Below are 72,089 nucleotides of genomic sequence, written 5' to 3' on the forward strand. Positions count from 1 at the left end.
TCTGTTTCTCTGGAATGGTGGTTACAGCAACTCTAATATGTTCATCTAGAACCTAGGAAATCCTAGATTGCCCAGCAAATGGTTGTATTAGTTCACATAAGTAACATGATTGCTGACAATACTGATTAGAGATCTAGGTCAAATAACCTCTCCTTGCCTCCCTACTTTATCTGTTAATAAATATGTCTTAAAGAACATCACTATGTCAAAGGTTAAAACACAGGCTGTTCATAAGCTCAATTAAAAAGGACACAGTAATACAGGCCTACCCCAAGAAATAGGAAAAAGTTCAAATAAACAATCTGACCTTACACCTAAGGAACTACAAAAAGAAGAACAAACAAAACCCAAGATGAGTAGGAGGAAGGAAATAATATAGATCAGAGCAGAAATAAATGACATGGATATTTAAAAAATGAAAAACTCAATGAAATCAAGAGCTGGTTCTTTGAAAAGATAAAACTGATAAAACCTTAGCCAGACACACCAAGAAAAAAAGAGAAAGAGCAAATAAATAAAGTCAGAAGTGAAAGAGAAGTAACAACTGTCACCACAGAAATATAAAGAATTATAAGAGAATACTACAAAAAAATTACGCCAACAAATTAGACAATCTAGAAGAAATGAATTCCTAGAAACATATAATCTTCCAAAACTAAAGCAGGAAGAAATAGAAAATCTGAACAGACTGATTACTAGTAATGAAACTGCATCAGTAATCAAAACTACCAAAAATATAAGTCCAGGACCAGATAAATTTACAGGTGAATTCTACCAAACATTTAAAGACAAATTACTATCTATTCTACTCAAACTATTCCAAAAAACAGAAGAGAAAGGAAAGCTGCCAAATGCACTCTCTAGGGCCAGCTTTGCCCTGATACCAAAGCCAGCCAAAGACACCACAAAAAAAGAAAACTACTGGCCAATATCCCTGATGAACACAGATGCAAAAATACTAAACAACATATTAGCAACCCACATTCAACAATACATTAAAAGGATCATTTGTCATGATCAAGTGAGATTTATTCCAGGAATGCAAATGTGGTTCAATATTTGCAAATCAATCAATGTGATACACCACAGCAACAAAACAAACAATAAAAATCATGTGATCATCTCTACAGATGCAGAAAAAGCTTTTGAGAAGATTCAACATCCATTTATGATAAGAACTCTCAACAAAGTAGGTTCAGAGGGAACATATCTCAACATAATAAAGGCCACATATGAAACATCCACAGCTGACATCATACTCAATGTTGAAAAACTGAGAACTTCCCTCTAAGATCAGGAACGAGACAAGAATGTCCATTCCTGTCACTTTTATTCAACATCGTACTTGAAGTCTTAGCCACAGCAATGAGGTAAGAATAAGAAATAAAAGGCATCTGTATTGGTGAGGAAAAGGCTAAACCGTCACTATTTATGGATGACATGATACTATACATAGAAAACCTTGAAGACTCCATCAAAAAACTATTAATAAATAGTAATAAATGAATTCAATTAAGTTGCAAGATATAAAATTAATACCCAGAATTTGCTAGCATTTCTATATACTAATAGCAAAGTAGCAGAAAGAGAAATCAAGAAAAAAATTCCACTTACTATTGAACCTTTTAAAAAGAATAAGATACCTCAGAATAACCTTACCCAAGGAGATGAAAGAGCTGTATTCTGAAAATAATAAAACACTGATGAGAGAAACTAAAGATAACACAAACAAATGGAAAGATATTCCATGCTCATGGATTGGAATAATTGATATTGTTAAAATGCCCATATTACCCAAAGCAATCTACGGATTTAATGCAATCCCTAACAAAATACCAACAATATTTCTCATAGAACCAGAACAAATACTATAATGGGACTAAAAAGACTCTGAATAGCCAAAGCAATCTTGGGAAAGAAGAACGAAGGGAGGTGTCACAATTCCAGATTTCAAGATATACTATAAAGCTGTTGTAATCAACACACTATACTGGCACACACAAAAGACACATAATCAGTAAAACAGAAAAGAGAGCCCAGCAAAAAACCCACACTTATACAGCCAATTAATCTATGGTAAGGGAGGCAAGAATATTCAATGCGGAAAAGACAGTCTCTTCAACAAATGGTGCTGGGAAAACTGAACAGCTATGTGCAAAAGAATGAAACTGGTCCACTTTCTTACACCATACACAAAAATAAACACAGAATGGATTAAAGACCTAAATGTGAGACCTGAACCATAAAAATCCTAGAAGAGAACACAGGCAGTAATTTCTTTGGTATCAGCCATAGAAACATTTTTTTTTTAAATATGCCTCCCAGGCAAGGGAAATAAAAGCAAAAAGAAACTACTGGGGCTATGCCACAATAAAAAGCTTTTGCACAGTAAAGGAAACCAACAACAAAACAAAAGGCAACCTACTGAATGGGAGAAGATGTTTGCAAATGATATACCAGGTAAGGGGTTAATATCCAAAATATATATAAAGAACTTATAACTCAACAACAAAAAATAAACAATATGATAAAAAAAATGGACAGAGGATCTCAATAGATGTTTTCCAAAGACATATAAATGGTCAACAGACACATGAAAAGATGCTCAGCATCATTAATTATCAGGAAAATGCAAATCAAAACCACACTGAGATACTACCTACATTTGCTTTAATGGCTAAAATCAAAAAGGTAAGAAATAACAAGAGTTGGCAAGAATGTGGGGAAAAAAAGAACCCTCATACACTGTTGGCGGGAATATAAATTGGTACAGCTACTGTGCAAAATACTATGGAGGTTACTTAAAAACATTAAAAATAAAAATACCATATGATCCAATAATTCTACTACTGGATATTTGCTGAAAGAAAACAAAAATACAAATTTGAAGAGATATATGCACCCCTATGTTTACTGCAAAATTATTTATAATAGCCAAGATATGGAAGCAACCCAAGTGTCTACTGATAGACAAACAGGGAAGACGTCACACACACACACACACACACACACACACACACACACACACACACACACACAATGGAAGATTATGCAACCATAAAAAAGAATGAGATTTTGCCACTTGAGACAACATAGATGGGCCTAGAGGGTATTAGGCTATGTGAAATAATTAAGATGAGAAAGACAAATATCATATGATTATTTCAATCATATATGGGATCTAAAGAACAAAACAAATGAATAAACAAACAAACAAAAAGCAGAATCAAATCTGTAAACAGAACACACTGGCAGCTGTCAGAGGGGATGGGGGTGGGGGGACAGTCAAAATGGGTGAAGGGGAATGGGAGGTATAGGCTTCCAGTTATGGAAAGAATATGTCAGGAGAATAAAAGGTATAGAATAGGGAATATAGTCAATGATATTGTAATAGTGTTGTATGGTGACAGAGAGCAGGTACACTTGTGGCAAGCAAAAAATAAAAAAAAATACAAAATAAATGATACAGAATAATATCATGGAATTCATCATTAGGAAGACTATCCAGGATCCACCTAAGTAGTAAAACATCAATCGGTCACTCCCTTTGTCTTTCTGTATCCTCCCGGAACCTCACATTCTCTTTTGCTCTTTCTCCAAGTGCATCTACTTCATTGTTTATCTGAAGATGCACTGTTCTACTTATCTTACTGTACATGGCCAATTATGACTTTCATAAAACTGTAATATTAATTCATGGTCTGTAATGATAGCTGGCTTAGATTTTCCTGTTATGTCACATAGTTTTCATGTCTCAGTTTTAGTTACTGAAAGAAAATCTGATGAATACAACTTGTATTGAGCCAGTTGCCTCATAGCCCCACTCCCTTCAGCCGATTCCAGAGTTGCATAACCATGTGATACATCAGGCTTCCACTTCTGGGCTTGGGAAGAGCTTGTTGTCTCTTATGAGAACTTACCCAGTATCTCTAGAATATTAGCTTTTGAAATTAGCAAAGATGTTTTAAAGGGCTAGAATACTGTTAATGAGGCTCTAGAGAAACAATGATTCCAATAAAATATTTTTTCACCTGTAAATTGGTATATTTTCCTGAAGAAAAAAGTGTATCATTATCATTAAAAGTAATCATACATATTGACTCAGTAATTCACTTCTAATAATTTGTGTTACGAACAAAGGCAGAGGTGAGCAGCAAAATATATATATATGATGCTACTATTATAACTACTGAATGATATTTATAGTAACTAAAAGCTGTAGAGAACCTAAAAATGCAAGGACAGAGAAACTGTGAAAAAATATTTCAGTATGTGGAATACTATGCAAATTAAAACAATAATATACAGGAATATTTAATGATAGATGAAATGCTAAAAGTATATTTAAGATAAATGCTAAAAGTATATTTAAGATAAATTCAAGTATATTTAAGGATAAATTTGTACATATCTGGAATAATGAGTAAATGAGTAAATAAATGAATAAATGTATCCTCAGAAGAATGCCAGACACATAGTAAGCACCTAATAAGTATTAGATCTTACCCCAGTTGCATTTGTGAATGTATGTGAATGCACAGAGGTACATGCATAGATATATATGTAGAGTCCAGAAAATTTTTTATACTTCCCAAATCACCAATCCCTTCAATTAGCAAATGGAATGTGATAAATCCTTAATTCTGACACAGCTCTGTCTCACTTGGTATACTAATCCTCTCAACCCTTTTGCCCAAACTTTACCTTAGCATAAAACAGTTTGACAGTACAAGGAAGACTAACTGTGATACTATAAATTCTGATACACGCAATTCCAAAAATTGTAAAGAAAAATGGAAAGGAAAAGGAACACATCTGGTAACTGGAATATAGAATTTCTCTAAGTGATTCTCAAGTACATTTAACAGAATGTCATTAATGTCAGTGGAAAGGAAAAAACATCCCCAATGAGTTTAAAGCATATAGTATAAATTACTTGTAACAGTTAATTTTCGAATTATTTTTCTTGTTTTACCATAAAACTTCATGAAGTTTTCCTATCCTGATTTATAATATATGTGTGTTTTAATATTAAAGAGTGTCTTTTTTTTAAAGAGAGAACAAAACCACTTTTGTGTAATATTGACACTTAAAGATGAGAAGTGCTATGTTTGTCTTTTAGGCTTACATAATGCCTAGGACACCATCATGTGTCTTCAATGGTAATAGTGCATTCCTTTGAGAAGCACAGAATTCCATGATTTCATATTCTATAAAAGATATTAAAACCAAGTTTGTCCCAGACTTCCCCAGTACAAGTGTAGTGTCTATTGACAGTTATAATGTAAACTGATATCACAAAATTATATATTAAGCCAAGTTTATTATATGAAAGAAATAGGGTGCCTGGATGGCTCAGCCATGAAGCCTCTGCCTTCGGCCCATGATCCCAGGGTCCTGGGATCGAGTCCCACGTGGGGCTCCCTGCTCTGCAGAAAGCCTACTTCTCTCTCTCCCACTCCCCCTGCTTGTGTTCCTGCTCTTGCTATCTCTCTGTCAAATAAATAAATAAAAACTTTTAAAAAAAGAGAGAAATAGAAACCCATTCTAAGTCATTTAAGAACAGGGAAAACAAGAAAAAGCTAAATGTCATTAATGAAATTTTGACTTGAAGATTGTATATAAATAGGAGATGCAGTAAATTATGAGCTGAAGAATGGGGGAAGTACAACATTAAAAAACTGCCAGTAAACACTAAAGTGATTTATAATAAATATACATAGAGATTTTAAACCATACTTTAAAACTTGATTCAAATTCTAAGACTTATTTTGTGTGTGTGTGTGAGAATGTAGTCCTCACTTAACATAGTAGTGCAAGACCATAAAAATGATCATGCAAGATGAAACCATGCAAAGCAATTTTTATCATTAGTGGGAAGAGTTGCAATTGTTCTGTGACATCTAACTTGCTCTGGATTATCTTTTTAAAGAGGTTTGTATAGCAAGCAGGTTTGGAAGATAGGCATAATTTGCTGGAGATTTTTTACTATCCAATATAATAAAAATAAGCTCTCCCTCTGGAGTTGTATTACATGGTGTAATACATAAGGCCCCTCTCTCAGATCAGACTTCCTAAACTCAAGGTTCTTCTGTAACACACTCCACTGTGTGTACAGGCATCACCTGGCCCTCCTCTTGTTGCCCTGTGGGAGCTGGGGCTTATTTATTTGACAGAGAGAGAGAGATTGAGCATGAGCAGGGGGAGCAAGAGGGAGAAGCAGGCGCCCTGCTGAGTAGGGAGCCCGATGTGATGCGGGGCTTAATCTCAGGACCCTGAGATCATGACCTGAGCCAAAGGCAGCCACTTAACTGACTGAGCCATCCAGGCACCCAGGAACTGGGGCTTAGACAAGCAACACCACAATGTTACTCTGGCTACTGCTATTGTTATAAGTGATACCTTGTCTTTGCCACCTACCCAGGAGTCTCCTATCTTCTGTCGGTATTTATTAAACCACGGCAAGCTAAATCTTCCATGGAGGTCATGAATAGGTCAAGGAATCTATCTTCTATTATTCAAAATTATTAAGATTTAGAAAGCAGTTACCAAAAAAGAGTTTATATATTAAAAAGGAGGAGAAAATTTTTGTATTATTTTCAGATAATAGGATCACACAATTGTAGAAGCAACAAATATTAATTGTGAATTTAATTAAATTGAAAATATTTCAAACTAGTAATTAAAAAAATTGAATAGCCCTTTTCCCCTCCCTAAAACAGTTGAACATGAAGGGTAATCAGAATTAGACCCAGCCAGATACTAAAACTTAATATAAAGCTAACATAAAATAAAGTCACTGTGCTACGTAGATGACCTTGCATTTGAATTGGTGGGCATTCTTAAACTTATTAGTTTCATAACTTCACATTTTTACATAAATTGGGATTTTTAAAAAAATGATGACTTTTCTTTGTGTTATTTGTAGTTAATAATACTGACAATATTTTAGTATATTTTAAAAATCACAAAATGCATAAAAATAGAAATCAAGCATAATTCCATCATGCAAAGAAATATTTGTTTACCTTTTTTTACTCATTACAAAAGCAATACATTTGGCCATAGAAAAATGAGAATCTACACAGATAAGTCAAAAGATGAAATAAATTTAAAATCTCCCACAACCACACCTCTTAGAGGTAACTACTGTTAATACTTTCATAAACTTATTTCCACACATTTTTCTATGCATATATATTAACGTCAATATTCTGCTTAGTAACTTGAATTCTTCACTTAACCATACATCATAAATATCTATCAATGTTAATGGATATTTATCTGCAATACCATTTTTAACTGGGTGAAAGGTATTGCATTTTCTTAATGCACTATATTTAACAACTATTTATAGATATTAATGGTTTTTTCCTCTCAATATCTTAATATATTAAATAAGGCTACAGTAACACTTTCTCAGAACCAGCATATATACTGCCTGGGTTTTATAATCTAGACTCCTGATTTTAAAGTTTGTTTCAAGGACTAATAATCATTTTGTTTCTGTCATAAATTTTGCTTATATTACATCCAGCTGATGGAGCCTGTTCAGGGTCTTAAATGTGTCTGTGCAGCCACTGCCCCCTCAACAACTCGTCCCACAACAAAAGAAGGAGGAGAGACTGCCTCTAGCCCAACCACAGACTACATTCTCCAAAGAAACTCCTGATCAATAAAATCTTAACAACGGTAGAAATCCGGATGGCATGGATGAATGTCCTGTGGCCTGATTTCAACTGCCCTTGGCCTAAAGAGGGGGCTAAGAATGAGAAAGGTGGCCTTTGACATTTGGGAACTGCTCTGTACTGTCAACTAGGCCTTTTTTCTACTACTGAACATAAATAATTTTTTTTTTAATTTAAAGATTTTATTTATTTATGTGAGAGAGAGAGAGAGTGCACTTGAGCAGGGGTAGGGGCAGAGGGAGAAGCAGACTTCCCGCTGAGCAGGAAGCCCCACACAGGGCTCCATCCCAGGACCCTGAGATCATGACTTAAGCTAAAGGCAGACGCTTAACTGACTGAGCCACAAAGACACCCCAAACATAAACAATTTTATAGAATATCAATATCAGAAAAGGCCACATATTACTATATGACTATGATGGTTCAAGACCAAAACAAGGTCACTCTATAATCATGCCTAAACATAGATGAAAACCTGAACATTGTCCAAACAACAAAAATAATCCAAGCATTCCTCTATTCTGCCAAATGAGTGACTGCTTTCACAATTATAGCTTTGGCCTCATTCTAGCTTTCCCTCCTTCTAGATAAGATTAGCATAACCAATCATAGAAATACCCCCACTTCCTGACTACATTCAATCTGGAGCAAAGCCCTGCTTCCTTAAATCTTCCTGAAAATCACCAATAACAGGATACTAGGCCCAAATCTGTAAATCTTGTTAAGAGTCCCCCACTTGAGATGCCCCATGGTTCCCCATGATGTAAGCTCTTCCTCCTTACAATGAATCACAATCCCAAATTATTCAACCACAGGCATGGCTGGAGAGCAATGACACTTTTAAAACACTAATAAGAATTTCTGGCGTAAGGTAAGTGCTTAATAAATGTCAGCTGTTATCATTATAGGAAGCAGCTTATTGTAAGGTAACATCTATGGACTTAGAAATCTGGGGCGCCTGAGAGGCTTAGTTGGTTGGGTGTCCAACTCTTGATATCAGCTTAGGTCATGATCTCATGAGTCCCGGGATCGAGCCCTGTGAGTCAGGCTCTGCACTCCGTGGGGAGTCTGCTTGAGATTCTTTCCCTCTGCTCCCAAACTCTGCTTGCTTGCTCTCTCTTTCTCTCAAATAAATAAATAAATATTAAAAGAAAAAGAAATCAGACCTCACACTGCACTATCTTGGCCAAATCCTAGAATTCTCTAAACCTCATTTCTTTATCTGTAATGTGAGTTATAGCAACATTTTCCTGCAGAAAGTTGAGTATTATTAGATGAAGACCTCATTTAATATTAATTTCCTTCCTGTATCTTCCCACTTATTTTATGAAATTCACACTCTATTTTTAGGACAGTAAGTGAACTTTCAATGGAATAATCCATTTGTTTTTAGTTCTCTCATAGATACCCACAAAAAGCAGAAATAAAGAAACCTTTTAAATAGGGGGATCATTTATGCACAGTCATTTTTTAAAATATTTTTTCAAACAAGCTACTGCAAACTTGCAGGAGAGGGTAAAGGAATGAAAGAGTGAAGGTACAGCTTTGTTCCTTGGCCAAGATAGAAGACACCAGAACCAGACAGAAACATTTCTTGGAGACTAGATGGCAATTTATGTAGAGCCATTCCCACATATATTTAACACATGGTTTGATGTCTTAAAAGTTCAACTTATATACATCTTCCATAACCATTTACTGCATAAATAAAACTACACCTGAAGACAAACAATCTTTATTGGTCAATGCACCAATTGAGGACATTTGGCTTCAGAAGATAGTAATATAACCTTTTTCCTGCTATTTGAGCACAGGTCTACTACAGAAAAAAAACAAAAACGAAAATGAAACAGAGAAAAGAGCTTTTTAAAAAGGCCTTTTCTCCACCAAGAGTTGAATAAGAGAATAAGAGGGGGTGAAAAAAGACAAAAACAATAGGCCATATTCAAATCAAATAGAAAAAATAGAAATGTGTGTACTGAAACTAAATCAGTGACTGTGTTACACAAACACTTTAATTGCTTCAGATATCTTTAGGTTTATTGAAGCATGTTATATATACTGTTTTTCTAAGATACTGACGCTCTTCTCCAGGGGAAAAAACTCAGAATAAAGGGCTAACATGAAAAAAATATTAGAGTGAATAAAATTGTGTCCAGTGGAAATCAATTTTCAGTACATTAGAAAACATCTAGTTGGTTTGCTTAATTTAGACGTTTTTCCATTTGGTTACTTAGAAGAATACTTTAATTTAAAGGAGAACTTTAACCTCATAATTTAAATTACCTCAATTTCTGATGAAAGCAAGAGAGTAAAATATCAATTTATGGATTTACTAACATTATGGATCAACTAACATTACAGATTAATCAGTAAATCACTTAGCAAATAGGAAATAAATATAACTGAGGAGCAATTTTATTGGAATTTATTGGTATAGTTTCATTCATCTGTCATTTTATGATTTCTGGAATCTTTTTTGGTACTTATATTCTAATATACTTAAATATATATTCCATTTGTATGCACATACAATTGTACATTCCAACATTAACCATCTCATATAATATATTCACATCAATTTAAAATTCATCATTTATTTACATAATTTTAAATGTAGATTTTGCATTTTCTCTCTTGTACATGTTCATAATTGTTAAATTACTCTCTTAAAGTTGAATATTGAGTTTATAGCTGCTTACTGCTTTATTTACTGATTTTCCTACACATAAATGAAAACAATGCAAATGTCCTATTGGTTTTACCACATGTAGATAGATTTGAATTAAAAAAAAAAAAACTAGTAAAACATTGGTATTGGTTTGTGACCCTAGTTGGAGTTTGGGAGGGCTATAAATAGTTAAGTCATTAAAAAACTCTCTAAGGAGTATGTAAATGGGAAAAAAATAATTAATCTTTAATGTGTGTGCTAATTTTTTTTTCTCTGCCGCCTGGAGATGTAAACCTTTTTAGAAAGCTTCCTACCAATTTTACACTCCAGGAATGTCCTTCTCAAGGACCTAGCACCATCCTTTTTAGGTCGAGGATGATAACACACCTATCTGCCACTCTCTGTAACAGAGTAAGGGCTTAAATTCAGTGGGAGCCAATGAGCAAGCACAGATGGTCTAATCACAGAGAAAAGCATCTCAAACGTGGAATAACACAATGTGCTCCCCACATCCCACTGATCACCCCTCCACTAATGTCCTCCAGTATTTTTCTAGTAGCTCACCCCAGCACTTAAAAACTTTCCCAATCTTGGGGCACCTAGGTGGCTCAGTTGGTTAAGCGTCTGCCTTCAGCTCAGGCCATGATCTTGGGGTCCTAGGATAGAGCCCCGTGTTGGGCTCACCACTCAGCTTGTCCCTCTCTCTCTGCCCCTCCCCCTGCTTGTGCTCTCTCTCTCTCTAATGAATAAATAAAATCTTTAAAAAAAAAAACTTCCCACTCTATTTTTACAGACAATCAGACACCAAAACTTTTCACTCATTCTTGAAAATTACTTGTCCTATCACACTTGCTTAGGAGCCCACCTACACGTGGCTAAATCATTTTTATATTCTTCCCACTAGAATGCCCCTGGATCAGTTCTGCATGCAACAGAAACCAATCTGGTCCACTTACACAAAAGCAGCATTTGTTGAAAGGGTTGTGAAAATATCACTGGGAGAGCCCCAAAATGTGGCTGGGACTAAACAACCAAGAATTGCAGCATAATGTTGCAAGAATCACCGACATTTTTTCCTCTCTATTAGGCACAGACACTACTACCCATTGCCTTGCCAATTGCACTGACCTGGCATATTGTTGCCTCTGCTTTCCCTGGAAATAGGAAATAGCTCCTTCTGCTACTCATGCTGCTGCTGATACTATGGACTGCCACCCATTGCCAGAATGGATCCAGTGTGAAACTGACTTCCTCATGGTAGCCTCATAGAATATGTGCCCATTCCCTAGCTGCAGAGGACCCTGGGACTGTGAGTATTTTGCATTCAATAGTGACAAATGAGCTCTGCCATATAAGTTGGAAAATCCCAAAATTACTGGGAAGTGTTTTAGATGCTAAACTCTAAGATAATGACAAAACCCCACATAAGTTCCTTTCCCTATCAATCTTACATAAAAATCTAACATAACTTACTCCATTATCTTGTCATGCCTTTACTTCCAAAAATCTACTTGTTGCAGCAATATGAATGAACCTGGAGGATATTATGCTATGTGAAATAAGCTAGACACCAAAGGACAGATAGAATATGACATTTATGAAGACTCTAAAATAGTCAAACTCATAAAAGCAGAGAGTAGGATAGTAGCTTCCAGAGACAGGATGAAGAAATGGGAAATATTAGTCAAAGGGTACAAAGTTTCATTTATACAAGATGAGTAAGACCTGGAGATTTATTGTATAGCATAGAGTACATACAATACAATAATGTATTTTATACTTAAAATTTTGCCAAGAGGGTAGATCTTATGTTAGGTATTTTTATGCATACACAAAAGAAATAATAATGATAAAGAGGATGGAAGTTTTTGGAGGTGAGGGTATGTTTATAGCATAGATGTGGTTTCACAGGTATATACTTAGCTACAAACTCATCAAGTCGTCTACACAAATATGTACACTCTTTATATGTCAACCATACTGCAATTAAAATGGTTAAAAAAAAAAAAAACCCTGGTTCTCAGTAACCAGGCGAGACAAATATCCTAAATGGGCATCTATGATCCTCTAGGATCCACACTATAACGACCCAACCTCTTTCCCCTATTACTCAGCGTAAATCCTCACTTTCTACTGGACACAACTTCTATTTATTTATTTTTTTAAAAGATTTTATTTATTTATTTGACAGAGAGAGAGAGACAGCGAGAGAGGGGAACACAAGCAGGGGGGAGTGGGAGAGGGAGAAGCAGGCTTCCCACAGAGCAGGGAGCCCGATGCGGGGCTCAATCCCAAGACGCTGGGATCATGACCTGAGCGGAAGGCAGACGCTTAACAACTGAGCCACCCAGGCACCTCGGACACAATTTCTAAGGCCAATCTTTTGCACATGTTCCACCCTCTGCCTAGAATGCCCTTGCCTTAATTTCTCTATACAAATCAGGGGTGGTAGGGGCACGCGGGTGGCTCAGATGGTTGAGCGTCTGCCTTTGGCTCAGGTCATGATCCCGGGGTCCTGGGATCAAGCCCCGCATCAGGCTCCCTGCTCCGCGGGGAGCCTGCTTCTCCCTCTCCCTCTACTGCTCCCCCTGCTTGTGCTCTCTCGCTCTCTATCAAATAAATAAATAAAATCTTTAAAAAAAAAATCAGGGGTGGTAAACACTTTTCACCTCTAATGGTATCTATGATGAAACACAGAGTCCTCCTGCAACACTACACTGAGAATGATTAATACGGCTTCCAGGTTCAGTGGGAAGATGACTGATCAGTGGTGTCTGCCATGGCTGCAGGAGAAGGAAGTGACTCCTTCATGCAAGATCTCTGTCCTCCCTGGTCCAAATACACACAATTTTCAAAACTCTGCACAAATACAAGCTCTTCTATTAAGCCATCTATTACAGTTCACTATGACCAATATAATTTTAAAACTTAGCACTAATGTATTCATATTCATTTTGACACTTCTCTATCTCTTTTCACACTCCCATGAACGTATCATATCTGCAGGTATCATGTTCCCTAGATAGTAAGGTCCCAAAGGTTAGGATTTTTTCTTTCCTTCTTTTGCACATCGGCACATTAATCTATACTCCGTCTTCAGCAGATAGTCAAGAAGTTTATTTGTTGAAGGAACAAATGCCCCTGTAAACCTATCTCAAGTTTTGTCTTCCTCTTTAAGATGTTGGGATCTCATAGTCTCCACAGTGACTCCTATGATATTTTATATTCCTGATGTACAAGCTCGCTTCTGAAGTTCCTAGCACATCCCTGGCAATGATGCTAGTAGATAAACTGGCTCAACCTCTCAAGTAAATTCCCTAAGGTTCCTTGAAGTCCAGCAGCTGTTACAAATGTGCTGTACTTGATCCCTTGGCAAGTTCATTACGCTCGCCCCGGTCACCTGTTCTCACATCCTTTGGCAAATTCACCTGTTGTGACGAATGTTCTTTCTTTGCAGCCAGACAGTGATTCAGCAAATATCTTAATCAAGCATTTCTTCTTCTAAGTCTTTGCATGCATTTATTCTTCTCATTATTCCTGTGTGCTGAGAAAAATAATGTCTCAGATCCTAGAGAAGGGAAAATCCTCTATTACAGGGTCTGGCATGAGAAAACTATGGTAATGATTTTTGAGGGTACAGGTTTTGAATTTTGAGTGTGCGAGTATACTAGTTCTTGTTGACTCACCAGAAAATTGGCAATGAAGAGGGGCCTTAGGGAAATATTATATATATATATATACACACATATATGTGTGTGTGTCTGTGTGTGTATGTATATATGTATAAACATTTTCCATTAGAATCATTAATTTTGGAGAAAGTCAAAATTACCTTTATTGCTAGCTAAAAGTAAAATGAAAAAATCTGTATTCAAGTAGGAAGCTGTTCAACTGTCTCACAATTTCTCCAAAGAGCAAATGTTTCTTAAGCATCTTATAATATCCTTATTCATTTCTTCATTAAATTTCCAGCTTACTGGATATTTTCAATACCACAAAACTTTCAAATGCTTAATCTAGCAATTATTCAAAATCTCCCTTTCCAATATGATCAGCACCTAGCCAAACGCATATCCTGAAACCCTGTCACAGTCCATCCTTCAGCCACCTCAACACTCCCAGCTCTACGCGGAATCTCCAGATGAGTTATTTCTTCATCTTGCAGTAAGTCCCTAAATCCACATTTTTGCCAGTTTTCTGCTAAGTCATCATGAACCACCTCATATACCTCCTTTTCAGCAAAGCTTGCCTCAGATTCTCAAGGCCAATTGAAAGCGGTCCTCAAGGGGCGCCTGGGTGGCTCAGTCAGTTAAGCGGCTGCCTTTGGCTCAGGTCATGATCTCAGGGTCTTGATATGGAACCCCACATCAAGCTCCCTGCTCAGGGGGGAGTCTGCTTTTCCCTCTCCCTCTCCCTCTGCTGCTCCCCTGCTTGTGCTCTCTCACTCATGCTCTCTCTCTTAAATAAATGAATAAAATCTTAAAAAAAAAAAAAAGTGGTCCACAAAGTTCCCACAGAACGGTTTTCTATTACAATTGACTAGGTTTCTGAGAGTCTCCCTGCCTGGAGATTGTGAGCTCCAAGAAGGCAGATCCTATCCCATTCTTTCTGTCTTTGATGCCTGGCATAATATATGACACATATGATGAACTCAATAAATACAGGAAAAATGACTGTAGGTTTACAATCACTTTTGGTAGATTTTGTTCATTCTAAAAAAAAGCAAAAAACAAAAACCTGAGATAGAGATTTTCATTTTCAGCACTATGCTACTTCTTCAATAACACTACCATTTAAAAAAATTCAGAATGCTGCATAAAATACAAAAAGCATAACTGTAAACCCATTACTGGACTGATGAGACAATTAGAAATCCATAATAAAAGTGAAGGCAAAGATCACTGGTGATTCTGAGGTTCCTTTTTAATGTGTATACAGGGTATGGCGTGAGAGGTAAGGAGGGGTGGGCCCTGGAGTATTAATTCCACCCCCAAGTCAGTGAGTCTGACAAGAGACCACTGAATAATGCTGAAGCTTAAGGCAGTACATGTTCAGTGTGACAGTGAACTTGAAATAAACTGCTGTGCAGGAGGGAAGAGCAGCACACATCTTTACTGTGTGTGTGTTAATGAATCTCAGTAGCCAGACCAGGTGTGCAAAAAGCCAAGTTTTATATTTTGTGCAATGACATTATTTCTGACTCTGTGAATCATATACTATCAATCTAATGGGAAATAAAAATAACTTCAGTTTTTCCTGTGTTTCTCCTTCTTCCTGGGATTGACCAGGAAATTGATTAGGAAGTTAGGGGTGGCCCTCAGCTTGACTAAATCTTAGGCTTCTTACTGATTCTAGGCCCCCTTCCCTCCCTTTTATTCGAGCATTTACTTTAGAAAACTTACAATTAAATTTTACTGGGTCTAGAAGCAGATATATTCTCTCCCCATAATTTGGCCCTCCTCAAATCTGTGCTCGCAAATTCCCGTACTTGGATGGTTCAAAAATTCTTAAACAGACATCTTAATTATAAAGTGACTATTGTTAACAGCATTCCTAGGGACCTGGCAGAAGCAAAGGCAAATCCTTTTTGGGTTAACAGTTCTCAGGAATTCATCACTAAAAAAATTTCTAAGAACATAAATTATAACACAGAATCACAATCCACACAAATAATGCACCATAATATCCAAAGAAACAACAGAAAGAAACAAAATACACAGTTTTTAGATACTGAAATTACTGGATATGGAATATATAATAAAAACATTTACATGTTGAAAAAAGAGAGAAACTGAAAAATTTGATCAAGGAAAAAACTTTTTATAAATTACTAAGAAAAAAATTTTAAGAACAAATATAACTTCTAATAATGAAATAATTTCAATAACTGAAATTAATTTCACAAATGAGTTAAAAGACCAGATTAGACATAGCTAAAAAAGACAATTGAAAAAATTAAAGACTGACTTGTAAAAACACCCATATTGCAGCCATGAAATGCAGGGATAAAAATGTAAAGTGTGTTTCAAAAGATTATGTAAAAAGATTAGAAGACTATATTTCATTTTCATGAGTAGGAAAAATAATAAAATAACAATTCAATTACTCCCAAATGGTCTGTAGATTCAGTGGCATTCCAATAAAAATATAGAGAGATTTTGGAACTTGAGTAAGCAGAATCTAATGTGTTTTTGAATGAGAAAATACCCAAGAAGGACCAAGGCACACCTGGAAAATAATAAGGAAGGAGACACACCATGTGAGATATTAAGACCTGTCAAATATTTTTATGTTAAAATGATACCATAATTAAGATAGTGTCTATAATCACAAAAATAGGGAAACAGAGCAATGAAACAGAATGAAGAATTCAAATTATAGTGAAAATATATAAATTGTATCCCCATGGATGGATATCTCAAATATGGTGTTCAGCATAAATCACATCATGAAAGAAACATTATTCTATTTATAAAAAGTTCCAAATTATATAAAAGTAAGTGACATATTTTAGGAATAAGGTTACAGGTGATGAAACAGTCAAGAAATGTAAAAGAATGAGAATGTTACTCATGAGGAAATCGAGACAGACTGAAATACAGAGTCAGGATGATGTGGGAAACAAAGGCAGAAGAAAGGTTATTCAATTTCCTTACTAGTTACAGTCTAGTGGCAAGTCCTTGTAACAGGAAGAGTGACATTCCTCTAGGGACTCAACTGCCTGGATGTTGACACTTTGTTAAGGGCAAAAGGCAATCTTAGCCCGACCCCCAGGATCTTGGAAGTCTTCTTGAACGTATAAAAATTCCTTTGGAACCTTCCATTATCTCTACACCCCTCCCCCCAAGATGTATGTTGGCAATCATCCCCCAAGCACATGACCCACCAATATACATCCGAGGGGTCTCATGACTGAGGGTTTACTAAATAGTAATAAATGACATTTTCCTAACAATAGTGGGTCCCCTCAAGGTCCTGGAAACCTTGTTTCCAAAATTCCTCAGAGACTTATGCTATCCCTAACCCCCTCGCAACTTGAAAGTATATAATGGGCCACTTCTTATGACCCCAGTGCAGCTCTTTCTGCCCACAGGTCCTATCCCCGGGCTTTAATAAAATCACCTTCTTGCACCAAAGACCTCTCAAGAATTTATTCTTGGCCATTGGCTCCGGACCTCACCAACATTCCAAAATTCCATCATTTGGTGACCCAGATGGGACCCCTCTCACTCTAGAGAGCTTTCTTTTTGTTCTCACCTTCAGTTAATAAACTGTCACTTCACCCTTTGGTGTCTGCACGACTCATTCTTCGACTCCATGAAACAAGAACCCTGCAATCCTGTAACAAGGACACAGCAGAGTTCTATGAAATTGGTCCTACTCTCGTGCTTATATGGTGTGGTGGGATTAGAGATGTTTGTACTGTATACTTTTTATGCCCCTATTCACATGTGTTAGAAATATTGCTTTCTCTCCTTATAATAAAAATTGAGATTTGATTTTGAATAACTAGAACTTATTAATTAATTCAAAAATATTTATTGAGAACCTCCTGCATTCAAAGCACTGTTTTGGGTGCTGGGATACAGCAGTAAATAAACCAGATTAAGTTTTTATTCTGGTGCAGCTGACATTCTAGTTTTAGAAATAAAATGATGAACAATTTATTCTTTTATTTTATTAATGAAGAAACTGAGAAATCAAAAGTCCAGATGACTTTTTAAAAGCTCCAAGATGAGGATAAATCCAGATTTAAGCATCAACTGTCCTAATAGCCCATGCAGTGTTCTTTTTATTACAAATTCAGCTATCTATATGCAAGAGAAATGTTATATAATAGAGAGGTAGAGAGATGAATCAAAGGTGGAGAGATGGAGAAGGAGAGAGATACATGTTCATAAATATTATACCTAAACAAAAGCAAAACAATACACCAGGGATATGTTCCTGCAAGCATGTCTGTTGGATGACAGCATATACTCTTTCATACCTTTTCCAAAAGGTCATCTCCTGACAAATATAATCATTATCATCTCATTTTCATTTGAAATAGTGACAGACACTAAAATATGCCTTTTAATACCCCCAATTAAATGGGAGTAATTTAGCATCAATGATTAATCAATAATAAGTCAACAATAGCAAACTGCTTATATGGATGAATTTATATAGTTTTTAGTAGTGACCTAGTGCCAATAGTAATACTTTCTTATTTTCTTTTATGCCGCCAGGCCTAAGTGATAATTGATCAAAGCAAGGAAGTCTTTGTTAATTTGGAAAGGACCAGATCTGGGTGATGCCATATATTAAAGACAGGGTGTGGATTATGTATTTATGCATATTTAAAATGAACATATGTAAGGCACAAATAAGTATTTAAAATTCTGTACAGACCACACATACTGGTAAATAGTAAGAAAACCTCCTACGTCATAATGTGTAACTCCACCTATCCTTTTTTCTAGGAATGTCAGTGTTACTTACAAAAATACAATAACTCATTAATTAAAGGACTTAATACAATATTCTCAAGGATGGTTTGATAAGTTTTTCCAAAGAGCAATCAGTTAAGAACTATTGACTATTTTCCCTTGAGAAGAATAAATAATCATTCAATAATTGCAGATTTTTCTTAAACCAGCAAAAACATGAAGTTATAACAGCAGTTATAAAAGACACACTACATCATATAATACATATTTTTCACAATAGGGATGGGAGACAAGGATACAGGAGAGAATTGGAGACAGTGTCAGGGGAGGACACAACCAAAACCAAAATCCAAATAATTAGTTGATGTGGCTTTCTCTGAAAATGTCTTGAAATTTGATTTTTATAGAACTATAAAGTATGTCATGCAAGCTACAATATACAAATTTTGTGTATTATTAAGTGAATTTAAAAGAATTGATTCAAAAGTCCTTGAATCTATCATAGTTTCAAATTATTCAGCCACTCAAAAAATGCTTCTCATTAATAAAGTCTATTATTTTCCTTTTTGTTGTAACTAAAATGGTGTTTGGGTTGTCAAATCATCTCCTTTTCAGAGACAAACTCATTCTCATAGAGATTCATAGAGATAAATAACATGGTGTGATGTGACCCAGAATTCAAAATCGCTGAATAAAGAAAGTACAGGATATGATTTTAGTTTATTTAGTATCTCTAATAAATAAAGCTATCAGTCCTAGCACAGATTAAGGAATATGGCATTTTAAAAAGCATATAGTGTTCATGGCATCATCACTTATACTCTGAATCAAAATGACAGAATCACCAACAAACTAGGTAAGTACTTTTTAATCTGGAAATATAATTCATAGGCTCATAGCTCAACTAGTCGGGGGTGGTTATAATACTTATTTCTACTTTATTTAAGTCTCTGTCATCTGTATTGCCAGCTATGGACACAGTATGCCAATCACTTAATATTACATCCTATCCTTTGGGGGAGTTGAGGTTTTCATATGCTAGTTGAACCTACTTACTAAACAGTACTTAGTTCTATCTTATTAAAATCTCAATATATTCCCACATGGCAGTGACTCCTTTTTTCCATAATATTCTACATGTTTCAGATAGAAAGATGAATGAGACATTGCCGCTGGCCCTGTGATTCTGACAGTGAGACAGACAAGAGCACGTAAATAATTCTGACACTTGTGTAAAGTGTTTTATTCAAAGTACTTTGAGAAATATAGTGTGGCAAATACTGTATGTTACCCCACATCTATGGTTACTCCTTTCCCTTACTAATTTTTTCCATAGAGATCTATTAGACAAAAAATGATTATTAAACTAAAAACCAATTAACTAGACCCACTGCAGACAGGAATTGCTTTGCTATTCAATTCCGATCAATGAAATGTAAGCAGACATGAGCTGGGGCTGCCTGTTCCCTTTTCTTCCTCTTCCCTGGAATGTGAATGTGATGCCTGGCTTGGGGCCATCTGTGTTGTAACCATAAAGACCACAAAGCCACATATTAAAAATGGCGGAACATACGTTGATTTCCCATGTCAATGCTTAACTACCACCCTTCCCTTGAATCTTTGGTTGTGTAATATATAAAAAATCCTTACCTATTTCAGCCACTGTTGTAGGCTATTCTGTGATGCTTGGATTTGACCCTAAGCAATGCAACAGAGAAAGGTAAGCTAATGCTGCTCTTGACATTAAGGGAAGATTTCTTACCTGAAAACCTTGGCAAGGACCTTGAATGAAGTAGAAGAGCTCAGAAACAGAGAGGGGAAGGAAATTTGAACAAAGTGGAGGGAATAGCAGTCTGTGTTTGAAGCACAGGTTTCGAGGAGTGAGTGTAAGGAGCCAGTTTAGGCATCTAGAGGCAGAAAGGTGAGCTGGAGTTTGATACTCAAGCGTCTTGTGTTTTGAGCCACAGGAGTCTGTACTTTACCACTGTGTTCAGGGTTCTGTGGTCATCTTCCATTCACAACCATTTGCTTTAAGGTTCTGGATTAACATTTGCCAATGCACAAAATTCAAGCAAGATTTAGAAAGTGCCGTAAGCTAGAAGCCAATATTCTCACAGGTCAGGAAGGTCAGTCACTTACTAAAGTCTTGCTATAAGCTCAGATTTGATGACTGCAGCAGCCAATGACGATTTTTGTGACTTCCCACAATAAAAGATGCTTTTGCAGCATCTCTACTCATTTGCAGAAGTCACTCATAATTATTTCTGCTGCAGCTTTCCAGATCTTTACTCCACGAGCCCCTCCTTCCTCCAGTATAAATGCAAGCCTGATTTCTATAAGCAGCACTTTATTGGTAGAGCAAATTTACAGTGGTGTACCTGGTAAGTGGCGAGACGCTGATTTTTCATGAGTTCTCATCTGGTTCTGCCTCTCATCTCTTCTATTCCACACACTACACTGTGATCAGAGTGCTCTTTCAAAGCACACACCAGATTATAGATTTTCATGACTTCAACCCCTTTGATGGTTTTCTGCAACCCACAAAAACTGCTCCTGGGACCTACTAGATAATTGAGGTAGAGCAGCCTCTTCCATATAGTCCAACATCAGCTCTCTCATTACCTTTGTTTTCAACCTGACATCAAGTTACACCAAACTGTTTGGTTTCCTGGCTTAAAATGCTTTTCTGCACCTCTGTACCTTTGTCCATCCTTTTCCATGGATTCTCCCCCAATTTTCATCTCAGTAAATTTCAGTTCACTTATTCAAGATATAATACAAAAGTCTCTCTATGAAATGCTCTTTCTTTGTCATTACCTCCAACCTTGCCCTTGATCGACACTACTAGCCCCCTGCATGCTCCTCGTCCTACACATACTTCTATTACACACTCATCATCTATTGTTTCATTTACACTTGTCTTTCTCCCTCAGTAAGACATGATTCTACTGTGAATAATCTCTGTAACTCCATTGTTTAGTTTAGTAATAACTCTAAATACTTTTGAGTTTGATGGCTCTGTTTTTATTTTTAATTGAAGATTTTTAAGCAAGAAATAGCATAATTGGATTTGTATCTAGAGAGATACTATTGTGGAAATGTGAAATAAAGTGTGGAGTGAGAAAAGACAAAAGACAACTAAAAGAGTCACTAAATATATGATTAGAAAATGTATGAGAAAATTGACTACATTTCCATTTGGAGAGGTTACAAGCTACGACATTACCTCCACATTGGCTCTTGAAATCCACATTTTTCTAGGCATTTGCCGCTGAGAACATGGCAAAAGTTTCCCCACAAATTTTAAAGCTGAATTAGCTCTCTGAGCATCCAGAGAGACTGCTGCTACCCTCAGATCAATATTCTACTATGCTAGGAACCCCCAGGATCCTCTCGGATCACTATGTGCCCTGACTTCAGGGCCACTGAAAAGGCTCCCAGACATCAAAACACCTCTTCAACCCAATCACTAATACTTGAGGAATAACATCTGTCAGACGATAGTGATGAAATATAAGACTGCCCCTAGGAGATGCAGCACTCTGGCTTTGAGCTATATTTTTAAGTTATGACTAGCAACTGACTTCTTTTGTACCAGGTTTTGTTGAATACAAAAAGATAGACTGCCAGGCATGTGAGTTTCTGTAAGACAAGTAAGAATAAACCCCATGAAACCCATCAGATTGAATGTACCAGTTGAAAACTTTATATTTGTGATAATTTGGGCCTCAGATTTCCTTCCATGCATTCATGTGGTTATTTTTGCAAAAATTTACTGGCACCAACTATGTCCCAAGAATATAATTGGACACTAAGGATACAGAGGTACAAGATCATCACCATTTATGTGTCAGACAATAAGGAGACAAATAGAATACAGCATGGATGATGTTCTGATAGGCCTCTAACCAGCAGCCTTCTTTCACCAAATTTCCCACTTTAAAAAACAGATTTCTAAACGTTTGCCAGCTAACATCAAAAATAATCCCACAATGGTATAAATCCACTATCACATGAGGTACTTACAATCCTAGTAATCCACTATAAATGGCATAAGGATGCCCCATAAAACATCCCATTTGACCTTGGAGTCAAGCGTACGTGACCCATGTGGTTTCATACCTGATCCTCCAAGGGCTCTATCTTTCCTAGTTAAATAATGCTTCTATTTACTTAACCTCAAACAGCACATAAAAGATGTATGTCCTCAGATGCACTTCTGCCCAAATTACATGCCATTAGAGGTCTCTGCAGACGGTCACTCCTGTGCTATTATACTGCTACTGCTACTCAGTTAGCTACTGACTCTCTTTTAAGTAAATGGTGCATAGCACACAGTCCTCCCCTCCCTGATCCCAATGCCTTAAACACACACCATTAGCATCCAAGGTCCCTCCACTTGTTCCATGTCTCGTTATTTTATTTGTATAAATGTTGAGCCTTCACTCTGAGGACACATCTGGTGCCCTGCTCAGAAGGTATTCAGTGAGATTCCCGAGATTCCCTGTTGCCCTTCACTTTTGCTCAATACACTTCCTCAGACACTTCAGTTCAGTGTCTCCTAGTCTTCTTCAGCTTTTCTAACCAGTCTACAGCCTACAAGAACCCTATTTTCCAATTCTTCATAGGGCCCCAAACATTGTCAACAATAACATTTACAAATAAGAGCTAGCAAACCCATTTCCTGGAAGAAACCCACCCAGAACTTCACCGGGTCCTCAGTCTTTATAAATTAAAAAATCACAAAATATATTATCCAGTCAAATCCCCATCATAGTTCTTAACACACTGACATTTAAAACTACGTTAAAATTGCTTTTTTTTAATTAGTTTTTAATCTCTACTGAACTAAATGCTCATGATATTTGAGGCCATGTTTAATTCAGTTATCGTTGCTTCTGCACTTTGCTCACTGACTTGCACAAAGTGGAGTCTGAGAAATATTTGTGGAGTGCAAGAATAGATGTCTAGATGGATCAGCTAATTAGGCACCTTTTAGGGTCTGGAGATCTCATTCCATCAGCCTTCCTGTTGAACCTCTTCACACATCAAAGTCCAAAGACCTCCTCTGTATAAATCCTGACTCTGCCTCTTACAGCTATGTGAGTTTGGGAACATATAACTTCTTAGAAACAGTCTGCTCACCTGCGGAGTGAGGCTCAATGATAGTACCCAACTCAAAGGGTTGTTATAAAGTTTAAATTAGAGAATTCATGTCAAATGGTTATTATAGAGTTTGGCATCTATACATACCTCAGATTATTATAATTAATGTGCTATATTTGCCAACTTAATTTGAGAATAAATGACCCAGTTTTGTTTTTACAACACTTCTAGAGGGAAATGTTCTCACATCTCTGCACTCCTTAATCAACAAAAGTTGCCATATCTAATGCTAATATGAAGTAATCTTATGATAGGTTCTTCAGAAATGAAAAAGCCTATTCCATTACCTCTCCCTTTTCCAGATATTAGCAGGAGCTAAAAGAGGCAGAGAACACTAAAGCATGACAAGTAAGTAAATGGTAGAAAATATTCTATGTAAGATTGAGGTTTTATCTTTATAGGACTTGGCAATCTATTGTCTGTTTAATTGAAGATTATTTCAAAGGCTGTATTATGAATACAAAGCTAATTCATTTTTTTCCTGTGATGAGAAATATATATTAACTTTTGAATATGGTCTGAACCATTTTCTCTTTTCATTTCAAGGACATTTTAGACGCCTCTGCAATTTAATCTTTTATTGTAATTTCATATTGGTAAAGTACAAAGGACTGTCCATGTCAATAACTGACTATTCAGGCACAAAGGTAGAACTTTAATAATCAGTGATAATATATCTTAACAGATAATACCAGTGTATCTATAATGTCGTAAATGTTGACTATATTGTATAATTAACTCTTCATATCCCTCCTTTAGTGAGATCCAGGGGAAGTAATATTATCCTTCACATTAAACAATACTGATGTTTAACTGATTATCCTTAAGAAAAGTAGAGACTTATCTGTGTTCATCAGAATACTCTTATTTAAAAAATATTTTTATATCTGGTAAGTAGCAGTGCATACTTTATTATTTTTCACATAGAAAAAATTTTAAGAGGAGATAATCATATTGATGAATTGACTCTGCTCTATTAATTTTGGTGATTAAACTCAAGTTGGTGATTTTAGTGGCAGAATATAAAACTGTTTAAGCCTTACAAGCAAGCAGAGAAATGCTGGAATATTTACTTATTATTTTTGTAATAAGAACACTTAAGATCTATGTTCTTAGCAAATTTTTAATTATACAATACAGTAGTGTTTTATTTTTTATTTTTTTAAAGATTTTATTTATTTATTTGAGAGAGAGAGAATGAGAGATAGCACGAGAGGGAAGAGGGTCAGAGGGAGAAGCAGACTCCCTGCTGAGCAGGAAGCCCGATGTGGGACTCGATCCTGGGACTCCAGGATCATGACCTGAGCCGAAGGCAGTCACTTAACCAACTGAGCCACCCAGGTGCCCTACAGTACTGTTAACTAAAATAATAATACTGAAAAATAAACAAGGTTGGAGGAAACAATTGGGAGGTGATACTTATGTTCACGGCATGAATTGTGGTGATGGTTTCAGAGGTATATACTTCTCTCCAAATTCATCAAGTTGTATACATACATTAGTATAAACAGCTATTTGCATGTCAATTATACTTCAATCCCACTGATTTTTTAAAAAAAGAAATGCTAGAATATTTATGCTTGAAGCTTCTTGTTAAGGGCCCTCATTCCAGAATTTCACTAAGCTTTTAAGGAATATTGTTGTACTTGGAACTAAGAAAAGAGACTACTTATCTCTGGGCTCTGCTGAAAAATTTTATAGTTAAAAATAATAATAATATTTCTACAATGTAGATTGCCCCCATGAAAGTATTGAGCTCAAAACATTTAGTTACATGCAACTACTTAATTAAAAAATAAACAGCAACTTAATATTTGACTATGAAAATTATTCATTCTTCAAGAAAAGGTGATTTTTTATTCTTTAAAGATTTCCAAACTTTCCTTTTCACTTTTTAAGCACTATTTCTTTCTTGACAATTTTCGAATGAAGTACTGAGAAAAAAAAATGATTAATGAAATTAGGACATCCCAATTACCTTGTAACTCTTCCTTTTAATCACTTAAATGCAAATCAAATGGTTTTTAGAAATGTAATTGGCTGTAAGCACTGATTAAATTTATCTTTTTGTGCCTCATATTTAATTATTTTACTTTGACACCTTAATCCTCACTGGGATTACTCATGGGGCCATAGCTATCTACATTTTGCATTTAGATCTGTCATTTAAAAACACAACTCCTGCTTTAACTTATATAGCCAACGAGAACCCTTGAGTCCTAACATTCTAGAATAAATATTATTTGGGGAATCAAAACAAAAATACATGGATTGAAGGAACTGCTGGTCACAGTATTGGGTCAGAATTAAGGAAGTATTAGCTTGTGACACTTCCCTACTAGAGTTATTATTTGTTTTAGTCTGCTCACTCATCATTAAACTATAGTTATTGTGAAATGTAAAAGCTCCAGGGATAGATGGAAGTGTCACGAGTGGGGAGACAGTAAAATCCACAGTGAAACCTACAAAGCTTGGGGATAAAGACCAAAAACTTTCTCTTACTCCTGTTACAGATATGTCGAGTTCTGTGACAAAGAAGTAAGAAATCATGGTAGATCCAAATGTTCAATTTTCAACCAAGAATTCAGTTGTCGAGACCTTACCAATTTAACCTTCTGAAAAGAAATGTAATGTCACTCGGGCTTGAGGCAGAGTAAGTAAGTGTACATTAATGTGCAGGTAAGTAGGCTGACACACGGTCATGAAAAGTTGTACTTTTCTCTGGGTTTGCTAAGGGTCAGAGACAGGAAACATGTGTTACGTTCTTTTCCCAAGCACATAGTAAACCTAAGAAACTGTGTACCAAAGATACAGTACAGTTTAAATATACGAATTGTTTCAATAAGAATTAGTGAAAATTGAAAATACTTTAAATAGTCTATAATAGGAAGTTGCTATTTCTGGCAGATCGAGTCAATGCAGTCATAAAAACTCATAATTAGGAAAAACATATGTATAAATATTCATAAAGTAACAATAAGTAAATAAGCTTAAACAAGGGCTATATTTAAGCAATTAAGATTGATAAGGTCTAGGTGTAAATAAAAACAAAACAGTTCATATGTTAATGGAATAAGCAGGACTTTCTGCCTAAATTTCCTTTATAGATTTTTTTACTGTTTATACAAGGTTTTGTGAAACAAAATAAAATAAGGAGAGTACAGGGAAAGTGTCATATTTTTGATCAATTATAATAGCCAGTAAAAGGCGGCTAGAAAATTATGAGCATATAAACTGAATACATTCTTACTACACATATAGCCCAGAAATTTCACTTCTAGACATATACCCAATATAAATGTGTATAAAGGTTCATCAAAAGACATGTCCTAAAATATTCTTGGTAGCACTATTCGTAATAACTTTAAACTGGAAACTATTCAAATAAACATCAATGGTAGAATGGAGAGGTAAACTGGATATTCACCCAGTTGAATGCTATAGAGCAATGAGAATGAACTTTCTACAGTTATGTGCCACAGTATGGACAAATCTCAGAAATGCTATTTTGAAGAGAGAAGAACATACTATCTTGTGTCTGGCTTTGCTCATTCAATATTATGTTTGTGAGATTCCATTTGTATAATGTAATTGAAAATCCACAATAAATCCTCTCAGACCAAATGTACAACATTTCAGGCAATGGGGAAAAAATGTGCCAGAGAAAACTAAGAATTTCAATGCTCTATTAGGAGTCAATGTGTACATCAAAATTGAAATTTGCTAGCATGACATAAATTCATTTTACCTAAAAATCTTTTTTTTTAAGATTTTATTTATTTACTTGACAGAGAGAGAGAGCACAAGCAGGGGAAGCACTTCACAGAGGGAAAGGGAGAAGCAGGCTCCCCACTGAGCAGGGAACCTGACTTGGGACTCAATCCCAGGACCCCGGAATCATGACCTGAGCCAAATGCAGATGCTTAATCGACTGAGCCACCTAGGAACCCCTACCTAAAAATCTTTATAATAATTTCCCTTGCTATAAAACCTATGTGCATGCCCATACATGTATGCATACCATATATATTAGATATGTATACATATTATGTGTGTATATATGTATATAGAGATATATACAGATCTTCCTCACTTTACAATAGGGTTATCCCCCAATAAGCCCATTTTTTAAAAGATTTTATTTATTTATTTGACAGAGAGAGACAGCGAGAGAAGGATCACAAGCTGGAGAGGGAGAAGCAGACTCCCCGCTGAGCAGGAAACCTAATGTGGGGCTGGATCCCAGGATGCTGGGATCATGCCCTGAGCTGAAGGCAGACGCTTAATGACTGAGCCATCCAGGCATCCCTCGATAAACCTGTTTTTAAGTTAAGAATATTGTAAGTTGAAAATGCATTTAGTATACTAACCTACCTTAAATGTGCTCTGAACACTTTCAGTTGGGCAAAATCATTTAACACATCCTATTTTATAATAAACTGCTGACTATCTCATGCAACTTTTGAATACTGTACTGACATTGAGAAACAGAATGGTTGTAAACCCTCGTGGTCATATGGCCAAGTGGGATCTGCGGCCACTGCTGCCCAGTATCCCAAGAGAGTATTCTAGGGTATATAAGTAGCCTGGGAAAAGGTACTTTAAAGTATGGTTTCTAGTGAATGTGTATCACTTTCACACTGTTGTAAAGTTGAAAAGTAGTAAGTCAAACCATCCTAAGTTAGTTTGGGGGCCATCTGCATTCTAAAACTTCTGTGGCAAAAACAGCTGTATGTCTACCAAAGTATTGCTCTCTCTTTCCATTGTGAGGGCTACTGCTGAGAGGTGGCCACTCAGCCAAGACTACATTTATTAGCTCCTCAACCTTTCTCTCCTCAGGTGAGATAAAATGACTACTTCTAGCCAATGGAACATGAGCGCTTTGGCTAAGAACAAGTGCACTTTCTTCACACTGCCCCCTTCCCTCCATTTGCCAACAGGATCCAGAAAATACAAATTAAAACACCAAGATACTAGGTGATGGACAAGTCATAAGATGGACAAAACACAAGTCTCTGAATCTCCATGTAGGAGACTGCCCATCTACCAGAATCAGCTGCATTGACTGAACTGTTACTTAAGCCAAAAATAACCTTCAGTTAAGTCAAGTCTGAAATTTGGATGTTTGTTTGGTAGCGAATTAGTTTAATACAGTGTTTTTGTTTTTCTTTTAATGCTGGCTTGATCCAGACATGAGACCATGGCTAGAGGAGGGTCAGTTTCCCTTTTTAATAGATGTTAAGACAACACTCCAACCATTTCTCTTATCGGGCTCTCACACATTAGGCTACTAAGTTCCTGCCCTCATCACCCTGAAGCCAGGTACAGTCTTCATGGCCCTGGAGCCCATGAAATTATCCAAATTAGCCAATCTACAAGGAGGTCAAGCAACCTCGATAACTCTATTCTTCTTGCACGTTATGTGCCCTCTACAGCTCCAGCTTGCTCTTATTCCATCCCCAGGTGCAATTCTCTTCCTGTCCCTGCCCCCCAGCCTTCTCTTACTCGAAGCTGTTAAGTCACAAAGAATTCTGCCTTTAATCTACCCAAGTATTGTGTCCCACCATCCTAAGAATCTTAAATCTTATAAACATGAATTCAGGGCTATCTTAATTAAAATATATCTCAAACTTCTTTCTGTAAAATGTAGTTATTTAGCATTGAAAGATTTAATACTTGTGGGTTTTTTTCCCCCAAGAATACCAAAGAGTCATTATGCATAGGTAGTTTGTACATTTGCAGAAACACAAATTTGAATAACTTCAAGGATGGTTGAGTATGCAGGCTATTTAACTAGCAGTTAGGTTTATCGAGTTGCCCAGCATCTTCATTTCAATGTGGTTTTGCTCTTGCCTAATTATCTTCGCAGAAAATACAGTAAAGTGCCAAAATCTGTATTTCTTTGTGACAAACCATCACTGAGTGAAAGATAAACTTCAATGAAATCTCTGAGAGGGCTAACAGGGCACAAGAAACAAGTGGCTCCGCACAGAAATGTGATTCAGGAATAAGTCGAGAGAATTATAAATGGATTAATTCTCTTGAATTTCATGTTTTTTCAAAGATATCAACCATATCTCTCCAAAACGACAAAAACTAATCATATAAATGCATATATATTGCATATAAATCTATGTAGTTCAATTTTTTCTTAACTTTTTTGGTTTTGTCTTTGTCAATCTACTCCATTTTTTTCTTATATAGTACTAATATGAGAAATGTGAATTATTTAAGAATAGAGGGTGATTATGAGCAATTAGTGCTTGAAATTTGAAAGAAAAATAACAATCTCAGTATCTATTCATCCTACTTACCTCCTCCTTCCCGATTTGTGCAAAAAAGAGCATATCTGGGACTATTTAACTGGAAATTTTGCAACTTGGTATTGTGTGAATATAATTAGGAAATGAGCATTACTGTTTACTAGAGGTTTTGGAGATTTGAAAGAAACTAAGAATAAAATATACATACTACCATAAACACATTTATTGTGTAAATAATATCCATTTATATAACACATCAATTATTAAAATCATCTATTAAAAAATTTCCATTTTAGTTAAATCATCTATTAAAAAAATTTCTAAACAATGACTCAGCTGAACTATTCAGTTGTAGATTTAAATAACCAGCTAAGGGGAACAAATGTAGTATAGTGGTTAAGGTCACAGACTCTGGAGCCAAACCATCTGGGTTTGCATTCCAGTTCCTCTCTCTATTGCTGTGTGACCTTGGATGAATCACTTCACCTGCGTGGACTTCAGTCTGATCATCAATAAAACAGATATAATAACAAGAATACTTTATATTGTTGTGAAGATTAAATGAATTAAGATGTGTAAAGTACTTAGAACTGTGCCTAGTACTAATGAAATGCTGCTTATCACTATTTCTTGGTGTGAGAGAGAGAGTGGAAGTGAGGAGATTTTAGCTCTGGAACTAGGTCTCTATATGATCTTGATTAATCTAAATCTCTGGGTCTCCAAATCTACATCTACAAATGAGAGATTTGGGCTACATAGTTTCTAAGGTCTTCCCTGGCCCTGATTTTTTGGAAATCAAATAATATTTTATAGAAATCACTTGACTGTCACCTCACTTACTACCCTCCTAATCACATTCTCATAAAAGCCTTAATAGACCGTGTGCAGAATCTTTAGTATTGTGGCTGGTTGGCTGAATGTGAGTTCTGAATGAGTCAACTGCTGAGATCTTTCCAGATTCATATTCTATTTTTCTTGCCATAAACATAAAACAATAGGAAAATGGTGAGTTTAAGAAATTTCATCCCATAAGAGATACTCTATCATATTTACAGATCATCAGTGGAACCAAGGTAAAATAAGTTGCATTGATATATGCCACACTGTGACTGACTCTTTCATGTTAATCAATTTATCTTAACTTTTTAAGAAGTAGATTTATGACATGTCATTTACAACATCAAAATTAGATGTTCCTTTGTAAGACTAGCTCACTACTAAAGAGTACTATCTGCTATGTATAATCAATTCAGCATAACATCTGATTTTGTACTGACATTACTGTATTGTATTAAGGTGAAATTGTATTAAGAAAAAAAGGAAAGAGATCATTTAGCAGCAGTTTCAGATAAAAGGGGAGCATTTGTATAAGATTCTCAATAATAGGGATAATCAAAAGTGCCTTTTTCTTTCAATATTGCCTTCACCCAGTAGTGTGGCCATGGCCAAAAGACGTCCATGGAAATTAACTTGAGGTATAATACAATTTGGAAAATAATTATTAGTCAGTTACCAACTTTTACATGTGATTTATAAAATCCTCACACACTGAAGTCTATAACTGCTGTCATCCTGCCACAGACTGCACCACATTTAATCAGTTTCAAACTAAGACACAGATGGCTCTTGTTCATAAAATCTCTGGTTTCTTTCTCCTTCACTGACCAAATAGTCAATATGCACGAATCACATAGCCGAGACTTAACATTTTCTTCAATTAGCCCAGGGCAGTAATAAATCAAAGATGCATTTCTGGAGAAGGCAAACCTCACAGATACAATGCTGTGAATATCAGACAGACATCTGTTTCCTGAAAGAACGTTGCTAATGGTGATCAGCTACACATTGATGCATAATTTTCACCCATCTTTCAGGTCAAAATCTTACTAGGTTTACGCATTACCCAAATACAGGTTACTTTAATTAGATGGATACATAATAATCAAGATTTCCTCAGACCATATATAATCAATGTATATATTTTCTACTTTAGCTTCCTGATAGATTTCAAGCAGTGGGAAGTAAGCTGGACCCAGCTTTAGCACATCCTGACCACACTGCAAACATAGACCATGTTTTTCCTTCTAGCTGTTGGTTATGAAAGTATTTTTTGGAGAGACATATTGGCCTTATTTAGAATATATTTCAATAATCTTTCTGGGAGACAGAAACTATGGCAGAGCTCAAAAATCTGAAATTAAGCGGGTTTGTTATTGAGGTCTCCTTTAGGAAATTAAGGACAAAAATGACTGATATTTGAGGCAGGATGGGGAAAGAGTAAGGAAGAGGAAGACTCCAGCTGGGGAGAAACTTCAAAGGAGAAACATGTGTAGGGAGTTTTCAGTTGAAATGGAATATAATATGATTTTGACTCTTCCTGATGATCCCTGTAATTTTCAATTAAATTACCTTCAACAAAATTCTACTATAAGCTTGGTATGAATGTTTTTTTGTAGAAACCAGGAAAGAAGCCCAAATCTTGCAACAGGATAGGAGAAGAGTCAAAACAGCAGGGGGTGCGGGCCAAGAACAACAGAAAACACTCTCTTATGCATTATGGCACTGAACATGGATCATATTCCAAAACCAGGTAGGATGCATCATAAGCTCTCCATGGCATTCCATTCAAATCCATAGAGTGGATGTTTAGCATTTGTGTAAGTAAAACATTACAGGCATGATACCTGGAATGAATGAACGTTCAGTGGTGGAGAGGTACAGAGATCTATCGTGGATAAGTGTAAGAGAAATTTTCTTGAAGAAAGTATCATCTAGAGATCTGAAATATGAAAATAAAATATCCGTGTGGAGAAGAGATGAAGAGCATTGAAGGGAAAGAAAATGGTTTATGCAAAAACCCAGGTGAAAGAGAGAACATTCCATATTCAAGAAGCTAAAATGACTTCTGATTTACTAGATTATAGAATAGGAGATAAAGTATGTTGAGAAATGAAACAAGAATATATGAGTCAGACCATAAAAGGTCCTTTAGTTTATCCTAAAGAGTTTAGACTTAATCTGAGGAAAACAGAGAGTCATTAAAGGATTTTAACTAGGCGTGTAATAATATCACTGTATCAGACCCAGTAAAACAGATTCTTTCTTGTCCATGGCTTCCTCTGGCTGTGCCTTACCCACAGGGCAAGGAGTGCAAAGGGCCAGGACATGAACCCACCTAGTACCCATGCCCATCCTTCTGGAGCAAGTTCTGTGTATACATTCACATGGAATTCTATGCCCAGATGACCCCAAGCTGCTTCTATGGTCTGTGTGATCTCTGCCCCAGGTCTATACCCTAAGAACAGATTGCATCTGTGGGTTTACCCCTAGGCTTAAGGGAAAGCCCATGAACAGCTGTTAATGAGAGGATGGCTGTGGACAATGATCAAATATATAGTTTGGAGTGTTTATTTATAAATGTATGTAATACAGTTATATATAAGTATCATGGCAGTAAGGGATGGATCATGAAGGTAGAGAAGGGGAAGGACCATTTGCCTCCATTTACACTCTTGTCTGAGCTCCACATATTTTGGGACTGGGCCCCAGTCTGACATTTGTGCTTTAAAAGATCACCTTGTCCGGACACCTGAGTGTCTCAGTCAGTTAAGCGTCTGCCTTTGGCTCAGGTCATGATCCCAGGGTTCTGGGATATAGTCCTGCATTGGGTTCCCTGCTCAGTGAGGAGCCTGCTTCTCCTTCTACCTGCCACTCCCCCTGCTTGTGTTTTTTCTCTCTCTCTGACAAATAAATAAATAAAATCTTAAAATAAAATAAAATAAAATAAAATATCATTTTGTCTATTCTGCAGATAATGGAATACAGACACAAAGCACTGGTAAAAAGCATAGTATATAGTAATCTGTTGAATATTCCTGGAAAGAGTTGATATGGGGTGGCCTGGGTAGTGATAGTGGGGATGGAGATAATTTGACAGAACTTGGTGTCTGATTTCTGGGGGGGCTGAGTTAAGAGAGAAGTCAAAGGTAATACCCTTTTCACATTTTCAGCTTTCACAGCTAGACTGATGATGGTAGTTTTCACTACAATAAAAAAAGAGGAAAAATTGTTTAGAGACCAATGATGTTGACTTCAGTTTGGAGCATAATTAATTTAAAGTGTTTGTAGGTGGGGCGCCTAGGTGGCTCAGTTGGTTAAGTGGCTGCCTTCGGCTGGGTCATGATCCCAGGATCCTGGGATCAAGCCCCCACACTGGGCTCCCTGCTCAGTGGGGAGTCTGCTTCTCCCTCTGCCCCCCCCCACTTGTATGTGCACACTCTCTCTCTCTCTCTCTCTCAAGTAAATAAAATCTTTTTTAAAAAATAATAAAAATAAAGTTTTTCTGGCAATCAAGATGGAGAAGCCCAACAGGGCACTGGATTTTGTGATCTAAAGAGCTATATGCTAGAGAAATACATGTGGGACTTATTAGCAAACAATAATAACTGAAGCCCTCGTAGTAGATGAAATCATCTGAAAAGTGGTGGATGAGAAGAGAGCCGAGGACAGATCAGTGAGTAAACCCAACATTTCAGGGATAAGAAGAGAATTCCACTATTAAATGTGTCCACAGACGCAGGTACTGTGTTGCAAAGAAAGTTAATGGAGTAAATAAAATGAATAACACAAATCAATTCATAAAATGAACCGACAAAATTAAATTCAGGTTATGTTTAAATAGCCAACAACAGCCTACCTAATCCTGGGGGTGTTGCCTGCAGAGATTTTCAGCAATTTTTAAAATGTATTCAAATAAATTCAGTACACAAGCCAGTATTAGTACTCCACTTCCCACCAATGATATTCTTTAAATGGTTGTTTTTAAAAATCATAAAATGTGACATATTTAGTAATTATAATTGAAACTGAAAGTAGTTGATTATATTACTATGCACTGTTTACATTTAATTGTACTAAATTAATTTATTTACTCTTCATTGACTACTATATGCCAGACACCATGCTAAGAACATTTCACTCATAATCTCATTTAATCCTCATGAAAAATTTATAAAGCAGTTACTATTATCCCTTTTTACAAATAAACAAACTAGAGGTTAGGGAAATTAAATACTTAGTTACAATCACAAACTTCATAAGTGGCAGAGTTGGATTTTGAACTTAGGCTGATCAGTATCAAACATCTTAACATTATAAATTTATTTTCATATCAGGAAAGAAAAAGATAAAGATACTCCTAGCAGTCGGTTTAAGTTTGAGTGGTCTTTCTTGACACACTATAATGTATAATAATAAGTAATTTGAGAACATCTATATTTTTACTTTCTTATGTGCTTCCTATTGAAAAAAAAAACTGAATCAACTTTGAATTAGCTATTTGTTTTTGCTACATAATAAGTGACTAGACCATAATCAGTTTTAATTGAAGCACTTAAATATTAACTTATCTTGGTATAATATCCAACAAATTCTTGGCACCTGCATTATTCAAGTTATGTAGAAAAATCTAATTAACTTAAGAATTAAGAAAAACACAATTTGAATATGTGAAAATCCCTAACTAGAGAACATTGAAAAGTTGGTTTGTTAATTAAATCATATCTAACACAAATTAAGACTAATTCTAAAGAAAATCAGAGAGAAGTTCTTGGTAAAATAATGTAACATAAAGTAAAATAAAATATGTAAATCAAAAGAATTTCAACTGATTCACTGATTATTACCATGCAAAGTGACATTGCTAAGGACTTGAAACATAGTCTCACAGTTAAACAATCCTCCTAAATTTTTAAGTACACTAAAAATTTGTTTAACACATTTTTTTCTTTGAGTATAAATGTAAATTTTAGCATCATTCCTAATCAAATAATCATACATTCCTAATTAGTTAGGCATAATTAATGAGACATGATATTATTTTTAATTACTATAATAACCCATAAGCATCTCCATATGCTTTATTAAATATAAAGATGAAATATCCAAATGGGTTTTAGTTAATCATGTTATGAGGTAGGTCATGTCAAAAAATTGGGTAACACTAAGGACTAAGGTAGATGGACAATCTCAATAATACCTTCCAGAAGCAGAGCAATAGAAACTTGGGCAAGAAACAAAATATGTAGTGGGGAGAGGGAAATATTTACTTTCAGAAAATCGATTCAATAAAGATGTTCTGTCTACTCATAAGTACACAGAAAACATCCATTATTCTTTTTTAAGATTGATATATACGCACATATATTAGAGACAGGAAGAAAGAGATAGAAAAAGAGGGAGAGAGAGACATTCTAGTGAGGTAGACAAATGGGTAAATCTATCATTTTTTAAGTACTGATTTTAGTAAACATTTTAAGCTTTCTACGACTATGGTCTCTTTTTCCATAACCATTATCATCAATAATGAAATTTTATTGAGTCAGAGCTGCCCCAAACATGAATACTCTCTTCAAGTACATTATTACCTCTTCTTAGTGCATCAATTTTTGCACACTCTGAGGGTTTCCAATTTGTGAATTACTCTTTTAATATATTGAGCTTATATCTGTACTTTCTGATCTATCATGTTTTTAGTGACTTAATTCTTTTTATATACTCAAAGATTTTATGATTAACTAAGATGTTGTAAGGGGAGAAAAGAGTAGTAGGCTTAGTATAACCAAGTTGTCAACAAAGAAGAAAAGCTATATGCTGCCCTGCTTTACAATTTCATGGTCTTATGATAACCCTGTTCTTCCACCCAGCTATACATTCAGCTTTTAGTAGGTTAATTGCTAACCTACACTTCAGAAATTTCCCTTCAATTAATCATTCATTCAAAAAATATTTGAGATCACCTCCTTTGTACCAGACATTATATTTTGTGCTCAGAGTGCAGAAATGAACAACATATTTCCTGATCTCATTAAACTCATAGTCTATAGGGATAGAAGTAAAACACCAATGATTACTATGTGGTTTGTTATTGCTCTCATAAAAGTATGCCAAGGCACTATCAAAACAAAGAACAGATTTCTCAATAGCCCATCAGATCAGGAAAATTTTCTCAGAAGAGGTTAATTATTCTTGAGATAAATCCTGAAGTCCATGAAAAAGTTTCCCAAGCAGAAAAAGAGGAAAGAATGTTCCATGCCTGAAGAATAGCGTGTAGGAATGCAAAGCCCTGAGTTAGCAGCAGGAGTCCAACAAATGGAATTAATTAGAATGGCTGAAATAGAGACAGCATATGGGGCAGCAGCAGAAGACAGTTAGAAACACAGGCAGGAGCCCTATGCAATAAACTAAGTTTTAACGCTATCCTGAAATCTAGAAACCACAGGAGACTTTTAAAGAATTTTGTGTATTTAGCTAAGTAGCACCTTGACATTATTAATCTGGCAGCATATGCTTTGACAAGAGATTCAGATATCAGGTAAGGAAACAAAATACGCTATTGCAACAACCTAGATCAGGAAGGTGGACCCACTGAAAGTTAGTTGTGGGGATGGCATTAGGAGGAAACAGGAGGAAAGGACTGCATGCAGGCTGACATAAATATACATAGGGATTCAATGAGGACAAGGTTACAGATGTAAAGGTGAAAAGCATCTTCAGCATAACAGATGATGGACTCTGTCTTTGGAATATTAAAGTGTCGATGGCCAACTCATCAGGTACTCAGATCTGGATCTCAGAAGAAAGGCAGAGACAAACATCAGGAAAGCAACATATATATAAGTGATAGGGTTTGATTGAAGTCACCCAGGGAAGAAGGCAAAGAGTGAGAACAGAATGCAAGGATAGTGTCAAACTACTTTACTCAGAGTAGGAAACTTCAGTTTATGAAACATTAAAATTCAAATTTTCAAATGATAGGAAGCTATTGCTTTTTCAAATGCAAATAACTCAAATCCACACATTAAGCCATCTCTAACATAATCTTTATTTTGTAAACATTTACAATGAGCATGATTTCTATCTGACTTTAGATCTAATCTTCACATCATGTTCAAAGACAGATCCAACTTGAAGCTAATGAAGCTTAAATATCAAGGTCCCTCATTTGCATAGGCTCCTTCCAAGACCCAGAAAAAGGTCCAGCTATGTGTTCATATGGTCACAATTTTTTTTAAGTTTGCAAAAGCAGGAAATTTTAACTGTAATTGATTAAGACTAATGTTGTTTTCTACTAATTTTCCCCTCTTGTTAGGTAGCATAGGATGACTTTAGGCATTTTGGAGATATAGCTAAGGGGAAATTAGAATGGAGATACACGTAGTTTGAGTTCAGTGGGAAATATTTTTGTAATTCAGTCAGTTCTATATACAACTAGATTATAGCTACCTGTTCCAGGATAGGAATGAGTTCCAGAAACACCCTTCTACCCAGTGACCCAGGATGCTGTAAGATCAGAGTTCACATAGTGATCTGAGCAGGCCCTATGGCACCTCGACCTATAAGTTAAAGTAGAATCTGGTTAAGTGTCTGGAACCAGCAGCTAGTCTGTGTGAAATTCTTCTAAATCTCACTCATATATTTTAAAAATCTTTCAGAGTCTTTCCAAATTAAAAAAAAAATCTAGAAATTGCTTGACATTTTCAATAACATATAAAGCTAAGAAGAACATATAAGCTATCAAAAATGAATGCATTTTGATCAAACATGCTGGGAAAAAAGCATTTTTCTCTTCTCTGTGTAGAAAAAGATATAAGGAACCTATTATAATATAAAGAGTTGATCAAAGAGTAGTAGGCAGCCACAAATGCAGAGGGAAAAAAAGAAGGCATCATGCAACTAATTGAGTAGAAATCATACTAGTTTTCTAGATTTTTTTAAATATTTTATTTATTTATTTGACAGAGAGAGACACAGCAAGAGAGGGAACACAAGCAGGGGGCGTGGGAGAGGGAGAAGCAGGCCTCCTGCGGAGCAGGGAGCCCGATGTGGGGCTCGATCCCAGGACCCTGAGATCATGACCTGAACTGAAGGCAGACGCTTAACAAATGAGCCACCCAGGCGCCCCGTTTTCTAGATTTTAATGATGTTTGTGGCTTTTGACCATTTTTAAAAATGTAATATTAATTACGATTTCTTTTTCATCCTAAATACTCACTTTTGTATTTAATTACCCATTTATAATTTTGCATTACTTTGTTAAACAGAACCTCTGAAATTATACAAGATCTACCTCCTATAAAACCTAGTACTTCCCTAATGGAGAAAGGAAAACAGCTTGAAAATATATATTTTTTTTAATATTCACTACACTTCTGTGGAAAGAGTAGAGAAAAAAACATATTGAATACTATTCAAAGATATTCATGAAAATTATTTCTGAGTGCTCCACTGACATTCTAATTTCTTTAAATGGTTCTTAATCCACCAAATACTATGATGATAGTAACACTATTTCAAAAGCATCATTTCACACAACAAATTTGCATGGATTTTGGAATACTATAAACTATACATCATTGATTTAAAGGCATGGTGAACTGTTTTATACTTTTGAACAATTATCTATTGCTTTAGCAAAATACTGAGTTTAATAGTACAGGGCATATAGTCACTTAATTGCTTAACCAGAAAAAAATAAACTGAATTTAAGTCCTGGAAAAAATCAGTTATTTTCCAGGTATAATGGTAGCTGTAAAAAAACCACACACACACACACACACACACACACACACACAAACTTGGTTTTTGTTTTATATAGCAAAGATATCACATTGACATACCACATTACAGCCAGACCTACCCTTAGATATCTGAAGAATAGAAGGGCCAAAAAAATAATAAAAATGACTGTTTTGATATATTAAGTGTAATCCTTGCAGGTACTGATATTTAGAGATGAATAAAAGAAGAACCTCATTTTCTAAAATGTCAGTTGTGCAGCTTGTGCTTGCCTGAAGCATCTCAAAATTGCAAAATACCCCTCTACCAGACAATATGAGGAGCTTCACCTTCGTAGCAGAATGGAGGGAATGGATTTCTGAAAACCAATCATTTTTATAACATTTCTCTAGAGTGTTGAGTGAATTTGATGTATACACATTTTCCCTTTAGTCATTTATAACCTAATTTATCAAGATCAATATTTTAAACTATATTTATAGCTTTTAAAATTTTATTTATCTCTGATATGAGAATGCAGAGTCTTAAAGAATTGAAAGAGTAAATTTTTCATATTATTTAAATCTGGATGTGTATGTCAGATTATTTTCACAGGAAATTTTCCAGCTTCTAAACTAGGTATGTATGTCTAGCTCTTTAGGAAAAAACAGCAAGAATTTCCCTGAAGTCTCTTCAATGTAAATGTGTGCAGAATGTGTGCTGCCTCCAGTTCATACTAGTCCTACTTTCTCAAGTTCTCTCCACCCTCTAACTTTTCACTGAAATAGTGTAGGAAACAGAACACCACAACGACCACTGTTGCATGTTCGCTCAGACTCTGAGATCTCTGAGAAAACTCAAGATTGCAGGTTTAAAAATAACCAGAAAGGATAAGAGTGAAATGCCCTCGGGATGTGTGTGGTCAGTTCTAAAGTACGGAGCAGAAGATGTTTAGTAAATAGGAAGCCAGCTGTAAACAGCACACTGGGCACTCCCCTCTTTGTTCCTTTATTCTGTTTCAAAGATTCGTACGTGCTTGACTAATCCTGGGTACCTGGAGGAATGTGCCTTACTACGCCCCTGCTGTAAACAATTATAGATCTAGATCGCTGTAGAAGGGATATAAGAGTATGGAAAATAAACCTCGGCGCCTCGGGCTGTTTGCTCGGGGTCCCCTGTGCCTCGCTATACTGTCGTCTTTTTTTCTCAGTTCCTGTGCTGCCCCAGGTCCCCGACTCTCTGAGGTCGACAAAATAGCAATTTGGACACATATGAAAATGCACAAATCTAATAGCACAGAACAATATGGGTAGCAATTTATCATATACTAGAATCTGGGAGGAGTTTACATAAAACATAATACCAGTGGGCTAGATTTAAAAAATCCAGTCAGTGTCATGTTATTATTCACACCCTGCCTCTTGCTCTAAGTATCTTATGTAGATTATTGTCCCCTTAAATATCTAGCACTGCTGTTTATTTACATGCAAGTTCTTAACCATGCTTCCTGCCTAGTCTAACTTGAAAGAAAAGAGTATCAGTAGTTTTCCAGTAAATGTTTATTGATTTGCAGCTGAAGCTCAGTGTAAGTGTTAGTTCTTAGACAACAAAAGCAAAAGTAATAGTTTGGTTTCTAATCTAAAGTGTTGCTTAATTTCACATGTAAAATTATTGATTAAATTCATATACCTGCTAAATTAAATCTTGAGAATTAAACTACCATTTTTTTGTATAGATCAATTAGAATTGTTTTTTACTAGGTAATTAATTGTGGTTCTGTGCCTATGGTGCAAAAGAAATTACCTGAAGCTTTAGCTAAATGTTCTTCCCTAAATTTATTAGTAATTTAATCATCTTGGCTACCAAACAATTAAATTTCAATCATTCTACAGTTGGTTTTAGGATAGTTTCCCTAATAAAGTATATATGGACTACACCAGCTGGTAGACATTTTTTTAAGTTTCCAGAATGTTCTTCCTAAAGGTATAGAAGAAAATGAGAGAAATGAAAGAAATAATCTTCGAAGGCTCCATCTTGATCTTTGTAGCAAGAAAATAATTCAGCATTCCACAAAAGATGAACTAAATTGCCATCCTGCCATCTTAATACACTTCTGTATTAGCCTGACCCTATCTGTACACATTTATTGGACTATTTTGCTGTGTGTTCTTTACAAATAGCTCACAACAAAGGACCCTGCTGTGCAACGGTCATTACAAGATAATTTAACTAGTGCTTACAGCTCTTCAGTTGTTCAAAGAAAAGTGGGAGATTATCCAGAACTAATAAGGGAGCAATGACATTCAGTAGATCAAGATAAAAAGCAAAGAGAGAGAGAGAGAAAAGAAAAAGGAGAGATTCAAAAGAATTGGCAAATCTTCCTGCTCCATTAGGTTAAGACTGATTTAGGACCACAAAATAATTTCTCAGGTCACTGCTGTGGAAAAAGTTACCATCGAATACAAATGTATTTGTTTGTATCTGTATCTGAGATTTTACATCACAACTAGTCAGGCAACTAAGAAGATAACACACATTTAGTAGTAGTAATGAACAATTAAAAGCAAAAAAAGAGGTAAGTGTGTGTGTTTTTATTTATGATGAAGAACAAGCCAAAAGAAGTGTCCTGATATTGAATGATTAGCTCGGTAACCAGAAGCTCTGAAAATTACAATGTGTGCTTTGTGGCAAAGATGCTGGGCCTCAGTAAATACTCCAAGGTTCAACACTTCAAATCATTACAACATCATCAGTGATAACAGTATTAGAGAGCTATGGTGTAGTGGGTGTTCCAAGCGATGACTTGTCCCCACTGTAATTTCTAAAAAAAAAAAAAAGGTATCAGAATGACTCTGAGAACAGTTGGAAATACAAATGCTGCTGGGCCAAAATCAACCATGTAAGTAGAACTTCATATTAAGTTTGGGTTTTCAGAGAGAACTTTCTGGTTACAAGAAAAAAGTCACTTTGTTTTGTTTGTTTTACTTGTCCTTATAATAATAATAAGAGACTATGTGCTTCTCTGAGTCATAGACTTGCACAATCAATATATGTGTCAAAATATCTAAGAACCTTATTCAGGGCTCATTTGAGTTCATGGGGGAGAATTAGACTCAATAAAGATTAGAAATAGGGACATAAATTGCATGGAGATAACATTCTAAATATCACAGTCTTTTCTCTTTTGCAAGTTGGTGAATGTGTGTGAGTGGACTCATATTGGATAGAATGGATTCAATATTTAAAAGGGTTAGGAAATGTCCCTCAAATGGCATAGTTGATTTCACAGAAGTGAGTTAGAAGATACTAGTTTGAAATGCTGACTATACTGTTGTGTTTAATGCAATATGGCCACATCTACTTATGAGAATCATACACCACCACACTGTTGTATAGCATGTAAAGTCCTCCCTCTGTCCTCAGAGTCACTGACTTCTGCCATGAAACTTGTTGCCATTTTCATACTGTATTATTTAGTTCACAATTTTCTAAATAAGAGTTTCCACCCCCTCTACATCTGGGACAGTTCAGTGCATGAAACCCAGAAGCTCACTATGGCACTGAATCTCAAGGGGGTGGGATGCATGCCCCTTTTGGGGAGATGTCAAAGCTTCTCATAGTTGATTAATTAGAAAAGATCCTGCAGGTGATTGTACTGTGCACCTCCAGGTGAGAACCCCCGGCCCCACCTCATGTTTGAAAATGATGGGCTTGGGATAGTCACTCTGAAGTTGTTGCTAAGAGCTCTTTAAAAACAGAGACATGGGTTCAGGTCTTCCCCATCTGAAGACAGAAACCTGCTAATCATTTCTGATCCTTTCCCTCTCTTTTACATGCTATATTTATCAAGTACTGCTAACTCTACTTCTAAAACAAATTTGGAATCTACCCACTTTTCTCCTCTCCAATGGAGAAAGACAAACCCATGGCCTAGCATCTTTCACCCGAACCACTGTGATACCCTCTTAATCATTCTCATTTCCACTAATGTTCTTTTCTAAGCCATTTCCCATATAGCACCAGAGTGATCAATTTAAAACATGGATAAACTCATATCACCCTACGTAAAATCTCTAGTGATGTCACAAAACACTAGGGTGGGATTTGGGGGTGGGGGAAGAAAACATCCATTACCTTTAACATAGTCCTCAAGTCTCTCTGCTAATTGCCCCTGCCCAGCCTTCTTTCAGCTTTTCAAGATTCCACAGGCTCTTTCCTTGCTCTTCTGCCTGACACCCTCTTCCCTAATGTTTCTGCTTGCTAATATCACTCTTCCTTAGATCTTACCTTAAAATACTCATGTCCCTGAGAAAGAAGAATACACAGGGAAATGCACAAGGTGAACACTTCCCCAAACTCACGGGCTTGGAAAATGAGATGGGCTGAATTTCAAGAGTTCTTGCAGCCAGTGGGGTTTAAAGCCTGGTCATAAAGGTCAGTGGGCTTGGCTGGGACAGAGTCCCCAGGGCACGGTACTCCTCCTTGAAAGAAGGCAGGCAAACAGCCCGGGGGGCAGACAGCTTAGAAACAGTGGAACTGCACACACAAAAGGGAGATGATTTGCTCTTCCAGCACATAACTGACAGACAGCTTTCACAGAGACACCTCTCCAGGAACAAAGGAGCTGGCTGGCACCATTTCTCTCCCTCACCCTTCAGCATAAACACAGAGCCACCTGTGGGAAGCAGTGCAGTGCCAACCCTGGCTGCCTCACTTGCTTACACTAAGCACCATCCACCTGCACTCCAGTGGAACTGCTCTTCTCAGTCCCTCTTGCCTCAGTCCCAGTGTGGTAGGCTCCTCCCCCAGAAGACCAACACAAACCCCTGCTCATACCACATCTGACCATAGAGTTTTGCAGGACCTCAGTTCCAGTGGAGGTGGTAACAGGTCTGTTCACAGCAGAACAGAGCATAATTAGTTAAAACTCACCACACTTGGCCAGGGACCAAACACTGCCCACAGTAGGCAAGGAGAGCCTCTGCAAATGACTGGCCTGAAGGACAGAGCAGCCAGAACACAACAGCAGAGTGTATTCAGCATATACCAGACATTCCCTGAAGTGCCAGGCCCCAGGCACTACATGACCTCTTCTACATAAGGCCATTACTTTCAAGAGTCAGAGACATAAATGGCTTTTCTAACACAGAGGAGAAGGCAGGGACTTAGACAAAATTCTAAGATAGAGGAATTTAGCCCAAATGAAAGAACAAGGCTATGGACAGATATTTAAGCAAAACAGATATAAGTAAAATGCCTGATGGAAAATTTAAAGGAACGATCATAAGGATACTCACTGGGCTTGAGAAAAGAATAGAGACATCAGTAAGACCCTACCACAGTAAGGGTTAAAGAAGAATCAATCAGAGATGAAGATTACAATAAACAAGATTAGAAACACACTTGATGCAATGAACAGCAGGCTGGAAGAAGTAGAGGGACGAATTAATGACCTAGAAGACAAAGTAGTGGAAAGCAATGAGGCTAAACAAAAGAGAGAAAAGAATTATGCAAAATGAGAATACACCTAGGGAATTCAGTGACTCCATCAAATGTAAAAACATTCATATTATAAGAGTCTCAGAAGAAGAAGAGAGAAAAAGGGGGCTAGAGAATTTATTTGAAGAAATAATAGCTGAAAACTTCCCTAATCTAAGGAAGGAAACAGACATCCAAAACAGACATCCAAATCCAAGGAGACACAGAGACCTCCCATCAAAACCAACAAAAGCAGGCTAATACTAAGACATATTGTAATTAAATTTGCAAAATATACTGATAAAGAAAAAAAATCTTAAAAGTAGCAAGACAAAAAAAGTGATTAACTTACAAGGGAAAACCCATAAAGCTAGCTGGAGATTTTCCAACAAAAACTTGGCAAGCCAAAAGGGAGTGGCATGATATACTCAAAGTGCTGAAAGGGAAAAATCAGCAGCTAAGAATTTTCAATCCAGCAAGGCTACCATTCAGAATAGAAGGAGAGATAAAGAGTTTCCAAGACAAATAAAAACCACTAACCTTAATACTTCATGATCACTAAACTAACCTAGCAAGAAATATTAAAAGGTACTCTTTGAGTGGAAAGGAGAGATCAAACAAGAGAGTATAAAGGCAGGAAACACAGAAGCAGTAAAAATGAATAAGTCTGTAAAAATCATCCAAGGAACTCAAGACACATAAAAAGATACAAAATATAATAACATATACCTAAAATGTGGGCAGGAGAGATGAATGGGTTCAAACTTGAACAACCATCAACTTGATATAGACTATTTGCAAAAGAGGGTATATACAAAGCTAAAGGTAACCATATATCAAAAACCACTAATAAACATGCAAAGAATAAAGACAAATCCAAATACATTACTAAAGAAAATCAGCAAAACATAAAAGAGAGAAAGACAAGAAAGGAACAGAGAAAATCTCCAGAAACAATGGCAAAACAAGTAATAAAATGACAATAAATACACACCAATCAATAATTACATTGCACATAAATAGATTAAACACTCCAATCAAATGGCATAAGGTTTCAGAGTGGATAAAAAAAAAAAAAGAAAAACAAGACACATCTATATGCTGCCTACAAGAGACTAATTTTAGACCTAAAGACACAAGCAGATTGAAAGTGAGGGGATAGAGAAACATCTATCATGCAAATGAGTGTTAAAAGAAAGCCAGAGTAGCAATACTTATATCAGACAAACTAGACTTTAAAACAAAGACTGTAGCAAGAGACTCAAAGGGTACTATAAAATAATAAAGGGAATGATCCAATAAGAAAATATAACAATTGTAAATATTCATGCACCCAACATGGGAGCACCCAAATATATAAAACAATTAATAACAAACATAAAGAACTTTGAGATATCACCTCACACCTGTCAAAACGGCTAAAATAAAGAACCCAGGAAACAAAGATGCTGACAAGGATGCCGAGAAAGGGGAACCCCTTACACTGTTGGTGGGAATGCAAACTGGTGCAGCCACTTTGGAAAACAACTTAAAACCTAAAAACAGAACTACCCTCCCATCTAGTAATTGCACTACTAGGTACTGACCAAAAGAATACAAAAATACTGAATCAAAGGAACATATGCACCCTGATGTTTATAGCAGCATTATCAACAATAGCAAAATTATGGAATGAGCCCAAATGTCCACTGACCGATGAATGGATAAAAAGAGATGGTGTACACACACACACACACACACACACACACACACACACACAATGGAATATTACTTGGCCATAAAAAAGAACAAAATCTAGCCATTTGCAATGACATGGATGGAACAAGAGAGAATTAAGCAAAATGAAATAAGTCAGTCAGAGAAAGACAAATACCATATGGTTTCATTTATATGTGAAACTTAAGAAACAAAACAGATGAACATGGGGGGAGCGGGGAAAGAGAGAGGCAAACCAAGAAACAAACTCTTACCAATAGAGAACAAACTGAGGTTTGCTGGAGGGGAGATTGGCGGGGAATGGGTTAAAAGGGTGCTGGGTATTGAGGAGGGTACTTGTGATGAGCACTGGCTGTTAATATGTAAGTGACGAATCTCTAAATTTTACTACTGAAACTAATATTACACTAAATGTTAACTAACTGGAATTTAAATAAAACTTGAAACAAAAATAACAAACATAAAAGAACTAATTGATAATAATGCAATAATAGTAGGGGACTTCAACACCGCACTAACATCAAAGGACAGATCATCTAAACAGAAAATAAGCAAGGAAACAATGGATTTGAATGACACATTAGATCAGATGGACTTAACAGATATATTCAGAAACATTTCATCCTAAAACAGCAGAATACACATTCTTCCAAGTGCACATAGAACATTCTCCAGAATAGATCACATACTGGGTCACAAAACAGACATCAACAAATACAAAAAGACTGAGGTTATACTATGTACCTTTTCCGACCACAATGTTATAAAACTAGAAGTCAACAACAAGAAAAACTCTGGGAAGGCCACAAATACATGGAGGTTAAACAACATGCTACCAAACAATGAATGGGTCAACCAGGAATTCCAAGCCTTTGGGATGCAACAAAAGCAGTCCTAAGAGGGAAATATATAGCAATATAAGCCGAACTCAAGAAGCAATAAAATCTCCAATAAATAACCTAACATTATACCTCAAGGAGCTAGAAAAAGAACAAAAAACAAAGCCTAAAGCACTAAGCCTAAAGATTTATAAAAAGAAAAGAAAAAAGATCCAAATAAATAAAATCACAAGTGTGAGAGGAGAAATAACCAACACCACAGAAATACAATTATAAGATAATATTATGAAAAACGATTATGCCAACGAATTGGACAATCTGGAAGAAATAGAAAAATTTCCAAAAACATATAAACTACCAAAACTGAAAGAGGAAGAAACAGAAAACTTGAACACACCCCTAACCAACAAAGAAATTAAATCAATGATCAAAAATCTCCCAACAAACACAAGTCCAGGACCAGATGGATTCAAAGGTGAATTCAATCAAACATTTAAAGAAAAGGTAATAGCTATTCTTGCCAAACTTTTCCAAAAAATAGAAAAGGAAGGAAAACTTCCAAATTTATTCTATGAGGGCAGCATTACCCTGATACAAAAACTAGATAAAAACTCCACTTAAAAAAAGGACTACAGACGCATGAAAAACTGCTCAACATCACTCAGCATCAGGGAAATCCAAATCAAAACCTCAATGAGATACCACCTCACACCAGTCAGAATGGCTAAAATTAACAAGTTAGGAAACGACAGATGTTGGCGGGGATGCGGAGAAAGGGGAACCCTCTGACACTATTGGTGGGAATGCAAGCTGGTGCAACCACTCTGGAAAACAGTATGGAGGTTCCTCAAATAGTTGAAAATAGAGCTACATCATGACCCAGCAATTGCACTACTGGGTATTTACTCCAAAGATACAAATGTAGGGATCTGAAGGGGTACGTGTACCCCAAAGTTTATAGCAGCAATGTCCACAATAGCCAAACTATGGAAAGAGCCAAGATGTCCATTGACAGATGAATGGATAAAGAAGTGGTATATATACACAATGGAATATTATGCAGCCATCAAAAGGAATGAAATCTTGCCATTTGCAACGACGTGGTTGGAACTGGAGGGTGTTATTCTGAGCGAAATAAGTCAATCAGAGAAAGACATGTATCATATGACCTCACTGATATGAGGAATTCTTAATCTCGGGAAAAAACTGAAGGTTGCTGGAGTGGTGGGGGGTGGGAGGGATGAGGTGGCTGGGTGATAGACACTGGGGAGGGTATGTGCTATGGTGAGCACTGTGAATTGTGTAAGACTGTTGAATCAGACCTGTACCTCTGAAACAAATAATACATTATATGTGAAAAAAAAAGTAGAAGAAGGAGGAGGAGGAGGAGGAGGAGGGGGGTGGAGGAGAAGATAGCAGGAAGGGAAAAATGAAGGGGGGGAATCGGAGGGGGAGACGAACCATGAGAGACTATGGACTCTGAGAAACAAACTGAGGGTTCTAGAGGGGAGGGGGGTGGGGGGATGGGTTAGCCTGGTGATGGGTATTACAGAAGGCACGTTTTGCATGGAGCACTGGTGTTATATGCAAACAATGACTCATGGAACATTACATCAAAAATTAATGATATAATATATGGTGATTAACATAACATAATAAAATTATTTTAAAAAAGTACTACAGGCTGATATCCCTGATTAACACAGACGCAAAAATTCTCAATAAAATATTAGCAAACTGAATCCAAAAATACATTAAAAAAATCATTCACTACAATCAAGTGGGCTTTATTGCTGGGCTGCAAGGGTGGTTCAATATTCACAAATCAATCAACGTGATATACCACATCAACAAAAGAAAGGATAAGAACCATATGATTTCGATAGGTGGCAAAAAAAACATTTGACGAAATACAACATATATACATGATAAAAGGCCCTCAACAAAGTAGGTTTAGTGAGACCATACCTCAACAGAACAAATGGCAAATATGAAAAATTCACAGCTAATATCATCCTCAATGGGGAAAAAAGAAGAGATTTTCCTCTATGGTGAGGAACAAAACAGAGATGTTCACTCTCATCACTTTTTTTTCTTTAAATTTTTTATTGTTATGTTAATCACCATACATTACATCATTAGTTTTTGATGCAGTGTGCCATGATTCATTGTTTGTGCATAAGACCCAGTGCTCCACGCAGAACGTGCCCTCTTTAATACCCATCACCAGGCTAACCAATCCCCCCACCCCCCTCGCCTCTAGAACCCTCAATTTGTTCTTCAGGGTCCTTCGTCTCTCGTGGTTCATATCCCCCTCCGATTTATACCCCTTCTTTCTTCCCCTCCTGCTGTGTTCTTCTTTTTCTTTTTTCTTAACATATCTTGCATTATTTGTTTCAGAAGTACAGATCTGTGATTCAACAGTCTTACACAATTCACAGCGCTCACCATAGCACATACACTCTCCAACGTCTATCACCCAGCCACCCCATCCCTCCCACCCCCCACCACTCCAGCAACCCTCAGTTTGTTTCCTGAGATTAAGAATTCCTCATATCAGTGAGGTCATATGATACATGTCTTTCTCTGATTGACTTATTTCACTCAGCATAACACCCTCCAGTTCTATCCACGTTGTTGCAAATGACAAAATCTCATTCCTTTTGATGGCTGCATAATATTCCATTGTGTACAAATACCACTTATTTTTTATCCATTCATCTGTCGATGGACATCTTGGCTCTTTCCACAGTTTGGCTATTGTGGACATTGCTGCTATAAACTTTGGGGTGCACATACCTCTTCGAATCTCTACATTTGTATCTTTGGGGTAAATACCCAGTAGTGCAATTGCTGGATCGTATGGTAGCTCTATTTTCAACTATTTGAGGAACGTCCATACTCTTTTCCAGAGTGGTTGCACCAGCTTGCATTCCACCAACAGTGTAGGAGGGTTCCCCTTTCTCCGCATCCCAGCCAACACCTGTAGTTTCCTGACTTGTTATTCTTAGCCATTCTGACTGGTGTGAGGTGGTATCTCATTGAGGTTTTGATTTGGATTTCCCTGATGCCGAGCGACGTTGAGTACTTTTTCATGTGTCTGTTGGGCATTTGGATCTCTTCTTTCGAAAAATGTCTGTTCATGTCTTCTGCCCATTCTTGATTGGATTATTTGTTCCTTGGGTGTTGAGTTTGATAAGTTCTTTATAGATTTTGGATACTAGCCCTTTATCTGATATGTCATTTGCAAATATTTTCTCCCATTCTGTCGGTTGTCTTTTGGTTTTGTGGACTGTTTCTTTTGCTGCGCAAAAGCTTTTTATCTTGATGAAATCCCAATAGTTCATTTTTGCCCTTGCTTCCCTTGCCTTCGATGATGTTTCTAGGAAGAAGTTGCTGCGGCTGAGGTCGAAGAGGTTCCTGCCTGTGTTCTCCTTTAGGATTTTGATGGACTCCTGTCTCACATTTAGGTCTTTCAACCATTTGGAGTCTATTTTTGTGTGTGATGTAAGGAAATGGTCCTGATTCATTCTTCTGCATATGGTTGTCCAATTTTCCCTAAACCATTTGTTGAAGAGACTGTCTTTTTGCCATTGGACATTCTTTCCTGCTTTGTCGAAGATTACTTGAACATAGAGTTGAGGGTCGATTTCTGGGCTCTCTATTCTGTTCCATTGATCTATGTGTGTGTTTTTGTGCCAGTACCATACTGTCTTGATGATGACAGCTTTGTAAAAGAGCTGGAAGTCCAGAATTGTGATGCTGCCAGCTTCGCTTTTCTTTTTCAACATTCCTCTGGCTATTGGGGGTCACTTCTGGTTCCATACAAATTTTAGGATTATTTGTTCCATTTCTTTGAAAAAAGTGGATGGTATTTTGATGGGGATTGCATTGAATGTGTAGATTGTCTAGGTAGCATTGATATCTTCACAATGTTTGTTCTTCCAATCCATGAGCATGGAAAGTTTTTCCATTTCTTTGTGTCTTTCTCAATTTCTTTCATGAGGATTTTATAGTTTTCTGAGTACAGATTCTTTGCCTCTTTGGTTAGACTTATTTCTAGGTATCTTATGGTTTTGGGTGCAAGTGTAAATGGGATCGACTCCTTAATTTCTCTCTCTTCTGTCTTGTTGTTGGTGTATAGGAATGCCACTGATTTCTGCGCATTGGTTTTATATCCTGCCACTTTACTGAATTCCTGTATGAGTTCTAGCAGTTTTGGGGTGGAGTCTTTTGGGTTTTCCACATAAACTATCGTATCACCTGCAAAGAGTGAGAGTTTGACTTCCTGTTTGCCGAATTGGATGCCTTTGATTTCTTTTTGTTCTCTGATTGCTGTGGCTAGGACTTTGAATACTATGTTGAATAGCAGTGGTGAGAGTGGACATCCCTGCCGCGTTCCTGACCTTAGGGGAAAAGCTCTCAGCTTTTCCCCATTGAGAATGATATTCGCTGTAGGTTTTTCACAGATGGCTTTTATGATCTTGAGGTATGTACCCTCTATCCCTATACTCTGAAGAGTTTTGATCAAGAAAAGATGCTGTACGTTGTCAAATGCTTTTTCTGCATGTATTGAGAGGATCATATGATTCTTATTCTTCCTTTTGTTAATGTATTGTATCACGTTGATTGGTTTGCGGATGTTGAACCAACCTTGCAGCCCAGGGATAAATCCCACTTGGTATGGTGGATAATCCTTTTAATGTACTGTTGGATCCTATTGGCTAGTATTTTGGTGAGAATTTTTACATCCATGTTCATCAAGGATATTGGTCGTAATTCTCCTTTTAGATGGGGTCTTTGTCTGGTTTAGGGATCAAGGTAATGGTGGCCTCATAAAATGAGTTTGGAAGTTTTCCTTCCATTTCTATTTTTTGGAACAGTTTCAGGAGAATAGGTATTAATTCTCCTTGTAATGTTTGGTAGAATTCCCCTGGGAAGCCATATGGCCCTGGGCTTCTGTTTGTTGGGAGATTTTTGATGACTGCTTCAATTTCCTTAGTGGTTATAGGTCTGTTCAGGTTTTCTATCTCTTCCTGGTTCAATTTTGGTACTTCATACATCTCTAGGAATGCATCCATTTCTTCCAGGTTATCTATTTTGCTGGCATAGAGTTGCTCATAATATGTTCTTATAATTGTTTGTATTTCTTTGGTGTTGGTTGTGATCTCTCCTCTTTCATTCATGATTTTGTTGATTTGGGTCATTTCTCTTTTTTTTTTGATAAGTCTGGCCAAGGTTTATCAATCTTGTTAATTCTTCCAAAGAACCAGCGCCCGTTTCATTGATCTGTTCTACTGTTCTCTTGGTTTCTATTTCATTGATTTCTGCTCTGATCTTTATTATTTCTCTTCTCCTGCTGGGTTTAGCCTTTATTTGCTGTTCTTTCTCTAGCTCCTTTAGGTGAAGGGTTAGGTTGTGCATTTGAGACCTTTCTTGTTTCTTGAGAAAGGCTTGTATTGCTATATACTTTCCTCTTAGGACTGCCTTTGCTGTATCCCAAAGATTTTGGACAGTTGTGTTTTCATTTTCATTGGTTTCCATGAATTTTTTAAATTCTTCTTTAATTTCCTGGTTGACCCCTTCATTCTTTAGTAGGATGCTCTTTAGCCTCCATGTATTTGAGTTCTTTCTGACTTTCCTCTTGTGATTGAGTTCTAGTTTCAAAGCATTGTGGTCTGAAAATATGCAGGGAATGATCCCAATCTTTTGGTACGGGTTGACACCTGATCTGTGACCTAGGATGTGATCTATTCTGGAGAATGTTCCACGGGCACTAGAGAAGAATGTGTATTCCGTTGCTTTGGGATGGAATGTTCTGAATATGTCTGTGAAGTCCATTTGGTCCAGTGTGTCATTTAAAGTCTTTATTTCCTTGTTGATCTTTTGCTTAGATGATCTGTCCATTTCAGTCAGGGGGGTGTTAAAGTCCCCCACTATTATTGGATTGTTGTCAATGTGTTTCTTCGCTTTGGTTATTAATTGGCTCATATAATTGGCTGCTCCCATGTTCGGGGCATAGATATTTACAATTGTTAGATCTTCTTGTTGGATAGACCCTTTAAGTAGGATATAGTGTCCTTCCTCATCTCTTATTACAGTCTTTGTTTTAAAATCTAATTTGTCTGATATAAGGATTGCCACCCCAGCTTTCTTTTGGTGTCCATTAGCACAGTAAATGGTTTTCTACCCCCTCACTTTCAATGTGGGGGTGTCTTTGGGTCTTAAACGAATCTCTTGCAGAAAGCATATGGATGGGTCTTGTTTTTTAATCCAATCTGATAGCCTGTGTCTTTTGATTGGGGCATTTAGCCCATTTACATTCAGGGTAACTAGTGAAAGATATGAATTTAGTGCCATTGTATTGCCTGTAAGGTGACTGTTACTGTTTATTGTCTGTGTTCCTTTCTGGTCTATGCTGCTTTTAGGCTCTCTCTTTGCTTAGAGGACCCCTTTCAATATTTCTTTTAGGGCTGGTTTCATGTTTGCAAATTCCTTTAATTTTTGTTTTTCCTGGAAGCTTGTTTTCTCTCCTTCTATTTTCAATGACAGCCTAGCTGGATATAGTATTCTTGGCTGCATATTTTTCTCATTTAGTGCTCTGAAGATATCTTGCCAGTCCTTTCTGGCCTGCCAGGTCTCTATGGATAGGTCTGCTGCCAATCTAATGTTTCACATATCTCTTCTCCTGAGCTGCTTTCAGGATTTTCTCTTTGCCTCTTAGACTCGTAAGTTTTACTATTAGATGTTGGGGTGTTGATCTACTTTTATTGATTTTGAGAGGGGTTCTCTGTGCCTCCTGGATTTTGATGCCTGTTTCCTTCCCGACATTAGGGAAGTTCTCTGCTATAATTTGCTCCAGTATACCTTCTGGCCCTCTCTCTCTTTCTTCTTCTTCTGGGATCCCAATTATTCTAATGTTGGTTTGTCTTATCCTATCGCTTATCTCTTGAATTCTGCCCTCGTGATCCAGTAGTTGTTTATCTCTCTTTTTCTCAGCTTCTTTATTTTCCATCCTTTGGTCTTCTATATCGCTGATTCTCTCTTCTGCCTCATTTTTCCTAGCAGTTAGTGCCCCAATTTTTTATTGCACCTCATTAATAGCCTCTTTGATTTCGACTTGGTTAGATTTTAGTTCTTTTATTTCTCCAGGAAGGGTTTCTCTAAAAACTTCCATGTTTTATTCAAGCCCAGCTAGTATCTTTAAAATCATGATTCTAAACTCTAGGTCCAACATTGTACTAATGTCCATATTGAGTAGGTCCCGTGCAGACGGTACTACCTCTTGTTCTTTTTGTTGAGGTGAATTTTTGCATCTTGACATTTTGTCCAGAGAAGAATAGATGAATGAGTGAACAAAATGCTAACAGGGTAACAACGTCCCCAGAAAATATACTCTAAACAAATCAGAAAAGACCTGAAACCACGGGAAAAGAAAGGGAAAGAAAGAAAAAAGAAAGAGGGGAAAAAAGCAAATGAAAAAGATAAAAACAAGCAAACACAGAACAAAACAAAAAACAGAATATGATCAAATATGATCAGGCTAGTGCATAGAACAGTGCCACACACTAGATTTTGGGTGTACTTTGGTCTGTTAGAAGAAAGTGCCTCCTAAAATTTTAAATAAAGAAAGACTTATATATGTACAAAATAAGGGTTGATACAATGAAGGAATGGAATATGACTGTAAAGATGAAAAGTATAAAAAATTTTAAAAGGGATTGATAAGGTGCTTGAAAAAAGAAAGAAGAGGATTAAAAAAAAGAAAGAAAGAAAGAAAGAAAGGAAAAAAAGTGGGGGAGAGAATGTGATCAGGTAGGAGACTAAAACAAAGCCATACACTAGAGATTTAGGGTATATTTTGATATGTTAGAAGAAACTGTATCTTAAAATTTTAAAAAGGGAACAACTTATATATATATGCCAAAAATAAGGGTAACTACTATGAAGGGATAGAATAGGACTCTAAAAATGAAAAATAAAAATATTTTTTAAAAAAGGGATTGATAAGATGTTGGTTGAAAAAGGGAAAAAGAAATATTCAAAAAAAAGTTAAAAAAAATTAACTTTGAAAGACTAATGAATCATGGTAAAAAAGCCATGAATTCTATGTGCAATATTCCCCTAGCACTGGAATTCTGCTGTTCTCATTGATCGGTAAACTTGGCCTTGGCTGGCTGTTCTTGCTGATCTTCTGGGGGAGGGGCCTGTTGCTATGGTTCTCAAATGTCTTTGCGGAGGCGGAATTGCCCAGCCCTTGCCAGTCCGGGCTAAACAATCTGCTCGGGTTTGCTCTCGGGAGCTTTTGTTCCCTGCAAACTCTCCGTACAGCTTTGGAGGATGAAAGTGAAAATGGCGGCCTCCCAATCTCCGGCCCAGAGGAGCCAAGAACTTGGGGTCCCGCTCCTCAGTGCGCCCCCAGAGAAAAGCAGTCACTCCCGTCTCCCTGGTCTCTGGCCGCACTCCGTGTCACAGGTCCCGGCCTGTGATCGAGCATTTCTATCTCTGGCACCTGACCCCGTGTGGAGTCTCCAAACCCAGCAGATCCCTGCAGTGCGCTCCCACACCGCTCCTCCCGGGGGAGGAAGGGGAGTCTCCCCGGATCTGCCGCTTGTTGGGTCCCTGCTGGAGGAGCAGTGCGATCACAGTTTATGGCTACCCCCAGCTGAAAGCCCGCGCCTCAGCTCCGTCTCTGCAGCCGGCTTCCCCGCTCCGATACCTGGGAGCTCTGCCGCACTCAGGCAGCCCCGGTCTTTCTGTGACCCCACGGGTCCTGAGACCACACTGTCCCGCGAGGATTCCACCCCCAGCTTAGCCACTGCAGCAACGTCCCTCAGCGGAGCCGACTTTTAAAAGTTCTGATTTTGTGCTCTGCTGCTCTATCACTTGCCAGAAGCAGCCAACGGAGGCCCCCTCCCCCGCCGTCTAGCCTCCCGAATATCACCTCGGATTCACTTCTCCGAATGTCCTACCTTCCAGAAAGTGGTCGCTTTTCTGTTCAGAGAGTTGTTGCGATTCTTTTCTTCGATTTCCTGTTGAGTTCGTAGGTGTTCAGAATGGTTTGATTCCTATTCAGCTGAATTCCTGAGACCAGTCGAAATCCAGGTCTCCTACTCCTCAGCCATCTTGCTCCACCCCCACCCTCATCACTTTTATTTAACATAGTATTGGAAGTCCTAGCCACAGTAATCATACAATAAAAAGAAATAAAAGGCATCCAAATTGGCAAAGGAAGAAGTCAAATTTCACTATTTGCAGATGACACAATACTCCATATAGAAAATCCAAAGACTCCACCAAAAAAGTGCTGGAACTGATACACAAATTTAGTAAAGTTGCAGGATACAAAATCAACATACAGAAATCTGTTGCATTTTGCGTGCCTGAGTGGCTCAGTCCGTTAAGTGTTTGACTTCAGTTCAGTTCATGACTCCGGAAACCCAGGATCTCGTCCCACAACAGAATCCCCGCTTTGCAGGGAGTCTGCTTCTCCCTCTGACCCTCCCCCCTCTCGTGCTCTTTCTCTCTCTCTCTCTCTCAAGTAAGTAAAATCTTAAAAAAAAGAAATCTGTTGCATTTCTATACACCGATAATGAAGCAGTAGAAATAGAAATTAAAGAATCAATCCTATTTACAAGTGTACCAAAAATAATAGGATACCTAGGAATAAACAACCAAAGAGCTGAAAGACCTGTACTCTGAAAACTATAAAACACTGATGAAAGAAACTGAAGATGACACAAAGAAATGGAAAGAGATTCCATGCTCGTGGATTGGAAGGACAAATACTATTAAAATGTCTATACTACCCAAAGAAATCTACACATTTAATGCAATCCCTATCAAAATAGCACTAGCATTTTTCACAGAACTAGAACGAGTAGCCCCAAAATTTATATGGAACCACACAGGACCCCATACAGACAAAACCACCTTGAAAAAGAAAAAACAAAGGTGGAGGCATCACAATTCCAGACTTTAAGTTATATTACAAAGCTGTACTGATCAAAACAGCATGGTACTGGCACAAAAAGACACATAAACCAATGGAACAGATTAGAAAGCCCATAAATGAAGCCAAATTACATGGTCGGTTAATCTTCAACAAAGCCAGAAAGAATATCCAATGGGAAAATGAATGTCTCAACAAAGTGTGTCAGGACAACTGTATAGCCATATGCAAAAGAGTGAAATTGGACCACTTTCTTAAACTATACACACAAATAAATTCAAAATGGATGAAAGACCTAAATGTGGGACCTGAAACCATAAAAATCCTAGAAAAGAGTACAGGCAGTAAGGTTCTCTGATATTGGCTGTAGCAACTTCTTTCTAGATATGTCGCCTGTGGCAAGGGAAATAAAAGCAAAAATAAACTATTGGGGCTACATCAAAATAAAAAGCTCCTGCACAGCAAAGGAAACAATCAACAAAACTAAAAGGAAAGCCACAGAATGGGAGAAGACATTTGTAAATGACATAACTGATAAAGGGTTTGTGTTCAAAACATATAAAGAATTTATGCAACTCAACACCCAAAATACAAATAATCCACTTAAAAAATGGGCAGAAGACATGAGTAGGCATTTTTTTCCAAAGAAGACATACAGGTGGCCAAGAGACTCATGAAAAGATGCTCAACATCATTTATCATCAGGGAAATGCAAATAAAAACTACAAGGAGTTATCAACTTTCACCTGTCAGAATGGCTAAAATTAACACAAGAAACAACAGGTGTAGGGGAGGTTGTGGAGAAAGGGGAACCTTCTTGCCCTATTGATGGAAATGCAAACTAGTGCAGCCACTCTGGAAATCAGTATGGGGGTTCCTCAAAAAGTTAAAAATAGAATTACCCTAAGATCTAGCAATTGCACTAATAGGTATTTACCCAAAGAATACAAAGATACTAATTCAAAGGGATACATGCAACCTGATGTTTATAGCAGCATTATCTACAATAGCCAAGTTATAGAAACAGCCCAAGTGCCCATAGATTGATAAATGGATAAAGAAGGTGTGACTGATATATATATATATATATATATATATATCATATACACACACATACACGCATGATGGAATATTACTCAGCCATAAACAATGAAATCTTGCTATTTGAAATGATGTGGATGGAGCTAGAGACTATTATGCTAAGCAAAATAAATCAGTCAGAGAAAGACAAATACCATATGGTTTTACTCATATGTGGGATTTAAGAAACAAAACAAATGAACAAAGGGAGAAAAAAGAGAGGGGGGAAGCCAAGAAATAGACTTAACTATAGAGAACAAACTGATAGTTACCAGAAGGAAGGTGGGTGGGGATGGGGGAAATAGGTGACGAAGATTAAGGAGTTCACTTACTGTGATGCGGACTGGGTGATGTATAGAATTGTTGAATCACTACATTGCACATCTGAAACTAATATTACACTGTATGTTAACTAACTGAAATTTAAAAGGCTTAGGAAAGTATCTGGCATCCAGTAAGTGATACACACATTTTAGGTATAAAAAAAAAAATACTGTGTTACTTTTGTCTGCCCTGAAACACAACTGTATGTTTTTATATCATATACATTTGGATCAGGTACTCATTTACATTATGCTTGATTCATACATCAAGTTCCGCCTGAATCAATTTGGATTCTAATTAGATTCTTTTAAACAATAAGCTTAAAAAATACTTTATCCTTCAACAGAGATAGTAATGGAAGTGTAATTGAGGACATGATTAATTCACATTTGATGGAGGTTAACAGTAGTCATTCTGATCAAATACACAGTAATCTGATTATGTTATAGAATGTGCTTGATTTTCCAGTTGGACTATTTTTTAAGGCTTTTGAAAAAAAATTACACTTAAATAAATTCAGTTGATTATTTGCCTTTTATATATCAATATGGAAGCTCAATAAGAAACTCAAAGCTTTAATCTCACAATATTTCTTCACCAGAGAACTAAATGCAAATGTCTTTCACTTTCAATTAAGAGATGTAGCAAAAAGGCAATAAAGCTTTTCTGAAAAAAAACCTGTCTTACCTATTTTTAGCTATGGAGAGAAGGAAAAGATTCATATTTTTCTAAGGTGTTTTTTGGTTTTGTTTTTCATATTTTCCTAGAGTGTTTTAAATTGATTATCAACATCATCATCACAATGGCAAAGTACAAGTCACTCCCTTCCATGCCAGGTCTGCAGAGCCCAGTTGAAACAAGAATCCTGCCAGGTCAATTTAGAGAGATTCTTCCACCCTCAACATCTGATCTTCTTAGCCTGCCTTCAGCAAGAATTGTTCTGGGTCAGTTTAGCTAGAATCCAGCCTACTCTTGGTATTTCCCTTAGTAATTTTCCACCCACCCAACCCCCAACCCATTCCTCAGCTCCAAAGCCCCACTTCTTGTTTTCTCTGTTCAGAGTAAAGACCAGTCTCTCTCCACTATGATGCTAGCCCTGAATTGTCTCCCTTAATCTTTCATCATGTGTCAGAATAATTTTTTTACTTTAACAAGACTCTAAAAAAGGATCAAAAAAGAGGAAGGTCTTTTTTTTTTTTTTGCTCTAAGTTTGCTGTATATCTACCTGCATGTAGAGCAATTCAATAATACGAGACAAAGTTCAATGAAATCATGAGTTTGTTTAAAAAGATATAAGAGGGCAACCATAGAGTTTCTACATTCTCTTCCCTCCCCCACCTTTCTTTCTCTTTACGATTACCTTGAAATGGAGAAGAATATTTCTATAAGATTTAACATTTGCAACAAACCATTTTAGGATTTTGCATTTCGATTGGAAAAATGAAGAGTATAAAAATAACTATTAATATTTTTTCAAAAACAAATTCATCATACACGAGTCCTTAAAAATGTTTAAAATGCAAACTGACAGGCAAAATCTTTGCACTGAAAAGTTGAGTTACATTTCTTATTTGCATTATGTTATGGATTTATAGGTTGAATGAATTGGATTGGAAAATATCTAAACTCCTTTATGTTGAAAAATGTAAGATGAGGGAAAAATCGAATGGGTTGTAAAGGTAGTCTTTATAAAACTAATATTTCATTCATTTTACCTAAGAATAGGAGGGAAAAATTAAAATGTTCTCACAAATCCTGGATACAAACTCTCATTTTATGCTTCTTTTAATCTTAAAATTCTATACTTGAACAGAAGGGCCATCTGGCATTACAGTAGAAATCACCACACTGTAACATTTTCAATTAAAAATAGTTGTATATATGATAACCTTTTCCTTAGGGAATAACCATCATTTTCTGAGATAATCGTATCAAAGACACATGATTTTTAAAAGGGATTATCTAGACATGTTAAAAGTTTAGAATAGAGGTATCAAAGTGTCATTCTGCATTTGGGTACATTAAATTGGCATTTGAGAAGCCAACATTTGTAACCTAAAACATCTTTGGACTTTAACACCTAGTTAATGTAAGTCCCTCTGAAAATAAATAGGTACCAGACAGGTTTTTGTTGTTGTTGTTTGTTTGTTGGTCTTTGTTTTTTTGTGGGAGGATGGCTAGAGAAAAAAAAAATCACCTTTTTATTTTCATGAACTTCTAATTTTTTTTAAACAAATAAACTTTGTTTTTAGTACATTTCACTGTGGAAAAATAATTGCTGGAGAGGTAAAAATATTGGTGGAAAGGTAAGGTCAAATAACCAATGGTGATACTTTATGTACTCACATAATATCCTCCATCTTTTCTGATATTTGCACCCTAAATTGGAATGAGAGAGGAACAGGAGAGATACCTGAATACTGAATACCTGAAATTTGGTCTTTTGTTCCTCTTTGAGAACTAAATCTCTTTGTCTCTTTTTCTTCACCAGTTTCTCAGATGCTAAGAACAGATTTCATTTTTGTTTTTAAGCAGGAAAATGAAGGGAGTAGAACTATTTAATGGCCACATGTCCAAAGATTAAAGGCTCAATATTAAAAATACCCATTCTAACAATCAGAATTACCTAAAGATTAGATTAATTTATTTGCCCTAAGATGAGTATTTCACCTTTAAACATGATTACTTGTCAAAGGGTTTCAAGTAGATGCTCAACTAAATGATGAATCCACTAGTGTTGCAGCATTTGACTATAGTGGACAATATGTTCAAATCAGTACACATATGGATTTATCACATAAAAGTAGTCTCAATGCAGTGTAAATAATAATGGTCATATGATGACTCTGTGACCCAAGAGAAAGTTTAGAACTGTTGTTTCTCTTCAAGCAAACCAAAGTCAATGTAAAAAATCTATTTGAATATGTCATCAAACAACTTTCCAAACCACTATAATATTTTTTAATTGATTTGGGGATTCTCTTGGGTGCAAATACATGTATGCTATGTGCAGGTGATGAGTATTAAGTGCGTGTGTATATTGTGTGTGTACACCTGAGTATACAGTATATGTGTGTTTGTGTTTTAAAGAACCATTTTGTGGTCAGCCCAGATTAATGCCAATTTAAACTGGGATGAGTTAAATTATAATTATACTAGTTAATCTTCAGAAGTAAAGTTTAAGGATGAAGTAGTTATGGATGTGGACTTTTAAGAATAGTTTAGATCTAGTACTGTAAGAGGTTATTAAATAACATCATGGAGACCTACTATATTTTCCTAAAATCAATCATAAAACTAGACAGCAGGTCTAATATTTGCTCCTATGCAATTATGAAAGAACTAAAATGTCTCATGCTAGTAATCCAAATTACATTGTACCACTTGAACCACTTAAGTCTTTTCTCTGTACAATAAACACCAAGCATGCCCCATCCATAGATTCGTAATGACTAGCAACCAGTTCCAGCTTCTAAACTGAAATAACAGCAACCACACCTTTCTTCACCCATAAATGCAAAATCACACACAGACCACACAGCTGGCATCGATTAACTCTGATTAAAAATATTATAGTTGATTTGGCATCAGAGCTCTCATTCCCAACCCTTCCGTTCAGCACAGTGTCACTCAGCCAATTTCATTTACATCAATTGAAAACTGGCATAAAAAGAATTAAGCAAACGGAAATCTAATAAAGTACAAACAAAAGAATAGTAAAATATCACCCCTCCCCCTTTTTTTCCTATTTCAGCTCTAGTTGAGATGTAGCCAAATGGAAACCATTTAGAATGTTAAAGATGTTTCGAGACATTTTGTGATACACAGCTTATTTAAACTGACTGAATCCAAAGCAACTATACCATATCTATGAAAAAACACTGTAAAACAACAGTGCTTACTCAATAGCAAGATAATTAGAAGCAAATGGAAAATTATAGCAAAATGTAAAACTGTACTGCTTCATTTTATGGCCTATTTTAACATGAACAGAACAACCTAGTTTGCCAAAGGCCCTTGTTTTGAAAGAGTACTGTAAAAATGTACACACCTGCTTGGAGCTAATTGTAGCATTAACTACCCGAATTGTGAATGGTAATAGGCAACTGTATATACTAGGAATGATCTGAGCCAGTGACTAGATACACATTTTTCCAGGCATTATTTAACAAGATGCCTTTGTAATCTTAAGCATAATACTCTCGCAAAGATATAGTCAATGTGTACAATAAAATTTTAAAAGATTCAATAAAATAGATCTTTTTCTATTTGAGTTATTTTCTTAAATAAAAGAATTCAGCTATTATGCAATCTACATATATAAATTATATATATATTTTTTAATTTATCTATACTTACAGAGTTTTCAAAAATCATGAATATGGTCTTGATTTCCCTGCATAAAATTGTCTGAATTGCTCCCTATTGCTCTAATATTCAAGCCCCAAATTCCTATTATGTATGATCCTACTTTTTCTGACATAAAAGTACCTTCACTTACCACTATATCTTTACTCTCTTCTTTGCCACCGTCCTCAGTTCTTTGCATTTATAATCTTTGTTTTACTAATACATTATTGTTTTAATTCCCTTTATGTCCCTGATTCTCTCTTGCCTCTAGGCACTGAATGTGATATTTTCTTTGAATATGACATTTTCTCAGCCTAGAATACTCACCCCATCTCATTCTTCTTTGAGTTAGTTCTCAGCTTAGGGGTCACTTCCCCTGGAAGGATCTCCTAGACTCACTAAGTATATGTTGGGGTCCAGTCTATACACTGCAGAGCCGCACTTAAAAGCCGTATCAAAAGGCACTCAAATTGCCTGCTTCCACATCCATATGCTTATTGACTAAGTTCTATGAGATAAGGAAACATGTCTGTCTTACCTGACAGTTCATCGCAGCCCTGGTACACAGTATAAGTCAATAGGTGTATATAGAGCAAATTAATGAATGACAGAATCTGCAAAAAATTCATACTTGGCATTAGTTGAAAGGAAAAAGAATGAATGGTCTTTTAGGACCGAGTGTCTCTGGGGGCTAAGAGTAAGTGAGGAACAGAGTTAAGTCATTGTTTCCTTCCTCCTGTCCCTTGGGAAAGTTACTTCACCTCAATGTGATGAGATGAAATGGAGATAATGATAATGGTGCCTATTTCACAGGGTTTTCATAAATTTAAATTAACATATGAAGGCACTTAGAAATATGCCCAATACTTCCTAAGGGCTTTATTTATGGTATACATTATAAAAGAAAAATTGCACCAGTCCAGTTAAAAAAGCAAGGGAGAGGGCACCTGGGTGGCTCAGTTAAGCGTCTGCCTTTGGCTCAGGTCATGATCCCAGGGTCCTGGGACTGAGCCCCGCATCGGGCTCCCTCCTCCGCGGGAAGCCTGCTTCTCTCTCTTCCACTCCCCCTGGTTGTGTACCCTCTCTCGCTGTGTCTCTCTCTGTCAAATAAATATATAAAGTCTTTTAAAAAAGAAAAAGCAAGGGGAATTTTATTCAAGATTATTGCAATAGAGGAAAGAGACTATTGCAATAGAAGAGAGACTGAATACAACTCTGCTGAAACAAAAGGCAAAAGTGTTTTTAAGTACTGGGGTGAGCTGGTGAAAAAGTACTAGAGGACATTAGGGGTCACATGTGATTATGCCACCTGTGTTTACTGATTGGCACTTATTGAGTTAGGCTCCTACCCTTCCACAGAGAATAGAAGACAGGGGCACTATCTTTCCTGATGATTACATTTCCAGGTCCTTGAGAAAGAAAGGCATTCCTGGATTGTAGAAGATTCTCCAAAAAGGCAGAGAAAGAATTTACAATTGCATGGTTTCCAAAATAAATGTTCTAATAAAAGGGGGGGTCAGAAAGAAACCTGTCTAAAGTTTAGTCAAGCTGAGGGAAATTCTTTTAAGGCTATCTCAGCCTGTATCAACTATTTTACTATTAATTAAATAGTAGGGATGAAGGTAAACTGATTTGGTATTTTTTAAACATTGCAGATATACATTTTTTACTGTTTCCAATAATATCATTTGTATACACCAAGTAAGGCCAACACATTTCTGAAATTAAAATGACATTTTATACTGCAGAGTCTTTGCTCCATAAAATATATCGTGAAGTCATAACTGGAGCTAATGAGAGCATAATGAGATATACCTTCCTATAGTGGCAAAAGAAAAGGGTACTGAGGTATTAACTAGCAGATGACAGGCCATACCAAATGTACATCACTTAACTCCTGCCTGGAAATTATGGACTGCTAATCTGCAGGCCATGGAATTCCAGAACATTATAAAATGTATTATACCTCCTAGGAAGGAGTGTTTCTCATTCTCAAAGTCATTTGAGTATTTGAATAGACCTGTCTGAGAAATTACCAGTCACCTTCAACTCATCAAATTTGTTCAACTCATTCAATATGTTTCCAATTTTGCTAAAAATGTTGTAAGTCTCATGTCACAATACAGACAACTACTATTTAATCAGAGGGTAATGGGCTAATATATGATACCTGCTGATTAAACTTCCTAATGTAATTTCAACCTTCAAAAGCAGCTTCTGTGTGCTATTCATATTTAAGGGAAACAAGCATGACTGAACTAATACTCTATGTTCAGCTACAACTCTAGTGACTATCTGCTACCTTAATCAAGGTACCTTAACTTCAATGTACTTACTGAAAAGCTTATCAACTGAGAAGCCGCTGTTAAGAAATGAGCTAAACTCAAATGGTGCCTCTCACAGTAACTATTGTGATTTCAGTTACCTTGAAATGGAAATACAGAGATACGTTATATTAAAAAGGATGAAGTGAAATTTTAGTGACGGAGAATAAGAATCATGCTGATCGCAGGTAGGTGCTGCGTGCTTCTAGTGAAGCCTATGCTCTGAGGATAACCGCTCTACACCTACTTTATGCACAGAAAAACAGCCTCACGACTATAGTCCACACATCTAGGCCAGCTATCTCACAAACAGATTCTTGTTGTAATAAGAAGTAAAGGAGAAGACTATGAATAAGGGTGGGGAAGCACCGCATTTAAAAAAAAAAAAAATTCTCCCACTCATGCCTTCCTCTTATTAGGCAATGCAAATTATAAAGGACAGGACATTTCACTTAAGTTGCAAACATCCTGAAAGAAGAGACTCCACAACCTTTTTTTTTTTAAGATTTTATTTAATTACTGTTTATTTGAGAGAGAGTGGGGGGGGTAGAGAGGAGCAGAGGGAGAGGGATGAGCAGTGCAACAGGGAGTTCGATCCCATGAACCCAAGATCATGACCTGAGCCTAAATCAAGAGACCCATGCCTAACTGACTGAGCCACCCAGGCGTCCCTCCACAACCTTTTTTAGCAGCTAATGTTTAAAAGGCTACTGCTTAGGAAATTTCCTAAATCTTTAATGCAGTTGTTTATGATCCTTGGTAAAACCATGCAAGAGTTTATCAACCTCTTCTGCATAATTTCTGAGCTTATATAAGGAAAGTTGTATAAGGAAAAAATGAATTTTTGGAGCAAGATAAAAGAGGACTGAATAGTTTTCTAAGGTTATTAACTGTACAGGAAAGTTACAAATCTCTCTGTGCCTCATCTTGTCCCGAGAAGGTGCATTTACTGTATTAGAGTTGCTATAAACATCAGAAGGAACAATATATTTGAATTGAATGTCTAACACGGTATCCAGCACACAGTATTAATAAAAATTAGTTTTCTTCCCTCATAATTAAAATTTTATTGAATTTTATTGCCAGATTTCTCAGTAAAATTTGGGGGCATTTAGAGACTCTGGAGGTATATGTTAACTAAAGTGGGGGAACACTTAAATGCTGCCTTGGGGAAATCAGTGGGCTGAATTTAACATTATCCTTCCTTCCATGTATATTCCAGAGATCCAGAAACTAGTGGCAAAGTGTATTCAGCACTAGCTTCAAAGACCTAAACATATTTCTTGGTTTTAGCTCTATTCTTCTGTTGTACTTTTTGAGGTCTGACTTTACAGTTCTTAGTTATATTATAGCTGGTCTAAAAGACAGCTAATGACTAAAAGACAAAACAAAAAACCCACAAATATGAAATATCTTGCTCTCTAAAGTCAAGATTGTTGCAAGGTGTAAGGCTACACTTCTGGAAGTCTCTATGAGATAGTCTCTATGAGATATGCATATCCTAGCCTTGAGTAAGGGGAAATCTCAAAAATAATAATGTTTTAAGTATTCTGACTGGTAAAAAATGACAGATAAATATGTCAGAAGCCAAGGTCTACCATAAACTACCTGTCTGATATTTGACCTGCCACTAAGCATATATTAAAATTAGATGTCTACTCTGCCTCTTCTTGAATGTGTTACACGTTCATGAAGCAGATCTGTAATATCAGAGGCAAAAATCTTCTAGAAGATAGTTTGTGTTTCTTTATGGGGACATATTCCATGTACTGCACAAACACCCCCATTGCCCTTTTGAAAAGTGGAGTACAAGGACTAGAGAGATATCCCATGCACCCGTGGCAGCAGGGAGATCTCAGGCACTTAATCTCTAAAAGGCTATTAGTTACTCAAAAACTGAGATGTATCAAAGAGCCAACACTGTGAAACTCTCATGTTCCTCAGCCTCAGAATATTTTCTATTCCCAAGATTTTTCTACCCTGAACAGAATCTACTGTAAACTCATGCAGGGTAAGAATAAATTTTAAAATGTTGCAAAACCCCTGAAATAATTAAGACCTTTTTTAAGCTAATCACTCCATGATTGCCAAAAAATTATTTCCTCTTCAATACAGAGATTTGCAAATCTGTGCTTAAAATCCTGTTTTAAAGAATTTATAAATGAGCTTACTAAGAGCTTAATACATTATAACTGCCTGAAGAGTTTGCTTTATACAAGATTGTTTTTGTTCTATCAGTGCAAGTGCTGTGAATATGAGGAAGATGGTTCAAGTTCTAGAAAGCTAGCTTTGACAGCAATTTATAATACAGACAAAATTCAAATGTAAAAATTGTATGTATTATAAATTCTATTTAATTATTATAACCACTTGTTTGTGATTGCTATGAATAAGTAGACATTTGAAAAAATGGTTTTTGTTATGCTTAAGATTTATACAACAAAGCAGAATAACTGTTATTAATACTCCCAACTCTAGGCCTGCAAAATACATTAAAAAAACTAACATTATAAAGATAGACCAACAAAGGCGAAAGCCAGATTTAAAGATGAAAAGAGGATCTCCAAGATGGAGCTCACCTAAGTAATCTACTAAAATTGTTTAATCCTAATCATTCATTCATTCAACATTTAATGAACACATACTATGTATCAGACACTGGAAGCAGCTCTGGGGATACAGCAGGTAGCAAAACAGCATGATCTCTGCCTTCAAGAAACTCAGAATTTAGGGGCGCCTGGGTGGCTCAGTCGTTAAGCGTCTGCCTTCGGCTCAGGTCATGGTCCCGGGGTCCTGGGATCGAGCCCCACATCGGGCTCCCTGCTCCGCGGGAAGCCTGCTTCTCCCTCTCCCACTCCCCCTGCTTGTGTTCCCTCTCTCTCTGTGTCTCTCTCTGTCAAATAAATAAACAAAATCTTTAAAAATAAATAAATAAATAAATAGAAATTCAGAATCTAGAAACAAGAAAAGAAGACAGAGTGAACGGATTAGAAGTCCAGCAAATGTTGAGGGGAAGACCAGAGATCTATGTAACTACAATAGAGGAGAAAAATAAGTTTCATAATTTGAGAAGAATTTAATTCAGGAAATGAATTAAATTAAACTGAAGAACCATGAATGAGCTTTGTCACTCCTCAGCAAATTGAGTATCATTTACCAAAAACTTGATCTCAAATTCAAGCCTCTCTCTCTTCTCCCATTTACTAACACTATCTGACTACCCCATGTTCCCCAATGGCAGAACTACATGAACTTGTACTTAGAGAACACTCAAAATAATTAATCATTTTTCACTGAAGTAATTGCAACCAGAAGATAAATGAACCAAGTCCATTTCAAATAGCTGCCTTTCAGATCATGGGTAAGAAGCTATGGATTAACTCCCTGCCAACCACCCTTCACTTATGACCTCTTCCCATAAAGGTGAGAACTAGTCCTGGTAACTTCAGTGGTGAGCCTTCATGATCACATAGTTGATTTTTGCTTGTGTGTACTTTAAATCATTTTTGGCACACATATAGCTGATGGGACATTTCTAGAAACTCTAATTCTGAAGTTTTAAAGGTTACTGAAAGCTTACTGGTGTTGATAGCACACACTATTTGGCTTTTTAATTCTTAAAACAGCAGAAGTTCCAATAGTGAGTTTCCAAAATTGATGGATTCAGAGATGGCATTAGTAAAATACAGATAATGATGCAAAACTACTCAATTTAACAGTATTGAGCTGCCACTATGTACACAGCACATCCCAGGTGTTGTAAGAGATTGAGAGATAAAAATAACATCATTCTTGCCTGAAAGAATTTTCTTGATTAAGATCTTTGGCCTCTGTAAGTTTCTAGTGTATTATTGGATGTACAACCTCAGGTGTCTTCAATGAGTTAGTATTTCTGTTCTAATTTTGTAAAACACCTCAGGATCTATTGACTGCTTTGCCTTCATTATTTCTTTGCTTTTATTTATTTTGGATTTAGTGTCATCTTTTTGTGCACATGCTGCAGTTGTTGGGTAAGGATGCTGTATATATGTGAACTGAATCAAATTAAATTGAATGTAATGTTTAATTTTTTATTATCCTTATTAATTTTCAATTTCTTGTCTTATGAACATCAAGAGAGGAGTACTGAAATCTCCAATCAAAACTGTGGATTTATCTATTTCTTCTTTTCACTTAGGTCAATTTTTGCTTAATGTATTTTGAAGTTGTACTATCAGATACATACATATTTTAGACTGTTATGTCTTCTTGATGATTGACCCCTTTATCATTATGAAATGATTATCTTTATTCCTGGTAATCGTCATCATTTTGATGTTTACTTTTCTGATATTAATATAGCCATGCTAGCTTTCTTATAAAGACTAGTAATTCTATGGCATAGAATTCTCCACTTTTTCTTTCAGTCATCTGTGTCTTTGTGTTATTATTTTTTGTAGAAAGCATATTGTTCATTTTTTCTTTTTTTTAAGATTTATTTATTTATTTCAGAGAGAGAGAGAGAAAGAGCATGGGGGGCAGGGGCAGAGGGAGAGAATGTCTTAAGCTGAGTGCAGCACCCCGCATGGGGCTCAATCTCAGGATCCTCAGATCACTACCCGAGCCAAAACCAAGAGTAGGACGCTCAACGAATTCCACCCAGGCGCCCCACTTTTTCTTTTTAATCCAATTTGTTAATCTGTTTTTTAATGGGAGTGTTCAGATCATTTACACTTAATGTAATTATTGATATGATTGATTTAAATCTATCATCTTGATTTTTGCATCCTAATGGTTTCGGTGGTATTTATTCCTTTTCTCTGTTCCTTGGATTTTTTAAATTGTGAAGTTTTAATGACTTTGTGTTATATACACTTACTGGCTTAGTAGCTATGCCTCTTTTATTTCCTATTTATTTCTCTAGGGTTTATAATATCCATTTTTAATGATCATAGTCTACTTCCAATTATGTTATACCAATTTACTGATAGTATAAGAAATGTGTATATCCCTCTTTCCATCTTTTTTGCCTTTGTTTTGTTTTGGCACATGTTAGAAACTCCGTAATATATTGTTCTATTTTTGCTTTAAATGGGCAAACAACTTTGGGGGTGCCTGGGTGGCTCAGGAGGTTAAGTGACCAACTGACTCTTGGTTTCAGCTCAGGTCCTGATCTCAAGATCCTGGGATCAAGCCCACATCAGGCTCCACACTTAGCAGGGAGTCTGCTTGAGGATTCTCTCTCCCTCTTCCTCTGCTCCTCCCCCTGCTCTCTGTCTCTCTCTCTCTCTCTCTCAAATAAATAAATCTTTTTAAAAAATGGTCAAGCACCTTTGAATAAAATTAAAGGATGAAACAACTTTTTTTAAATTATACATATTTACCATTTTCAATACTTTTCATTTCTTGGCTTATGTCTAAAATCATTTTTCTTCTCTCTTTTTTTTTTGCCTGAAAAAAATCTTTATTTTCACTTTGATTTTTGAAAGATAATTTTGCTGGTATAGAATGTGGTATTGACAGATTTTACTTTATTACCATTCAGCATTTTAAAGTTGTCACTCTTGGGTGCCTGGGTGGCTCAGTCAGTTAAGCATCTGCCTTCAGCTCAGGTCATGATCCCAGGGTCCTGGGATCGAGCCCCGCATCGGGCTCCCTCCTCTGCAGGAAGTCTGCTTCTCCCTCTCCCACTCCCCCTGCTTGTGTTCCCTCTCTCTCTGTGTCTCTGTCAAATAAATAAATAAAATCTTAAAAAAAAAAAGTTGTCACTCTTTTGTCTTTGGCTCTTAGTTTCTGATGAGAAATCTATGGTGATTATTTTTGCACCTATATAGCTATTATTAAGATTTTCTGTTTTTCCTAGATTTCCTAGGTTTTCAGAAATTTGATAATGATGTGCTTGGTGTGGTCTTCCTTGTTAATATCCTGCTTCAGATTCATTAAACTTTTGGATCTATGAGATTCTAATTTTCCCAGATTTGGAAAAACCTCAACCACTATTTTTCGAATATTTTTTTTCTGCACCTTCTCTCCCTGGAACTCTAATTATTCATACATTAAAGGGCTTGATATACTCCCGCAGTTCAGTGAGTCTTTATTTGTCTCTGTGCTTCATTTTGTGTAATTCTGTTACTACTTTTTCAAGTTCACTAACATTTTATTCTTATAGTGTTCTTACATTTAATTCTTCAATGTTTGATCAGCTATTAAACCAATCCAGTACAATTTACATTTCATAAATTTAATGTTTTCATTTTTAAAATTTCCTTTTG

This window comes from Callorhinus ursinus, unplaced genomic scaffold, assembly GCF_003265705.2.
Source record: "Callorhinus ursinus isolate GAN/ISIS: 27379988/994484 unplaced genomic scaffold, GSC_fseal_2.0 scaffold7, whole genome shotgun sequence".
Lineage (NCBI taxonomy): Eukaryota > Metazoa > Chordata > Mammalia > Carnivora > Otariidae > Callorhinus > Callorhinus ursinus.